This window comes from Lemur catta, chromosome 6 (genome assembly GCF_020740605.2).
Source record: "Lemur catta isolate mLemCat1 chromosome 6, mLemCat1.pri, whole genome shotgun sequence".
Classification (NCBI taxonomy): Eukaryota; Metazoa; Chordata; class Mammalia; order Primates; family Lemuridae; genus Lemur; species Lemur catta.
In genome coordinates, this window is record NC_059133.1 from 10,235,642 (window position 1) to 10,288,125 (window position 52,484).

At 52.5% G+C, this 52,484-nt stretch overlaps 3 protein-coding genes across 7 annotated transcripts; 2 read left to right on the plus strand and 1 right to left on the minus strand.

Moving 5' to 3' along the window:
* Positions 1–941: 941 nt before the first annotated feature.
* Positions 942–13,613, minus strand: MPST (mercaptopyruvate sulfurtransferase). 4 transcript variants are annotated; one of them, XM_045552959.1, is made up of 5 exons: positions 13,482–13,613; positions 9,076–9,694; positions 5,034–6,139; positions 3,742–3,893; positions 942–1,361 (listed from the first exon to the last, which is right to left on the minus strand). In XM_045552959.1, the coding sequence occupies exons 2-3, from the start codon at positions 9,668–9,670 to the stop codon at positions 5,841–5,843; spliced, it is 894 nt and encodes a 297-aa protein (XP_045408915.1). In that variant the 5' UTR covers positions 9,671–9,694; positions 13,482–13,613; the 3' UTR covers positions 942–1,361; positions 3,742–3,893; positions 5,034–5,840. The 4 variants fall into 4 exon arrangements, with proteins under 4 accessions (XP_045408915.1, XP_045408912.1, XP_045408916.1 ...); XM_045552956.1 differs by having other exon boundaries at positions 13,384–13,514; XM_045552960.1 differs by lacking the exon at positions 13,482–13,613 and adding an exon at positions 9,959–9,979.
* Positions 11,979–21,238, plus strand: TST (thiosulfate sulfurtransferase). 2 transcript variants are annotated; one of them, XM_045552955.1, is made up of 3 exons: positions 11,979–12,075; positions 14,512–15,127; positions 20,772–21,238. In XM_045552955.1, the coding sequence occupies exons 2-3, from the start codon at positions 14,533–14,535 to the stop codon at positions 21,068–21,070; spliced, it is 894 nt and encodes a 297-aa protein (XP_045408911.1). In that variant the 5' UTR covers positions 11,979–12,075; positions 14,512–14,532; the 3' UTR covers positions 21,071–21,238. The 2 variants fall into 2 exon arrangements, with proteins under 2 accessions (XP_045408911.1, XP_045408910.1); XM_045552954.1 differs by lacking the exon at positions 11,979–12,075 and adding an exon at positions 13,739–13,865.
* Positions 21,239–21,384: 146 nt separating this feature from the next.
* TEX33 (testis expressed 33) lies at positions 21,385–42,202 on the plus strand. The gene is made up of 8 exons (XM_045555136.1): positions 21,385–21,450; positions 22,812–22,921; positions 24,454–24,557; positions 28,140–28,244; positions 31,893–32,362; positions 33,078–33,222; positions 41,799–41,909; positions 42,090–42,202. The coding sequence occupies exons 1-8, from the start codon at positions 21,385–21,387 to the stop codon at positions 42,185–42,187; spliced, it is 1,209 nt and encodes a 402-aa protein (XP_045411092.1). The 3' UTR covers positions 42,188–42,202.
* Positions 42,203–52,484: the final 10,282 nt, after the last annotated feature.

Below are 52,484 nucleotides of genomic sequence, written 5' to 3' on the forward strand. Positions count from 1 at the left end.
TTGCTTTCTTCATGGGCTTATAGCTGATTTTCAAGCCTTTCATGGTTCCCAAATGGGGAAAGGCTGTGAGAGGCTGCGAGAGGGATGAGGGGGGTGGGGGCTGGCAGGGGAGGAAGGCTGAGGAGGAGGAGGAGGGGACACCAGCAAGTGTCCTGGGGCAATTAGCTCCCTGCCTGCTCCTTCACCTCCACAAAGCCCCCCTGACACCCAGCCCACCTGGGAACTCCTGGAGGCCCCTGCCCCGTCCTGGGCCACACAGCCTGCAGTTTGTCCCTGCTTACAGCTAATACTTGTGTCTGGGTTTTATCCCTCTACGATAGCCTCCTTTCTTGCATTTTTCTCTGAGGATTGTTACTCCTCCTTTTTAAAGAGAGGGAATGTATCTTTTTTAAAAAAGCGTCCTGGAGAAACATGAAAGAATGCACATCTAGCTGGGGAAGTAAATTCGCCTCTGGTGCCTGATTCCTCACCTGTGTAGGAAAGCGTGAACACGTGTGTGCTCACGTGTATGTGTGTGTGCATGTGCATGTGTGCCTGTGTGTTTGTAGGGGGCTTATGAAACCTCCCCACCCAAGAGAAGCCTGCTCCCCTTCTATGATCCCCTCCCCAATCCTGTCCTCTGGCAGGTGAAAGCCCTGTAGTCACTCTATCCAGGACTCAAAGCCCAGCCCCAGACCTGTGATCTGTCTATGCCCCCTTTCCTGTGAATTGGGGGATATTAACACCTATTTCTCAGGGTTGTTAGATTAAATGGAGGCAAAGCACTTAGCATCCTCCCTGATAGGTGGAAAGCACTCAGTGAACAGGAAGGATCATTAAGGTCTCTCTCAGCCCTGACAATGCACGGCAAACATTCACAGGCCCCTGTAGAGACAAAGGGAAAGCTTTGCCTTCACCCCCTGAAAGTTCGCTGAAAATCAACTGGCAAAAGGCAGGTAAACTGGAGAAAGGTACACAGAATTTATTCTAATGTGCGTAGCATGGGGTAATCACAGTGATGACCCCGGGACCCAGTGGGGTGCACACAGATGCTTACATACCCTTCTTCATGGGGGAGAGCGAGGTGGGAGAAATGTGGCAGTTTGAGGGACCGTCAATGATTTTTAGGAGGAAATGAATGGGCCCAATGCTCAGACAATGGTTAGTGAATAATTTTCTTTGGAAATTGAATGGGACGGAGAACAGATGATAGTTCGGGACAAAGTTCATCTGAGCTCTAGGTGGGGTATTTAACGTTCAGTCTCTTCCTCTGGGATACGAGTTTTAATCTTCTCCAGTTAATAAAATTTCAGGCGATTGTATTCGTCTCCGGCAGGGCTGGTTTCTAGGTACATCAAGGAACTTCAGAGAACAGCTTCACCCTGTGCTTCGGGTGAGACAGAGAACTGAGAGACAGGACGAGGGGGGAGGTCAGCGAGACCTTGAGGCTGCTTCGTGTCAAGCACTATATTTTGGGGTAACGTTTTGAGCCCCAACACCCTGTCCATGTCAGTCACTATGCTGGTGCCAGGAAGAGAAACACGTATAAGACATATCACCCGTCAAGGGCTTACAGCCCAGCCGAGGGAGGCAGGAACGGAGGTGCAGCACAGAATATCAGTAAAATAGTAATATTAATAATACCAACATTTATGTGCTGCTCACTGTGCCAGCTTCCCTCCTCAGTGCTTTGTAGGAATCAAATCATTCATCCTCACAGCAGCCCTATAAAGTGGGTCACCCCAAGTCACAGGCAAGGACATCGAGGCCCCTCCTACACACACGGCCAGGGAATAGAAGTCAGCGTGCTGCAGAGGCTGCACTTTGAACCCGTCTCCTGCTGCGTCTTTACCTGGGGGTGAAAACAAGGGGCCACAGTCCAGGGAGTTCGCAAAAGGGGCTGGTGGCCCGTGTAGCGGTGCCTCTCAAACCCAGAAGCAGCCCCTCTACCTCCTCGGGTTCTCTGTTTGCATCTCCCGGGTACTCCACACACACTGTCGCCAGGGTCTCTGTCTGCCCCTCCCCACCAGGCCAGGGACCCCCCTCAGGGACTGCCTTCATCCTCTGTGCCCAGATCCCGGTACAGGGCCTGTCCCTAGGAAGTGCACCAGAACTAACGGAAGAGACAGGCTGGGTGTGTGTGTGTCTTTGGGGTGGGGGTACCTGGACCAAGGCAGTGGGAAGAGGTGGACTCCACCAGCCCTGGTGCTCACTGGATGTGGCTAAGCGGGTGGAGTCTCAGATCACTGGCTGCCAAGTCTGGGCACAGCGACCCCTGGGTGGGAGCCGTGTGCACTGAGACGGGGACATTGGTGGAGGAGCAGGTGAGGGGCCCAGCAGGTGGTGACGCGGGGATCTGAGTTCAGGAGAGTGCAAGTTGCTGGAGGGCCAGATTCAAGGGCCACTGGCTGGGCACAGTGTCTGGCCATCGGAACGGGTGGCATTATTCAGAGAGGGGGCTCACATCGGAGCAGCCCGAGGGGGACTCTGAAGGACACGGACAGCAAACTGCAAGGGCAGCCAGAGGACAGTTCGCAGTATCAAGGACTTGAGTACTGAAAAGTCCTAACAGGTGGGGCCATTTAGTTTAGGGGCAAGCAGCCCCTGAAGGTTACCACTGTGCAATACAGTGATAAAGCAAAGCCACTGGGAGTCCAGGTACGCGCCGTACACCACGTTCCACCCCCAATAGGCTAATATGCTAAAAATTTTGGTGCTTAAAATAACACTTTCAGTTAACCTGAACATTTCACCTTCCCCCAAATGACTCATTCTCCATGGATAATAACCCCCACTGTGCTTTTATATAGCTGCTATTATTCCAGTAGGTGTGGCACTTTATTTTGAGCTTTACCTCATCTGACATCACACCCACCCTGTGCATGGCAGAACTGAGTTTGCTCCCATTTCTCAGATGAGAAGACTGAGGCCCCGACAGGAAGGCAGAATTTCTGGTGCCTGGTGCAAAACAGATTCCACAGCACAAGGGCCAGATCACCACATTGATCCATCATTAGGTCCACTGTGTAGATGGGGCTTTGGACCCTGATCCCTCCAAGCAGTGACCCAAGGAGTGGAAACATTCCAGTGCAGCTGGTTAGACAAGGTTGGGAAATGCACTTCCAACTGTCCCTGACACAGAGGGCTGCTTAGCAAATATTTGCCAAGTGCACAACAATTTCATCATCCTTGTTGCCCAGTGTTGCAAGTTCCTGCCTCGAACACAGGGGTGGGTGGGGCGGGTTCTGGCTGAGGCCAGGCCTGTGCAGCAAGAGCTAATTATTCCAGGAGTTCAGGCTCGCAGGGGGCAGGACGGAGCTACTCTTGCAAAGTTAAACTGAAGCTCCGTGAACCCTAGAAAGGCATGGTTAGATCTTTCTCTCACCTCTGTGCAGGTCACCTTTGAACCGGTCCAGACTCATCAAGGACCTTCCCAGAAGAAACAAGCCCCAGCTTGGATCAGCCTCAGTTTCCTGCTGGAGGCTGGACTAAGGTGGGGCGAGGGAGCCTAACGAAAACCCCTTGCCCAAATACCATCGGTCAAGCTTTCCCCATGGAGCTGGGGAAACACGTGGCCATCTTCCATGAGCCTGTCATACATGTTTCTATTCTCGCCTTGATCCTAAAATCTGGAAAGCCACCGCAGGCAAGATCTACTAGAAGCTCCAGCCCTTCGAATTCTGAATCTAGTTAGGCTCCTCTCTCAAACTAGCTGTGTGTCCTTAGGCAGATGGCTCAACCTCTCTGAACTTGTTTTCTCACCTGTTATAAAATAGATCATTTCACAGTACTCCCTTCTCCCTGGAAACATGATACAAAAGACCAGTCTCTCCTCCCTGGTCTGGAAGCTTTGCGAGGACAGGAACACAATTCTGTTGCTCCTTCTCTCCCAATGCCAGAGGTACAGATGTCACCTAACATATGGAATAAGTAAAAAGTCCTTTAAAAAATAAAGGCAATACTTGGTAATTACTCTGTGACTGGCACCAAGCTGAAAAGTTTCTGTGGATTATCTCCTTTAATCCTCATACTTCCCAGGAAGGCACTACTATGCCCACCTTGAACTCAGCAGCGTGGCCAAGGTCAGGCAGCCTGTGTGGAGCGGCTGGGACAGGAGGCCAGATCAGAACGTCATGTGCTTGCAGACAAATTCATCTCCTTAAAGGGCAGAGAAACTCCAGGGAGGGAAAACAAGTCTTGTCTGAGAGCAGCACGGAAGGAAGGGGGTTTCTAACCTGCTCAATTCAGCTCCAGGGGAAGGGCCTTAACATGAGCCCTGCACGTTGGGCCTCCCTGTCTACACTGTTCCTGGCTATTGTGGTCAACTGTGTTATTTGCCCCTAGAGCAGTGGTTCTCAACTTGGGGTGATTTTTGCACTCCAGGGGTCATCTGCGACATCCGGAGACATCTTTGGTTGTCACAGATGGGCAGTGCTACTGGCCTCTAGTGGGCAGAGGCCAGAAGTGTTGCTGAGCAACTTTGGGTGACGAATTATCCAGCCCAAATGTCGCAGTGATGAGGCCAAAAAATGGGACTCTACAATGGGCCCTTGGAAAAGTTCTTGTGTGAATTCCCTGTTCCAAAGTACGTATTTTTCCCGTTTTATAGATGAGGAGACTGAAGCTCAGAGAGGGTGGGACTTACTTTTGGGCTCTTATTTGTAAAACCAAGATTCTGTGCTGTTGGTCTTCCCCACCCCTGTGGGCTTGGAAGTGACTCAGCATCAGAGGGGAGTTGATGGGACGCAGAGCCAGGTGGAAGAAGGAGGAACTTCAGAGTCAGGAAATCCAGATCTGGTCCTGGCTCTGTCATAAACTCACAGTGTGACCTGAGTAAGTCACTGCCCCTCTCTGGTTTCAAAGGAGGCCAGACAAGGTCACTTCTAGGGTTCTCCCCAGTAACGACTGATGGGACACTGCCCCTTTGCTGCTGAGATGGTGTCTCGGGGCTGGAAAGATGGGGAGGGTCCTGGGGGGCATTTGGGCCCTCCATAGACACTCAAGTCCACCTCCTCACAAAGGATACATCCAGAGGGAGGAGGATGCAGCCCTACCTTTGGGAAGCAGGGAGTATGTTCTCCTGAGCAGAAAGGATCAGGCTCCCCAGGTCTGCCCACTCCTGGCAGTTTTCAGAGAGCAGCCTCCAAGTGTGAATTCCCAGAGTTTCGAACCAGACTCTTCTCCAATCAGCCAGACTCAGCCCTTCCCGGAACATCCCGGCTGGGCTGGGACAGCCTCCTGTTAAGCTCTGGACCCATCTCTTTCTTGAAATGAGAAGTACTGTTTACCTGGGTGGGGGTGCTTTAGTGGGACCCCAGACATGTCACAGCAAAAGTCACCTTGAATAGCCCAGAAGCCAGAAGGGAGTCACCCTCAGGATTACAGGGTGGAGGACCATTTGCTAGGAGCCATTTCAGGGCTCTGGGACGCCAGCACTGTACAAAAGGCAGAGACAGGGCCCCCAAGACCCTCGGGCTCCCCAGAGCAGCCTGGGCGGGGCATGCCGGAACCCCTGGCTCCTTAGGGACACTGAGGCAGCCCCACGGCTACAAGGATTTGGCACTTGGCAGTTTTATTTCCTCAACAGTAAAAGGGAAGGGAGGCGGGGCCTCTGCTCAGCACCGTGTGGGGCAGCTCGGAGCTCTGGCCTCCCTCCCCTGTGCCTGTCACCTCTTCTCTGGGCTCCACCGGCAGCCCACAAGTCAGTGGAATTCCTGGCCTCTGGGATGTCACCCCAAATGCCACTTGAGTTGGCTAAAGAAACACTCTGTTGGTTAAAGCAGAGTCGGAACAACCAGGCTGTACGTTGCTGGTGGCCGGGCATCCCGGGCATCGCTGAACTTGCCTGCGTCGGCCCGGCCTCAGTGGGTCTTCCCCCGGCCCTCGGAAATGATGTCCTCGGGCTGGGCGCGCATGTACCACTCCACCCAGGAGCCGTCATAGATGGGTATGTCGGGCTTGCCACAGATGTAGGCCCCCAGGGCCACATGGCAGGCCGTGACGCCGGAGCCACACGTGGCCACTAGCGGCTGGGACAGGTCTACTTTCTTCTCCTGGAACAGGTGATGGATGTCCTCAGGGCTCTTCTCCAGGCCCTCCGCAGTCAGGAATTCTGTGAAGGGGATGTTCACAGTGCCGGGGATGTGGCCGGGTTCGATGCCTGCAGCAGGGGCAGGAGGGAGGGAACATGTAGAAGGATGGTGTGAATGGCACCCCACGTTTGCGGTGCCTGCCGTGCTGAGAGCATCCCGTGCAAGCATGGCGCTAAACCCTCCATGTGCAGCATCTCGTTTAGTTCTCACACCATGAAACGCAGGCACCGTTCAGAGGCATTCCCATTTTACAGATGTGACACTGAGGCTAAGTACCTCCTAAGGTCAAAGCATCTAGCAAATTGCTGGCTGAAGTTTGAACCTGAGAATCAGATGCCACCAGAACCACATTTGGCCCCCAAAGTTTCCTAACTATGTGCCCTGGGGACAACAAAGCAATAGATAAGACCCCTGCCTAGCTAGGGTGGGCAGCACTTGCAGGCAAGGGGCTTGGATCTGGCAGGCAGACAGGCAATAACCGAGTAATCACAAGTATGAGGGGTGCTACAAAAAGGCCCAACACCAGTAATGACAACAGCTGCTGTTATTGAAGGCTTCCTGTGTGCCGGGCACTCTTTAGGGCCCCTCATCTGTATTTTCTCCTTTGACCGACCCCAAAATTCTGTAGGAAAGAAGCAATTATCCTGTCTTTTGTACAGATGAGGAGAATGAAGCATAAAGACTACCTTGCCCAGGCTGAGAGGATTTAACCCCAGGTGGGCTGTGCCTGGGGGTGAAGGATGCTTCTCTGAGAAAGCCCAAAAGGTGAGTAGAATTCAGCCAGGTAAAGGGGTCTGGGCAGTGCAGGCCTAGAGCTCCCAGGCAGAGGGAATCCCATGGGTGCAGGCAATCACGTGCTGCTTGGAGGGGTTAAAGGTCACCGTGGAGAAAGCCCAGACAATGGGGAGACAGAGGCCCAAGAGGAAGCAGAGGTGGGTGCGGATGACTTGGCCTGGAGTAAGACCGGAGGCCCTCAAGCTGACCAAAGGAAACCAGACTTCCATTTTTAAAAGATTGTTTTCATTGCAGCAGGAAGAAGAGGATGGGCAAGCCCAGAGAACTATTAGTTAAGAGGATCATCACCTCACCCACATCTCTGCAAACCCCTGAAAACAAAACACATATTATGTTTTCCCCACCTCCCATCAGGTGGCTGTTACCAATATTCCCATTTTCATGAAAGTACTGAGAGTTGCAACAGAATAGACCATCACAGCTAATGATTGAAATCTGAGCCGTTCGGACTTTAGGGTTGGACTCTAGGGCAGCTTCTGCCTCAGTGTCCCTCCACAGTGGGGTGAGAGCCCTGCTGGCCCAGGCCGGTGTCTATTCTCAGAGTGCAGTGTGCAGACGGCACTCCTGGGGCCGAGGAGAGGCTGGGATGGGTCGTCATCCCTACTTAACAGGTGCAGAAACTGGGCTCCGAGACGTTACAGGGACCAGCCCAGAGCAAGGAGGAGGAGCAAGCTCTCAAGCCAAGTGGCAGCTACACACAAAGCAGGGCTGTCCCTGCACCTTGAACTCCACCAACCAAAGCGTTCTTCCCCTGACTGCTGGCCCGATGTGGCAAGTTACAGGTGCACTTGGCCAGGCCTCAGGCTGCAGGCTGCGGAGTGGGAATGATGGTGACAGTGACGGTATTCACCACTGATTCCGTGACACTGAACTTAGTTCATCTTGACAAGCCCACTGGGTGTGCGTCATCATCTCCCATCTTACAGATGAGCGCATGACCGAGTGCAGCACACCCGTGTGTGCAGACGGAGCTGCGTGCTCCACACAGTTCTGCATCCTTATGCTCTGCGTTTCTGCTCCCATTTTTCCACAGATAGAAGAGACGAGGTGACTGCCAGGTGTCACACAGCCCATGCAAGTGGGCAGGGCTCTGGTTTGCACCCAGCTGGCTGTCCTACATTGTTCCACCCCTGGGGCTGAGCTGGGGGACCCAACAGGATCCAGGTGGTGCCCCCATTAGGGTGAACCACACAAAATTGCCACCCAGGTAGGTTCAAAAATGGTGGGCTAGCCGCCATTTCCTATAGTTGGAGTAGCATCAACACTGCTCGAGAGCATTCTGTGTGGCAGGACTTTCTGAACTCACCAAGCCTCTCTGGGACATCCACTCTGTGCTAGGTCCTGGGCTAGTCCTCAGGATGTGCTGGGGGCAGGGACAGTCCTTGCCCTCAGGCCATCCAAAACAGTGCCAGGCCAGGGTGAGCCCCAGAGGCTCTGGAAGCACAGAGCAGAAGCTCGGACCCTGATCTGGGGCGTGGCCACCCAGACAGAGCTTCCCAGGAGTGGCCAGCTCATTGCACCCCTAAAGGCGCAGGAGAGGGTTGGGGAGTTCCCGGTGCAGGCTCCAGTCTGAATCCTGCCTGAGCTGCGTCCTGAGACTCAGGCGAGACTCCACGTCTTCCTCTGTACAATGACAAGACCTACCCCACGGATTCTCAGAAGGCCACTGACCAGACTGCGTTGTGGGCCCCCTCCCTGCATTATACAGAACTTTCCCACAGGCTTCTTGCCTGGGGAGATCCAGCCCACAGGGAAAAGGCTCTTCACGCCCCCTCCATTCACCCCTCTCCAAGCCTTGGCGGCTGGGAGAGACCCTCACTCTCTCACTGCATCATCCTCAGGGGCAGCCGGCAGGCCTGACCAGGACACATCCCTCTGGGATTTTTCCCACACTGGGGCCCGCCGTCCCCACCACCCCATTCCGCAGTGACCCCACACACTGGGGGAGCACTGTCTGGGTCTCACACAGGGCCCCCCGGGTAGGGGCAGTCACTGCCCACAGGAAGGGAGGGGCCAAGTATTGATATTATGGCTCTGCTTTACAAATGAATAAAGCCAGTGCGACTCAGAGTGCAGCGACTGGAAACCAGATCTCCTCCCCCAGCCCGTGCGGGTCCCTCAAAGGCAAGGGCAAGCCTAGGGCAGTGCCCAGAGCACACGCCGCGCCCCAGGCGGCCTCCCAGCCCCCACCATCCGCCCCTGCTCTCACCGTCTCGGGGCTCGGGCTCGGTGCCGCGGAACCGGCCGGCGGCGCGGGCGTCCACCACCTGGAAGCGCCGGGAATCCAGGTTCTCCTTGATGTCCTCGTACGTCTTGACGAAGGCGGGGTCGAGCTCAGCGCGGAACTCTGCAGGCGCCGGGTGGCTTTTCCCGGAGCTGAGCGGGAGGCCCTGGCGCAGCCAGTGGCGGAGGCCGCCGTCGAGCAGCGACACGGTCTGGTGGCCGAAGGCGCGGAACATCCACCAGACGCGCGGGGCCGAGTAGAGGCCCTGGTCGCTGGCGTCGTAGATCACGACGTGCGTGACCGCGCCCACGCCCAGGCGGCCCGCGTACTCGGCGAAGTGCGCCGCGCTGGGCAGCATGTGGTCGTAGGGCGAGGTGTGGTCGCTGCACTGGTCCAGGTCGAAGAAAGCGGCGCCCGGGATGTGGCGCTCCTCGAACTCGTGGCGCGCGTCGCGGCCCAGCTTGGGCAGGTACCAGGAGGCGTCCAGCAGCTGCAGGGGCGGCCCGGCACGCGGGGCCCGCAGCGCCTCGGCCACCCACTGCGCCGACACGAGCGCGCGGAAGAGCTGCGGAGGGGCCATGGCGGCTACACGCGGGTTGCAGGCCTGTGCGACAGGGAAGATGCCAGGAGTGAAGCAAGGAGAGGCGACCCTGGGGCGGGAGACGCCCGCGCCGCTGGGGCTGGGGCAACGGCCCAGAGGAAGGTGGGGCAGGGGCAGAGTCTCTAGGGGAATGCAGACACCAGCGGTGCTGAACCGGAGCACAGACGTTGGTTGCCAGGGTCCTCCCGCTGCCAGGCCTTGGCTAAATACACAGCTCCCAGCGACCGAATGACCACGACACCCTGGAGAGGGCCAGGGGTCCCTCACCTCCACTTGCTGGGCGGGAAGGAAGTGGGTAGAGGTCTGTGCAGGGGAAGGCCCTGCGGGCACTTTAAGACAAACTGGGGCAAAGTCTCAGCCCCTCCCTAAGAGGCAGCTCAGCTTCATTTGCAACCAACCAAGGTCCCTGCTGGAATTCGTCAACTCACTCCTCAAGCATTTACATTAGTCACCTAATAGGTTCGGTAGCTGGAATTTACTGAGTCCTTACCCTTTCAGCCTCACAATACCTGACACAGTAAACTCGCAATTATTTGTTGAATGAGTAGCCTTAGAGGTTTGCTGTTATTGTCACCATTTCATGGAGGGGGACACTGAGGCTCACAGAAGTGCACAAACTTGACCCAGTGGTGCCAGGCTTCACACTATGCAGTCTGGCACGACAGACTTTTCAGCAACATTGGCTGTGCTGATTCTGGGAGCACCACAAGGCCGGGGTTTGCCCCTGCAGGCTGCACATTCTCTTTGGCCCTTCTTTTAGCAGCAGCACCTCTCTCCTCCTCCCCGCCTGCAAGCCAGAGGCTGAGAGCCCACCAGCTCCCCAGCCCACGTGTCAGCCCACAGCCTTCCAGGGTGTAGACTCTCCACTTTTAAGTCTTTTGTGCTGGGCAGCCACAGTCTATAAGGTACCTTTGCGCAGGTGAGAGAAACGGGCCCCTTTTGCCTGGCAGAGGCAGAGCCCCCCCCAGGGCTGGGTGTGTTGAGTGGGGACTGCAGGTCAGCTGGGCCCCTGTGCAGGGCACAACCTTTCCATCCATACCAGCCTGTCCTGCCAGCGAGATGAAGGGGGTGGGTAGAGAACACATCTGTGGTGTTCCCCTATGCCAGGCCACATGCTAAGCACCACAGCCTCCAGTAGCTATTAGGATGCCTGTTGTACGAATGGGGCAACAGGCAGTTACAGGAGTGCCTTGCCCTCGGCCACAGAGCTGGTCAGGGGAGCCTCGGGACTTGAAGCCAGAATTCAACTCCTAAGGCTGGACTTCCCTAGCCCCAGGGGCTGTGATGACCAAGGCGTAATGAGTCCACAGTGTGACACTCTGTGTCCACACCACCCCCTACAGTATCGTCAGGGCTGGCTTTTAGGAACCCACTTCGCCCACACAGTCTGGCCCTGTGATGGACACTGAGGAACTCTTGACTTTGCCAGGCCCTGGGGGTACAGACAGGCCCTGGGCCTGCTCAAGAGACAGTGTAATTGAGGAAAGTCTAGAGTTCAGCACGAGCACAGAGGGGCCCCGACCTCAGCCTAGGGTGGGAGCAGTAGGGGTGGGAAGGCTCCTGGAGGAAGTGAAAGTCCAAACTAATTTGACCTTTCAGGGGCCCAGGAAACCTCAGCTTGACCTTCAGGATAAGGACGCTGCCAAGGAGACTTAGCTAAGGGACGATCCCAATAATCTGTGTTATGCCACATCTGGGAATGCTGGAGGGTGCTGCAGTTCCTTCTTGAAGAACCCATTTGTGAGGTGCAGCAGCCCCTTCCCCCCATTCATGAGGATCCTCATTGGCTCTCCCCCACCCCAAGGATCCATTTAGAGTGGACAGGACCCTGTTTGGGAGTCAGAGTTCCCCAAAGTCAGTGCAAACCCTACTCTGCTGTTTAACTGGTTGTGTGTTGGTGGCCATGTTAGGATCCCTGGGTGGTTTCTGTTCCTTATAATGGAGCTTCCAAGCCCCACCTCTTACAGAGATTAAACAATGAATGGAGAGGGCCACCAGAATGCATTACTTATGGCTGGTTTTAATAATCATTAAAAATGGTTTAATAAAATCCCATTGTTTCTTCCAGTACTGTCATTGGTGGCCCTTGAACTGACAGCAGCAAAACTAAGAACCTTAGAATTTCAGGGCTTGGGTACGACTTCAGAGGTCTGAGGTCACCCTGCCCCAGCGTCTCTGCTTGACTGGCAGTTTTCACAAAGGCCTGCAGGCAGTGGAGCAAGGTCTGAGAGGACAGGCTGTGGGTGTCAGGGAGGGGCAGACCAGAAAAAGGGACCAGGTGCCTGTGTGCATAGGGGGCCAGGATCACTGTAGGTGGGGGTGTTCTGGGAGTGAAGGACCCCAAGACATACCACCACCTCGGGGGCCTACACGGCTACACTAAGGTAAGTGTGAGCCCCGGGCCAGATCAGAGTGGGCCCCAGAGGAGCAGAGCTTGGCCACTCAAGGACTTCCCCCAGCCTGGTCCCTCCCGGCACCCTCCCTCCCCCACTGCCAAGCACAAGGCTTAGAGGACTGCTGTGAGAAGTAGCAAAACAAAACCAATTTTTTGACAAGGGGGATGAGGAAAGCCTTCCAGACTAGCTGGAGCAAAAGCTGGGCAGGAGCAGTGGAGTCCTACCAGTTTGCAGGAGCCAATGGTTAGATTTTCAGGAATTTTGCCAACTGGTTGTTAAACACAGCTACTGTTTTTTTTTTTTTTTTTTTTTTGAGACAGAGTCTCACTTTGTTACCCGGGCTAGAGTGAGTGCCGTGGCATCAGCCTAGCTCACAGCAACCTCAGACTCCTGGGCTTAAGTGATCCTACTGCCTCAGCCTCCCGAGTAGCTGGGACTACAGGCATGAGCCACCATGCCCGGCTAATTTTTTTGTATATATATTTTTAGTTGGCCAGATAATTTCTTTCTATTTTTAGTAGAGACGGGGTCTCACTCTTGCTCAGGCTGGTCTCGAACTCCTGACCTGGAGCGATCCACCCGCCTCGGCCTCCCAGAGCTAGGATTACAGGCGTGAGCCACCGCGCCCGGCCTAAACACAGCTACTGTTAAAAATTATAGGAACTTAGATTAAATAGGTTGAATTAAAAACAAAGGCAATTTTTTAAAAAAGCATGAGGCTTCAGGCATGAGCCAGGTAAACAAAGGCAGCTACTACCACTTAGGCTTCAGACTGCGATTAGGCCCAGCCCCAACTCCAAGTGCGTCCTCCAGCAACTTGCTCTGCCCCTCTCTCCCATCTGGAAGTAAGTTTCGGGCCTGCCCTGCACGCTTACTGCGGGAACGGAGTCACACCGTGGGAGTCTCAGCAAAGTGCCACACCAAACAGGCCCTGACGATGTTAGTTTCCTTTCACTCCAGCAAGTTCATTCCCAGTTTCTCTTCCAGAAATCTCTTGGTCAGTGGGGCCTGGTCTCCCTGGCCTCTCTGAAGGGTATTTTAGTCGTCCACGGTCTCCCCTACCCTCTCTGGCGGCACCAGGTCACTACACCCCCCACCCACTGCCCCCCACCCGCCGCTCAACACGACCCCAAGCGGCCGCAGACAGTCATCCCTAGGGCAGACCTCGGGGCGCGCCTTCCCTACTGGACTGCGCCCGGCCCTCTGGTCAGGCCCCGCGGGAGAGCCCCGCGCCGCCGCGCACCCCAAAGGGCGACCTCCCCCTCCAGAAAGGAAGCGCGTCGCCGCGGCAGTTACCCGGGTCTCGGGCTCCCGGCTTCCCGGCCCCGCCAGGGGCCCCGCGGTGCGGCGCCCCCTCCCCGCACCCGCAGCCATCCCCTCCTCCCGCCACCAACCTGCGGCCGGCCAAAGGGAGGAGACTCCGGCACAGCCCACAGCCGCGGCCACTCGGAGCCGCCGCTACCCGCGCCTTCCACTGGCCGGGCCTGAGGGGGGCGCCCGCCCCGCCCCGCCGGGCCCCGCGCCGGCCCCGCACCGGCCCCGCGCCGCCTGGTGCCCCCGGCAGCCCCCCGCGGGTCTGGGAGGCGCCGCGCGCCCGGGGCGGCGGGGCACTGGCGCAGCGGCGCGAGGGCGGCGCGGAGTCACGGCTGGCGGCGCGGGGTCCCCCCTCGGACGGCGGCGCGATGGTGCAGGCCGCCCGGGGAGCCGTGAGCTCGGGGTTTGAACCCGCCAACTTCTCCAGCGGGCCGGGGCGAGCGCCAGCGCGGCGGCCAGGGCGAGTGAGTGCGGCGGGGTGGGGGCGGCGGCCAGGCGCCCAGGCCGCTGGGGATTAGGGCGCTGGCCGGGCCACCTGCGGCCCAGGGAAGGATCCCGGTGGCAAGAGCGGGGCGGGGTGCCCCGGGAACCCCTGGCCCAGCTAGGGCAGAGGGCACCGAGCCGGGGCCGGACTCGGGCATTCCGGAGGCCGGCGAGCCGGGGCTGCTGAGAGGCCGCGGGCGAGGGCGCATGGGGGTCTCCGGCCGCGCTCCCCCTGTGCGCCCACCCCTCTGCCTTCCCAGGAAAGGGGATTCAAAGTCCAGGATGCCGTCTCCCCAGTTCTGGGCGTGTTTTCTCTGCTTTTTTCTGGCAGGACCGGGTATTGTAGCTTCCAGGGGCCAGACACCCTCCGGGCCAGCTCCCCCAGCCGGGCCTTGGGAGCTCTTGCCCCGCCCGCTCTGCGCTGGGGCCCCGGTAGGGGCGGGGCCGGCTTTCCTTAGGGGATCTGCGAACCCACCCGGCTGCACTCCCCGACACCCTGGGTGGCTATAAACACCACACCCTGGAGGAGTGCGGTGGGAGAAACAGCTCCTCCGCCCGGGCCCCATCCCGTGGCACACACAGCCTTCCTCATGCCTGTCTCTCTTTCCTGGTTCCCACCCGCGCCAGGTGACACGCAGAGCGGAAACCATGGTTCATCAGGTGCTCTACCGGGCGCTGGTCTCCACCAGGTGGCTGGCGGAGTCTGTCCGGACTGGCAAGCTGGGGCCCGGCCTGCGGGTGCTGGACGCATCCTGGTACTCACCGGGCACGCGCAACGCCCGCAAGGAGTACCTAGAGCGCCATGTGCCTGGCGCATCTTTCTTTGACATAGAGGAGTGCCGGGACACGGCGTCGCCCTACGAGATGATGCTGCCCAGCGAGGCGAGCTTCGCCGACTACGTGGGCCGCCTGGGCATAAGCAACCACACGCACGTGGTGGTGTATGATGGTGACAACCTGGGCAGCTTCTATGCTCCGCGGGTCTGGTGGATGTTCCGTGTGTTTGGCCACCGTACAGTGTCAGTGCTCAATGGTGGCTTCCGGAACTGGCTGAAGGAGGGCCACCCGGTGACATCTGAGCCCTCACACCCGGAGCCGGCCATCTTCAAAGCCACACTGGACCGCTCCCTGCTCAAGACCTATGAGCAGGTGCTGGAGAACCTTGAATCTAAGAGGTTCCGGCTGGTGGATTCACGGTCCCAAGGGCGGTACCTGGGCACCGAGCCGGAGCCGGATGCAGTAGGTAGGTGTCCCCAGTGGTGAGTGGTCCCCGGGGAGTATTGCCCAATGCAGGGATAGGGAGTAAGGAAGACGGGGACCCGCTCCAGGCTTTGCCCTCAGTACTCACTTGTAGGCCTCAGTCTTTCTATCCTTAAAATAAGAGGGTGGAGCCAAACCTAAAGGCTTCTTCAGCTTTCATGTATGAGAACCTACAGATATGTCCCCATGGCCATGTGCTAACAACTGACCTAGCATCCATGTAGAGTGGCATCAGCAGAAGTGACTGGTGACATGTCCACCCACATCCACTCCCAGACACCAGCTCCCCCATGTGCACTAGGGTACCCCAAGGGCGTCATGCCCATGGGCCAAAGTTTGCATGGCTATATGGAAGGCTCCCAAAGACACCTCAGCTTCTCAGGGCCTCTCTAGTCTCCCAAAACCCTTACAGACATCAGCAGTGCCTTCCCCCAGGTCCCTCTCCCTCCATTGGGCTCTCCTGGGCTCCCTTACTGGTGTTTGCAAAAGTCAGCCAGGTTGATAACTTCCCCAAGTGGCTGCAGCCTGTCTGCAGAGCTGTAACAACAGCTGCCACTTCATGCTAGACGCTTGACACTGCATTATCCCACCCAACAATACCCCCATGTTAGCTGTGAGATGGAACTGAGATGCCAGGACATTAAGTTACTTGCTCAGTTAAGTGGTAGAAGCCAGGATTTGAACCCAGCCCTGACCTTGTTTCAAAGCATGGCACTAAACCAGGATGCGTCCCATCCTGCACCACCCCCCACCTCCCAGGGCTAGGAGGAAGTCCCTTCTGCTAGACATCCCCAGGGAGATGGCTTTTGAGTCCTCCTCCTGTGGAAGGGGAGGCCGGAAGGATTCTACCCTGTTTGAGGGGCGAGGGGACGTTAGGAGAGGAAATGCTGAATGCTAGAACCTCTTAACCAGAGAGGACCCCAGAGGTCTTGCCTTTCCTAGGCGCAGGACCAGAGTCTTGCTGTCATCACTCCTGCTAGGTGCCCTCCAGCGCCTGCCTGGACACCTCCCGTGGCAGGTGGCAGGGACCTCACTCTTCCCTGGGCCTCTCCCAGCTCAGGGCGGCCAGCACCTTCCTGGTGGCTCTTTCCTCAGTCAGAGTTCCTCCTCTGCGGAGTCTGAGTCCTGTGCAACATTTTACCTAACTTGTTGAAAAACATTTCTTCCTGTCTGGACCTTCAAGGGAGAGGTTGCTACAAAAGCTGTTTTGCATACGCTGTTAGCCAGAGGGCCTGAAAGCTTACCTCATCAGACAGAGGGGACACTGAGGTGCGGCAGAGGCAGGTCTCAAGGCCACATAGCTAGTTAGTGGCAGAGTCAGGGGAGTGCAGGCTCTGCCCTCCCCAGTGAGGCTTTTTCCATGCCCATATTTTGCTCCCTGGCTTGCTCTCTGAAAGTCTGGAGTTGAAGATTCAAGTTCATTTGGCACCTTCCAGAGACTCCTGGCACGGGACACCTGCAGTCCCCTCCCCTGACCTTGGTTCAAGAGGCCTCCTGTCCTTGGGACTTAAGCTGCCCCTGGAGGAGGACCGGTGGGGGTCATTCTCTTGCTGCTTCCCAGCCTGCCCTGAAGCAGCCTGAGACAAGTGAAAGGAAGAGCTTGGAGATGCCAGGCCCAACCCACTCTGATTTTGCACAGAGAGGGGAAACAGCCTGTGGCAGGAAATGCCTCCTGAAGGCCCTCCGCTTCTCCGTGATCCTGTTCCCACTTCCTCCAGTTCCCATCTGGAGCACCAGGGAGCCTGGACTCTCAGTTTAGCTCAGCCACTCCTTTGTGGGTGACCTCGATCCAATTGTTTGGCCTCTCTGGCTTTCCTTATCATGAAATGAGAAGAATAGCCTCAGACCTACCCTGGGTGTGTGTTTATTTAAATGCAGCCATGGCTGGAAAGGGATTTTGAGAAAGATAAGGCATTGTCCCAAGGCCAGGGCCATCTAGCACAACAACATAGAGGATGTGGATCTCATTCCCTAAGAGGCTTTACTTGCCTCCTGCACAAGGCATTTTGGGGACACAAAGGCACATGAGGCTCTGCCACATGTACAGTCCCCAGCTTGGGGTGAGATCAGGGAGGCACCAGTGGGTTCAGCAGTCCGGATATAACACACAGGGGCATGCAGGTGGCAGGCCTGGGGGACAGGCCTTGGCCCTGAGTGTCCCTGGAAGGAGTGACCCCAGGAGGAGCTGGAAGCAGGGCCTCAGTCATGCAGCTTCCCCTTCTGGCCTTAGTTCTGTGTCCCCACATGCCTTCGGTCCTGTTTGTAAGGGGTGCAGGGAGGAGTCAGACCTGAGTTTACATCCAGGTGTGTGGCCTCAGGCAAGTCCCTTCACCTTGAACTCTTCTCTCCCTTTGTGAACTGAATTTTGCACACCTTAAAGGAGGGCTGGGGGAAGTGAGGGAAATAGGCAGGAGTTTATCCCGTCCAGTTTCTTTATAAATATTGTTTTCTACCTTCCCCCTTGGCGGGGCGAGAGTGAAGAGGACATTGACGCCTTTTACCTGCAGAACCCTTCACATCCAGCCTCTCCTGGGCACCTGTGGCAGCCATGCAGGGGAGGAGGCGGGGTAGGCTGGTCCCACTTCACAGCTGGGGAAGGGAGAAGAGACCTGAGTGAGGCAGAGGGCCTGAGACTTGACCCGGGTCGGCAGGCATCAAAGTGGGGGCTGGCTGTTCCCAAGGCCACTGCTGTGGGTGGGGTAAGCTGAGAGCAAACTTGGGACCTGGGGGAAAGGTCACAATTCAACAGTGTTGTTTTATGGGACCAAGGGGCCCCTCTGCCACTGTCCCTCCCTCCTAGGGCTAAGGGAGGTGGGAGGGTGCAGGGCTGCCCGTGCTGGGTTCCTTAGTACCTTTAGGAGGAAATCAGAAAGGGCCAAACAGGTTTGCCTGGCCTTGAAAATCCACATCTGTCAGTGGATGAGGGATGTTAACTCGCCAACGTGACTGGCATCTTCTTGGCCAAAGTTGGAACACAAAGTCCCAAACCTTTGAGCCTTTGAGGAGCATGAAAGGTTCATCTCATCCAGTCCCTCTTTTGGCCTCCTTTTCCAGGGAGGCTCAGAGTGGTCAAAGAACTCAGTCTTTGGGGTTGGACCAGTCTGATTTCACTTCACACACCATTGCTGTGTGTCCTAGGGCAAGTTACCTCACCTCTCTGAGCCTGGGCTCCCCATCTGTGCTGGGAGGATAAGCTGCCTGGCTTTGTGAGGATTGAGGAAGATAAAGTTCTTGAGAGATCCTGCCTTCAGGGTGGCTAGCATCAGAGGTTGTGAGAATGGTGGCCCGCCTTCTGGGAGCGGGGAGAGCCACCAGCCTGCAGCTGCCACTGGACTCGGAAGGAACAGCAGGTCCCTGCTTCCAGGCCCGATGCACCTTTCCTCCGGTTGGCTGCTCTCCCAGGTTCTCTGGCCCAGGTCCATGGTGGCCCTTCCCACACACAAGCCACTGGGTCCTGCTCATTTAAATTCCCCAGGCAGACCCTGAGCCGACCCTCCATGGCAGAGATGAAAAGGAGGACCCCACCTCCAGAGGCTGCCTGGTATGGGAGGCCAAACACACAGAAGCTGCCTGGCTCCAGCTGTGCTCAGCAGAGGGGCCCTTTGTGTAATCAGAAGGAAACAACACAGCTGTTTCATTGGGGATGGGGGCAAAGGAACAGAACAGCGTCCAAACATTTGTGCTTTTAAACGCACTTAAAGCCAGCCCACTGCCTGGACGCTGAAACATTTTAAAGCTGGGTTTCTTGACCAGGCGAGGTGGCTCACGCTTGTCATCCTAGCACACTGGGAGGCTGAGGCTGGAGGATCACTTGAGCCCAGGAGTTTGAGGTTGCAGTGAGCTGTGATGACACCACTGCACTCTAGCCTGGGTGACAAAGGGAGACTCTGTCTCAAAAAAAAAAAAAAAAAGAAAGAAAGCAAGCTGGGTTTCTTGGGGAAGAATGCCCTTGAAGCCAGCAGCTCAGCTATTCCTCACTGCTAGGGTTAGCACACATCTGATCTCAGATTAAAGTTTCCTGACAAAAAAGATGAAATCACAACAGGAAGGAATTCTATAATCTTCTAAGTTGGGACATCTACTCAATCAAAGAAATCTTGCCTTGTGCTAGTGAGTGTTGGAATCCATTTTGGCCTTGGGGTGTGGGGACGAGGACACTGCTTGCATGATTGTGCACCTATTGTGCATCTGGGGTCACTGGGGGCTTGTATCTATGGTAACTAAACCTCCCCACACACCTGTAGGGTGGGTGAGGCTCTCTCCCCATTCCACAGAAGGGAGACTGAGGCGCAGGTGCAGGGCCCGCCTGGCTGCACACTGCTGCAGGTGACTCCAGGTGTGCCTTGGCCACACGGTCAGGTCCTTCCCCTCCCACTCCTGCCACCCTGCGCCTGCCCTGCCGCACAGCCCAGGTTTCATTGAGTGGTGGGATTGTCGGGCCCCACCTCCAGTGCCTGGGTCTGCCAGGGTGCGGGGTGCCTGAGGGAGAGAGGAGCAGCCTGGGGCTCTCAGGGGCCTGGCCTGAGGCCTCGGCCCTGTGGGCGGCGCCAGCTCTGGCATCGCCAGCCCCTTTTTGCCCCACTTGCTGGCTGTCCTGACGCCAGCCTTGGCAGAGGGACCTCACTGGGTGCCTAGGCAGTTCCAGGAAGGACCCCAGAGTCAGCCTAGACCCCCACCCTGCTTCCATCCAAGCTGTCAGAGGTGCTCCGAGGAGTCTGAAAGGGACCACCCTGCCCCATTCTCCCCCTGCCCCACAGGTGGAAAGGGGTGGAGGGCTGCAGCATCTGAGGGCGGGTGGGCCCGTGCTTCCCTGTGACAATTGCTCCCTACAGCAGCCTGGACACAGGTGGGTACTCTAGTTCCCATTTTACCCATGGGGAAACCGAGGCTCAGAGGGTTGACATGACTTGCTTAAGGTGAGATTTGACCTTATGTCTAACACCAGGCAACATGCTCTTTCCACACCTGTGTGCTTAACAGGAAAACCAGCAGACCCGGTGTAGTTCTGGGTCTGCCGTTACCCCTCCATGTGGCCTTAGGCAAGCCGTTGCACCAATCCTTGGTGCATTCATCTGTAAATGGAGTGACCTCATATTCAATGAGTTACATGATTATCTGTTTAGTGTTTGTCTTCCTTGCTAGACTCTAAGCTCCCGGAGGGCCTGGGCTGTGTCTCTCCCTTTCACTGCTGTGTTTTTAGCCATTGGCACAGCACACAGCACTTGCATTAATTTGTCTCATTTGCTCTTCTCAACAACCCTGTGAGATAGGTATGTACCACCGAGCCCATTTTGCAGATGAGAAAACTGAGGTTCAGAGAAGTGAAATGACTTGCCCAGGTAAAGGATAATGACAAGGTTAGTAGACCTGAGACTCATACTTCTATCCTCTTAAGCAGCTGTGATTTTGGACATCCCTACTTCAAGACAGCTTTTAGGAGAGGGGGTGCAGATGTCTTAAGTCATGAGCATTGATGGTAAGTAGGGCTGGGAATAAATTGAGCTTCAAGAGGAGCAAGGATGTTACTTTTATTTGTGAAGCTCTCTATCCTTCCAGCCACGGCTGAGTGAATCCTCCGGGCCCACCCCCCATGCCTCCCCTGACCTGTGTCCTCTGCCCCCACCCAGGGCTAGACTCGGGCCACATCCGCGGCTCAGTCAACATGCCATTCATGGACTTCCTGACTGAGGACGGCTTCGAGAAGAGCCCAGAGGAGCTCCGTGCTCTGTTCCAGGACAAGAAGGTGGATCTCTCGCAGCCCCTCATTGCCACGTGCCGCAAGGGGGTCACCGCCTGCCACATTGCCCTGGCAGCCTACCTCTGCGGCAAGCCCGACGTGGCCGTTTACGACGGCTCCTGGTCCGAGTGGTTCCGCCGGGCTCCGCCAGAGACCCGTGTGTCCCAGGGGAAGGGCGGGAAGGCCTGAGCCATGACCTCTCTCCTGCTCACCGTAACTGCAGCCGGTTTAGTGACCCCGGCACGACCTGCAGCTGGTTCGTACCTGTTAGATGAAGGAGATTGACATGTTTTTAGAATTGCTGTGCAAAGTTCACCCTTTCCCTGTCAACACTGAAATAAACTTTGCCTTTTCTGAGTAGCGTGTTGGCCTGCCTCTTCCTGGTCTCTATCTTTGCCCAAACTTCCCGTCTCCTTCGGATTCCTTAGAATCCCCCAAGTAAAGAAACCTTCATAGCACCCTCTAGCTGGGAAGGCCACACTGAAGACACTCAATTTTGGCAGATGAAGCCACCTGCTATCTATGTCCTGTGGGCCCTGCCCCAGAGCATGCTGGGTCCTATCTGGAAGGTCAGGTGGGAAGGGTGGGAAGGGTGGGGAGGGGTACCAGGAAGCCAGGGAGGTGAAACCCCTCCCGCTGTAGGCCGAGCCCTGTGGGTGGGGACAGATGACCTTCCAAATGAGTATCCAAAGAGGTGTCACATGGCCTCAGGGCCTCCCAGAATAGGAGAAGATACAAAAGGAAGGTGGCCTCCGCCTTGGGCACCCTTCCTGCCTCAGAACAAGACCTTCTGGGAGCAACAGAGGGAGGGGCTGGGGAGGCAGTGTCAGCCCCTGGGAGAAAGGCCAGGGGCTCCGGCAGTGTGGCCAGGAAGCTGCAGTAGAAGACGATAACCCAATAGACCAGCCCCATGTGGCTGGATTTTGGGTTTCCCAGAAATAGGCTTACTGAACCCTCTTTTGGGGCTGCAAGGAGAATTCTAGGCCCCACATACCAGAGATTTCTGGCTCCCCACTATCCAGCCTTCTGGGGTGAGGACAGGGTCCCGAAGGGCCAGGGCCCAAGTCCACCCAGGCTAGTGGGTTGGGGCGGGGCTGAAGGCTGAGGCCTGCCAGGTCTGCATTGGAGGGGCTGGGACACGCTGGAGGGCTGACCTCTCTCCCCTCCATAGGATGAACAAAAGTCCTCCTCCCATCTCACATGTAGTTCACATCTTACTGGGGGCAAAGCAGAAACAAATACATCAAACATAGTCTGTCAGATGGGGATAAAATGTAATGGAAACAGGTAGGGTAAAGAGAATGGGGGTGTGGGGTGGGCCAGGTTGTCTTTTTAAAAAGTAGTCTGCGAAGGTGAGCAGAGTCCTTATGGAGGTCAAGAAGCTGGTCATGTAGACATCTGGGGCATGGGGAATGGAAGTTGCAGCAGAGGGAACAGCAAGTGCAAAGGCCCTGAGGCAGGACTGTGCCAGCATGGCTGCAACAAGGGAGCGATTGGGGGAGTCGGAGGAGCTGAGGCAGAGAAGGTGGGGAGGCAGCACATCAGGTGGGTCTTGCAGAATGGGAGGCTTCAGCTCTTACTCTGGTTGATGGGAAGATGCTGGAAGGTTTTGATTACAGGGGTGACGTGATCTGTGATAGGTTTTGGCAGGATCACTTGGCCCTTGAGGTGAGAGAGGACTGTGAAGTGATATGGTGGGTAGACTCCAGGTGGGACCGGTGGTGGTATCTGCCCCTTCATGCTCATGCCCTGTGTGATTCTCTCCCTTTTTAGCATGGGTGGGACCTGTGACTTGCCTTTAGCCAATGACATGTGGCAAAGGTGATGGACGCCACTTCAGTGATGATAGTACAGAAGATTGTAGTGCCCATCCTGTGAGAAGACTCTTCTTCGGCTGCTTTTTGAAGCCAGTGGCATTCTGGGGACACAGCAAGGAACTGAGGATGGCCTCTGGCCAACAGCTAGCAAGACCCTGAGGCCCTCAGTCCAACAGACCATGAGGAACAGTATCCCACCCACAGCGTCCCCAGTGGAACCCAGGTGAGGCTGCAGCCCTGGCCAACACCTCCACTGTAGCCTTCTAAGACCCCAACCCCGGAAACCCAGCTAAGTCACGCACAGACCCGTGACCCACAGCAACTGCGGGATAATAAGCATGTGTCGGGCTGCTAAGTTCATGGTAATAGTATTGTGCAGCAACAGATCATGAATACAGGAGACCAGCAAAAACAGGGAGACCAGAGAGGAAGCAACTGTTAACCTGGGCAGGTGATGGGGGTGGCTTGGACGACCGGAGCCCGGGGGCCGGGGGCCGGGGAGAGATGTGGAGGTGGATGAAAGGACCCAAGTCTGTCGTATTTTGACGGACTTGCTGCTGGGTTGCTTGTGGAGTTAGCTCAGAGTTACCTGTGATGTCTCTGTCTGTGCCGGGCGTGGTGCTAGGCATTTCACAAAAATGATTTCATCCGACTGCCGTCCTCACCCTTAAGGTGGGTTATGTCTGTTTCCCACACAAGGAAGTTTCAGCTAAAGAGCTTGGCCAGAGTAAGTGGCAGGCCCAGATTCTGGGGACCCCAAGTGTAGCCACAATGCTCTCTTCCTCCTGGGGAGACCCTGAAAGGCTGAGCATGCAGGAGGCGCTCCCTGGACCCCCACCCCCACAGCCAGACAGGACTGAGCCAGTGCTGGCTCCAATGGCTCTTGCCTCCTCCTCCTCTGAGGAAAATGTTACTCTCCTTCTGCAGCCCTTGTGGTCGAAGGGGAGGAGAGAGGACCCTCGCTGTCCCACCCCTGCTTTAGTTCCACTCCCTGGTCCCCGATCCCTGGGCATCCAGCTCAGACAGCTCCAGGTGCATCTTCCCCTTCTGCTCCCAGTTGCCCTTGACCCAGACGTGTGCTGTTGAACACATTCGTGCCTTCTGAACTGTTAGCTCCTACACATCCTTCAGGATCCCGCTCGGATGGCCCTACTGTGAGCCCGGCCTCCTTTTCCCTAGACAGACTCAGTCCTTCTCTCTACTTATTCCTTTGCACTCTCAGGAACTTCCTTTGCACTTGGTGGCATCTGAGCCCTGTGTGCCTGGCACACACCTGGCAAATGGCGGGTGCTTGGTAGACATTTTTGAGTGGCTGAGAGAGTGAACAACACATGAAGGCCCCTCCTGCCTCCTCAGTCCTGGCCTTCCCTTGGCCTCTTTTCCCTAGGGCGGGCCTATCACCCTCTGAGGTAACAGAGCCCTGTGTGTAGTGATCACCATGGCAACTCCAATGAACATCTCTGGGGGGGCTGCTTCCTAGCAACCACCCATTGGTCCTCACCAGTAGTTGTACAGCTCAGATCTCCACTCCTGGGCTTCAGCACACACCAGCGTGGTTCCCACGTTTTCTGACGTTATGAAAGGGATTGGAGAGGTGAGGCAGAGACTTAGGAGGTGGGACAGAGCTCCTCCAGGACATAGGATTTCATCTGCCTTTTCCCCATTCAGAGTTGCTTGTGAGTGAAGAGTGCCCAGACTGCAGCTGGACCTACCTTCCTGCCCTCAACTGACGTCCCTTGGGACCTTTCTCTCCAGGTCAGAAACCGGAAGTGAGTTCACACTGCTGTTCAAGCCGGTGCAGGCTGCACTGGACTGGCAGTGCCACTGGGGCAGACAGGGGGCTGCTATGGGCACATCAAGTGGGTGGCTGGGGAGGAGGCACAGGGACAGGAGCAGACGGCTAACTTGAAGGAGCTTCAACGATCTTGAAGATGCGCAACTTAGTTTTAGGTCCACCTGGGTGAAGTCCTATTTCTTTTCTGAGCCCAGTTTCTCCATCTGTGAAAGATGGTAAGTTAATAGTTTCTCTAAACACCTCACCGGGTACTTGTGAAGACAGACTAATCTACTAGATGTGAGAATGCTTGGCACAGGCGTTGTCTTAGTTATCTCTTGCTGCATAACAAATCACACTAAAACGTAGTGGCTTAAGATGACAGCATTTATTATTGCACAGTTTCTGCGAGTCAGGAATATAGCTGATGCTTTGGTGGGTTTTCTGTCTCAGGGGCTCTCATGGACTTCAGTCAAGGTGTTGACCAGGGCTTCAGTCTCGTCTCAAGGTTCAACTAGAGAAGGTCCCCTGTCCAAGGCCACCCCATGGCAGGATTCAGTGTCTCCTAAGCTGTCAGCTGCAGGCCACTCCTAGTTCCTTGCCACAGGGCAGCTCACAGCATGGAAACTGGCTTCCATCAGAGTGAGTGAGCTGAGGAGAGCCAGAGAGAGTGGGTGCACAAGACAGAAGTCACAGTCATTTATAACTTTGTCTTGGAAGTGACATCTCCCACGTTTGCCATATTCTGTTGGTCACCAGGTCCAGCCCACATTCAAGAGGAGGGGAGCAGGGATCACTGGGAGCCATGTCAGCTGCCCACACCATCTGCCCTCTGGCCCCCAATCATATACATCCCTTCCACAGGCAAAATACATCCGTCTCCTCCCAAGATCTCCAAAAGTCTCGTCCTATAATAGCGTTGGCTTAAAATCTAGAATCTGGTTATATAAATCAAGTCCAGGTGTGGGTGAGCCTCCTCGGGTGTCATTCCTTGAGAGGCACTTCCTGAGTTCAGCTCTTCTCCAGTGGAAGATCTGTGGAGTGAGGTTATCTGCCCTGCAGATACCCGATCTACAATGATGTGATAGTCGTAGGATAAGAGCTTTTGACATTCATATTCAAAAATGAGGAAAGTGAAGACACGGAGGAGCCACTGGTCCTTAGCAATTCTGAAATCTAGTCATGCAAATGTTGCAGATTTCTTGATTAGGTTTCAAATCCTGGTAATAATTTCCCATTGCTCTCAGCTCTGCCCTGTGGACTCTTCTGTTTCCACCCTCTGACTCCTCTCTCTCTCTCTTTTTTGTCCAGTGGTCTCATTTTGTATTGTCTCTACCCCTTTCATTGTTGGCTGGCAGTACCTTTGCTGATACAGTTTTCTCGAAAACCATGACTCTTATAAGGGTTCACACCAACAGACAAAAGCCACACACTTTTTCACCTGTGCTCCTGCTGAGGAACAAAACCTTTAAGCTTCCTAGAGAGTCCTGTGCTTCCATTAAGGGCATATGAGGCATATCCTTAATCTCTTTAAAGGCCCCCTTGTGAGACTTGTAATACCCTAATCCTTTGATCTTTCTAGAGCTTTAACAATACATTGCACAGCCACACTCTTGGCAACATTTTCCAGACAATCCTCTGAAATCCTTTCTTAATTTTTGCATCTTTTTGCATCTGGAGAGGATGAAAATTTTCAATTCATTAAGTCCTGGCTTTTCATTCAACAAACTTTTCTTCAATTCATCTCCCTCTTCTCACACTTCACTAGGAGCAGCAAGAAGAAACCAGGTGGCAAGTTTAATACTTTGTTTGGAAATCTCTTTAGCTATATCTCTTTTTACTAGTCACATGTTCTGTTTACAGATGACATAACTGTAGGTGACAGTGTCACTAAGTTTCTGCCACTGTATGACAAGGGCCTTTCTTCCTCTAAGTTCTAGTAACATGTTCATCACTTCCTTTTGTGACCTCACTGGCAGCGTCTTCCAAGTCCAGATTTCTGCTAAGAGACTGCTCAAGGCAATTTAGGCATTTTCTACCATGTTTCTCAAAAATCCTTCTAGGCTCTGCTTACTGCTTGGTTCCAAGGTCACTCCCACATTTTTAGGTATTTGTTAGAGCAACATCTCACTCTTGGTACCAAAATATGTATTAGTTATTTATTGCTGCATAACAAATGACAACAAAACTTAGCAGCTTAAAACCGCATGTTTAAAACAGCACAAATTTATGATCTAAGAGTTTCTCTGAGTCAGGATCCTGCTTGTGGCTTGGCCGGGTTCTCCAGCTCAGGTTCTCCGACAGGCTGTAATTAAGTGTCATCTGGGCTGTGTTCTCTTATCAAAGACCCACGCCCAAGCTCATTCAGGTGGCAGGATTTATGCAGTTCTTCGAGGACTGTTGGACCAAGGGCTTCTGTTCCTTATGAGCTTCTGGCCAGAGGACACCCTCAGCTCTTGTCCCCTGGCCTCTCCACAGGGCAGCTCAAACCACGGCAGCTGCGGCTGTCAGAGTGAACAAACCAAGGAGAGCCAGGGAAAGAGTGTGAACAGGACAGAAGTCACTAAGATAATCCTGGAAGTGACATCACACCACTCTCTTCCCATCCTTTTATTTGGAAGCAGGTCACTAGGTCCCTAGCTCACACACGGGGGAGAGGATCACACAGTGTGTGAATACCAGGGGTCCAGGATCAGAAGTCATATCAAAAGTTGCACAATCATCAATCAATTACTAATTCCTCATTTTTGAATATGAATGTTTTTTGAGGCCAAATGCCTCAAAATTAATAGGGTGTTGTGCTTGGCAATTTTTCAAGAGAATGAAGTTGATCTGGTTCCTGCCTGCTTGGAGCTTATCAGCAAAATGACTTGCTGGGTGACATTAGATAAGTCACTCCCACTCTGGGCCTCAGTACTCAAAGATCCCTGCCAGCTCTGACTTGCTTCTGTTCCTCCCTTATTATAAAGACACTTACCTTGGAGGGCCAGGTTTTATTTTATTTATATTACAAACTTTGCTAAAACCTGGGGAAAGACCCATGTGGGATACAGTAAGAGAATATAAATAAGGGAAAGACCACTTGGGAAACAGGATACACACATGAAATCTGCAGAGGCCTCTGGAGGTGCCAGAGCTCCCCTCCAATTTGTCCCGAAGGCCTTTCCCCAGAAGACCGAGGTTATGCTGGCGTGTGGGGTCCTGTCTCGGCTCTCCACAGTGGCTAATCTCCCCTCCCCTGACCATGAACGAACAGCCAGCAACATGGCTAGAACTGTATTTGCAGGAAGGCAGATAGTTACCAGGCAATGCACCCCACAGCCACGGGCCTGCTGGGGGCTTCTAGGGTGGGGCCTAGTCGGCGGGGGAGCGGGGGGAAGAGGAGAGAAAGATTATGAAGGTGTAAGAAGAGCCCAGGGTCCCAAGGCTGCTTGAGAAAGGCCTTTGACCCCTGGTGGTGGGGGTGACCAGGGCTTTCCAGCGAGGGCAGAGCCTGCAGGGGTCCAGCAGGCAGGTCTGGTGCCAGGGGTGATGGGTGGATGGGGCAAGGGCCATGAGTCTGGGCAGTGCCACAAAGCTCCAGGAGTACCCTGGGGACCTCGGATCAGGGGCTGGGCAGATGGCCACAGGCCTCCCTCCTCAGCTTTCAGCTCATTCTCGTTAACAGAGACTGTGTCATCTGAGACGATGAAACATGTTGCTTTGTCTACAGGACCCAGCTTGGAATTACCTGTCCCAGAGCAAGAGTCGATGGAGCTGGGCCACGGAGCAGGTAGGATGGGTGGGCCAGGGATGTGCTGAATGTGCATTCAGGGCTTCCAGAGGGACTTCCAGGGGTAGCAGGGCACAAGGCCTTCCTCCTCTCCCTGGACCCACCATTGCCCTGACTTCCTAGGGGGCGTTCTGTTTGAAGACGGAAGATAGAAGGAGGGAAAGGAGTTACTGATCCCCTCCCGTTCTGCCTCACACGGGGATTATGACCCCAACACAGTCCCTGTCCTCAGGTGCTCTGAGCCTCTGTGCACCAGAAGGGCAGAGCTGCAGGGGAACGTTGAGGGGTCTGGCCACACGGGTGGGGGTCCCTGCGGATCATGCGTGAGCCAAGACCAGGAGGTGGTGTGGCCCAAGGCAGGGAGGAGAGAGTGCTCCAGGCAGGGGGACAGGCAGGGAAAGGCCTAGAAGGGAGAGAGGGCTGTGCTTTCGTGAAGCCCTGAGGACAAGAGGGAGGATTTCAGTGCAGGAGTGACTGGGTCAGGCCAGCCCTGGGAAGCGTCCCCAGGGGTGACTGGAGAGTGGCTGGGGCTGGCAGGTGGGCTGGGGAGTGGCAGTCCTGCTCAGAGCTTTCTGCAGTGGCCTGAATGTCCCAGGGGACCTTGTTAAACACTCAGACTCCCAGCCTTTCTGATGCAGCAGCTCTGGGAGGGGCCCAGGAATCTGCATGTTTAAAGACTGTGGGGAATTCAGATACTTGGCCAAGTTTAGAAAACTGCGCTGACTGATCATCTGATCCTCATAACAGCAAGTGAAGTGGGATTTATTCCGCCCATTTTACAGTGGAATGAATGGAATGGAGGAAAGGTGAAGTTGCAATGAGAACTGAAAGCCTTCATTCATTCATTGATTCATTCATTCAACAAACATTCAACTCTAAGATGACAGGGGTTGGCCCATTCAGCTCACTGGGGGGTCCCCATTGCCTGGCACAGCACGGGACACACATTGGTGCTTGCTCACTGGATGAATGGTGAATGTACCAGCTCTCTGAGCCAGGGCATACAAGACACATCTGGGCCATAAAAGTGCTCATAACCCAAAGGGCTGGCAGAGGTGAGCAGACGATCACAGCAGCACGAGCTGGTGGGTCAGACAGCGGGAGCACAGCTGGGGACAGGCGGGCAGCACTGCTCCAGCTGTCCTGAGCCCAAATCCTGTGGGACCCCAGGAGGAAGCCATCCCTGTGCTGAGCCTCAGTCTCCCCAGGAGCAGGGTGAGGGGCTATGGTGATGAGGTGAATGTTGTCCCCACTGTCTGCCTCCAGTCTTTTGAGACGGGTCGCCATGCCCGTCCTGGCAGCCCAGCCGTCCCCAGAGGTGCCTTTCTGCTTGGCTGCCTGCTGATTGAGGCAGAACCAGGACAGAAGGAAGGGAAGACAGTCTGGTCTCCGGGAACAGTTTTTCCGTCTGACAAAGGGGCAAAGCAAAGGGGTGGGGAAAGGAAGGTGAGGAGGAAGTGGGCAGGAAAGCAGGGAAATCTCAGCCTTTGCTGTCCCCCACCACCCTGGGGAAGGGGCCGCAGCCCTCACCGCGTGGGCGAGAGGGGCTGGCAGAGCACCATCACTCGGTGACCACAGAGCAGGGTCCAGTGGGAGTGAAATAAAAACCCCAGTGCCGGCAAAGTCGATGCTCGTGGAAGCCTTCTCTGAAAAACTAAACGGGGACGATCGGAACCTCCACCAGTGGGGTGGCAGCTAAATCCTGCAGGGTTTGAAAAGAAAGTTGGGTCTATATCCTCTGCCTTGTGTAGATCCCCAAGGCATGATGGTGGCTTTTAACAGCAAGTTACAAAACAACACATAGAATCTGATCTCATTTATATACAAAATTGAAACAAAACTGTGTATCTTTTAAGAGGACTGGAGCTGCAGTCCCCAACCCCCTGTTGGTGGAGGCCTGTTAGGAACCACGCTGCACAGCAGGAGTGAAGCTTCCTCTGTGTTTACAGCCGCTCCCCATGGCTCGCATCACCGCATGCGCCCCGCCTCCTGTCGGATCAGCATGGCATCAGATTCTCCTAGGACAGTGAACCTACTGTAAACTGCGCATGCCAGGGGTCTGGGTTGCGGCTCCTTGTGAGAATCTGATGCCTGATGATCGGAGGTGGAGCTGAGCCGGTGATGCGAGCGCTGGGGAGCGGCTGCAAATACAGATTATTATTAGCAGAGAGGTTTGGCTGCACAGTAAACGTAATGCGCTTGAATCATCTGGAAACCATCCTTTCCCCCAGTCCACGGAAAAATTGTCTTCCATGAAACCAGTCCCTGGGGCCAAAAAGGTTGGGGACTGCTGGACTAGAGACCCATCTAGAACATTTTGGAAGGAAGTTCATCTAACACATTTATACCTGTAACCTGGGATTGAGGTTGGAGGCAGACTGTGAGGGACAGTTGGCTTGCCCTTGTATTTTGCACAGAAAGGAAGACTCTATATACTACTCGGGTGTTGTATAAAATATGTATTCTAAGCTGCCATCCCCCTGTTCCTTACGAGTCACTCAGAAACAGTGCTGGCTACACCATGAGCCAGGACCATCGATTGTCCGCTGCAGCCTGGTGTCACAGGTGTTCAAATGGGGGAACGAGCATCTTAGCATCGATGAGGTGCAGAGTCACTGGGTGTGACATCCCTTTACCCCTGCTCATCCACTCGTGCACTGATGGACTCTGTCACCTCCCCAGATAGACAGGGCTCTCTGGTGGATGCTGCGTGACACCCAGGACTGACTGACACGTGGACCCTGCCACACATCTAGGAGGGGAAATGATACTATTTGTAGCTCCCAGTGTGTCAGAAAGTGAAAGCCCAGGGTCTCGAGAGCTGTGTGGGACATGCTGGGGACAGTGCTAAGAGTTGAAAAGGAGGGAGCCGGCCCAGCTCCCAGCTTTGGGTGGGTGTCAGGGAGGACTTCTCATTGGGCTGCATTTGAAGGAATAAGGGTGGGATCCGGACTTAGGGAAAAGGAGGGCTGGCCTTCCAGGTAGCAGACCAGCCGGGGCAAACACTGGGAGGAGGGACCTCACAGGGTGTGGGTGGGAAGAATCGGCAGTCTGTCTGTCTGGAGCCAGGGTGGAGCTGATAAGAATGAGGAGGAGACACCGCAGGCTGCGCGAGCAGGAGGCCCATGGGGCCTGGCAGGGGGGTGGGCATGAGGCTGGGGCCAAATCACTCCTGGAGGAGAGAGGAGGTGCGGTTTGGGGCACAACAGCCTGAACAAGGAGCAAAGACTGCTTCCCTCACTGGATTGCTGGGGGGTTCCAAGTGAGGAAAGGAACTTTCCAAATGGAGCCAGGAACACTAAAGCACAGAGAGGCCAAATGCCTTGCTCAAGGTCACACAGCTAAGCCTCAAGGCTGGACAGGCATGGGCTGCAGTCCCTACTGTCCAGGGCAATGTGGAACCCTGTCCTGGGTGCAGCTAGGCAGGCTGAACCAACTTCCCTTGTGTGTCTCCTTATTTCTCACCCATGTCTCCGGCTCCTGTGGTTTCTCTCTGTCCTTCTCCCTTCTCCTGTCTCTGGATCTCGGGGGCTTTGTGTCTGTCTGTCCCCCTCCCCACTCCTGTCTCTGTCCCTCTTCCCACCCTCTGTTTTCTGCATCTGTCTGTGTGTCTCTCCCAACCTGTCTGTCTCTCTTTGCCCCGCTCAGGTACAGCCACTCCGGCCAGAGCCCACATGAACAACAAGGAGGGCCAGCAGGTCGCGGCCCCCTGGAAGACTGCCTGCAGCTCCCTGGACACCTCCAAGTTCAAGTACCAGGTCCCACTCTCCCCACCGACACCCCTGCCCCGGGGAGGCAGAAGCCGAGGCAACCCCGGAGGGCAGCGCCACCTGGAGGAGACCTGCCCCCCACCCCCAACCGCTCTCAGCGCGGAGTCTCCGGGGATGGACATGCACCCTGAGTCCCTGAAGAAGGAGGGCTCCAGGTCCTCCTTGAGAGAGAACAGGACCACCTTTCGAGAGGCGGCTCAGCCATGCCAGGGGCTGGATGAAGGTCCCAGCCCGGGGGCCCAGGACCAGAGGAGCAGGCCTGTGAGCCAGAAAGGCAGCGTCATTCCGAACAACATTCGCCACAAGTTTGGGAGCAAGATGGTGGACGAGCTGCTCTCCGAGGAGCAGGTGGGTGTCACAGCGGAGCCCAGGAGGCCACGGGCAGCAGAAAGGTTGTGCCTGGAGACTTACAATGAGCACACAGAAGAGACCTGTTCTTTAATGCAGAGCCCCTGTGATAGTGTCACGAGAAGGCAGTAATTACTGAGCACCTGCTACATGCCAGGCACATGCGCTGTTAAACTCTTCACGCGTGACAACCCATTTAACCTTCCCAACAACCCCATGAGGAAGAAACTGTTATCATCCCTGTTTGATGGAGAAGGCGCCCACAGCTTAGGGGGGTTAAGCACATTAACCAAATTCACCCAGTTGTGTGGCACAAAGACGCAAACTGGGTTGGCAGATCTGGAGCCCTGGCCCTTCATGAATTTGCAGTTGAAAGTCTTTTGTTTGCATTGGATGCTTTCAATCTGAGCAAGTCTCCCGCGGGAGACAGCACTGAGTGGATGAGCGGCATTTGTTGGGAATCAGAAGACCAGGGTTTGAGTCATTATTATCCCTGATGCCCCTGCCCATCGCGGGGGGTGGGGAGATGACAGGGGCTAAAGGGGGGGACCTTCAGCCACTCCAGCTCCCAGCTCTGCGGCTGGTTTAGGGCTGTGGGCTGAGGGTGGGGTAGGGGTGGGGAGGGCAGGGTCCAGGGCAGGAGGAGTTAGAGGGGAGGTATGGGGCTGGACCCTGGGTTCCCATTCCTGTCTCCTCTCCCTGCCTCCCTGCTCAGGCTCGAAAGGCTGTTGGTGAAGGCTTCGAGGGCCAGAAGAGGGCCAGCTCATGGCCCAGCAGGACCCAGAGTCCTCTGGAAATCTCCTCCATCTTCAAAGACTACTATGATCTGGGCTACAACATGCGGTCAAACCTGTTTCAAGGTCAGGTTGAAGGGCAAGGGTGGGGGCTGTGAACACCCATGGTCTAAGGCATCGGGCAGGGAAGGCCTTTGGGGTGTCCACCCCATATGGGGTCCAGGACCCCAGGGCACATCCCCACGGACACTCACTTCGTGCCCACCATAGGCGTCTTACCTGCCGGGCCCTGCCGAGCAAGTTGTGGGCGCCCAGCAAGTCTAGCCTTGCTGTGCAGACGACCCAGCCCCTCACACCCCCAGACAGCTCTGGTTTCTCCATCTGCCAGCGGGAGGCACCTTTGGTCACAGCGACAATATCAGGTTTCTTGGGTTCAAAGCTCAGCTCAGCCACTCACTAGCTGGGTGTGACCTCAGGCAAGATCCTTAACTCTCTGGGCCTCGGCTGCCTTCTTGGTACAAGGTACAGGGGATGGTAACAATAGCATGGCCCTCACTGGGCCATCGGCAGGACCCTATCAAGTGCCGCCTGCAGGCATTTAGCCTGTGTTACATAGTGAGTGCTCAGTAGCTGCCAGGCCGTCATTTTTCTTTCCCAGCGCCCGGCAGTGGCACCACCCGGGAAGGAAGGAGGCATGGGTCGGAGGCTCTGACGTTTGGATCAGCCTAGTCCTGCTTGGTTGGATGGTGGGGGGGGTTGCTATTAGCTGCGTTTCACAGGCAGATCTGAGATCATTGGCCCAAGACCCTGTAGTAGTCTGAGGTATGTCTGGGACTCAAATCCAGGTTTTTCTTCTGCCTCTAAAGCCCCAAAGTCTTTCCTCCGTACTAGCTCACCTCCCTAGCTACGGCGTATTCCCGAGGGCTTTCTGGGTTGCTCAGATGCGGGTCCACAGCCACCACGCAGGGGCTTCTCTCTGTCCCCACCAGATTCTAGTTCGGCCTCATTGCAAAGGGCCACCTCTTCTAGCCCTGCTCCTTCCTCTGTCCTCACTGCAGGCTCTCATGTGCTCCCAGGGCCTGGAAAACCCCCTCCACTGGCTCAGCTCCCTGTCACCCGAGTAACCAGACACCCACTGGAAGCCTTTCTGGGCTTTTCTTTGAGCTTGGAGAAGGGGTGGTGCTGGGGAGGGAAGTGAGAATACAGCTCAGATTGTCCCCTACTCTGGGTCCCAGGGTCCTACCTTCCACGTCTCTCTGTAGCAAGTATCACCACATAGCTCTTACATACAACCTTATATGATAATGTCTGCATAAATGCAAAAGAATAACATTTTAAAAATATCTGTGTGCCCATGATCCAGAGTTGGAAGTAGAATTGTGCCAAGGGTGTGCTGAGGCCGCCTTGTACCAGCTTGCACCGGCTCACAAGAGGCGATTGTTCCATTTTCCTGAATTGGCATATAAATGCTATCTTATAATTGGTCATGGTAGTCGTATTTGCACTCTGGAAATTGGCAAACGCCACTGCCTGCGCCCTATCCGCGTCCCTCTCCATCTCCATCCACACAGGGTTGGCCTTTGCACCCGCTGTTGGAGGTTGAGGAGGCTGGTGTGGCTGCACGGGAGTGAGGGAGGAGAAACCAGCCAGGAAACGGGCCGGGTCATGAAGCCACTGGAACGTCTTTCCTCTGAGTGAGGAAGATGGGAAGCCAAGCCAGGGTCATTAGCGGGAGAGTGGCCTTTGTTTTAAGATAAGCGATCACTCCAGTTGCTGTGTTGAGAACAGACGTAGGGAGTTGGGGTGGAAATAGGGACACCAGTGAGGAGGCAACTGCAAAAATCCAGATGGGACAGATGACAGTGGCTTGGTCTTGGGAGCCGGGTAGCGCACTGCACAATTTTGGGGGGCACCACTGTGCAATGTGGTGGCTCAGGGAGGTGAAGGTGGTGGCCTGATGTAGAAGGATTCTGGGTATCTATATAAGGTGGAGAGAACAGAATATGCTAATGAATGGATGCGGGGGTGAGAGAGAGGAATTGAGGTGGATTTCAAGGGTTTTGACCTGAACGACTGGAAGGACGAAATTGCTATTTACTGAGACAGAGAAGATGCCAGGAGGAGTGAGTTGAAGAAATCTTATCTCTTGCTGAGTCATAGAGGTAATCTTTTCTATGGTTTTCTAAAAGATTGAGTTTTGCTTTTCACATTTAAGTTTTTAATTCACCTGGAGTGGATTTTTGTTTTTAGTGTGAAGGAGGGATTCATCTGTAATCCTTTCTCCATGTAGATGACTGATCATCTCAATCCCTTTTGTTGAATAGCCTCATCTTCCCTCTGTGACCGCAGTGGCACCTCTGTTACCCGTCAATCCGATCACATGCGCTTGGATCGGTTTCCAGATCTCTATTCTGTTCACTGGTCTAAGATTACACTTTTAATTACCAAGGTAATATAAGTAGTCTGATATCTGGCTGGGCGGGACCCCCAATGCCCCCCGCCCCCAAACCAGTTAACGTCTTGGGTTTCTAGGGCCTTTACTTGTCCATATAAATTTTATGTGGAAATTTCCATGAAAAACCCTGTTGGGATTTTGATTGGAAGTACATTGAGTCTACAGCTCAATTTAGGGGCAGTTATCAGCTTTATGATAAGGAATTTTCCAATCTATAAATATGGTATATAGCTCCATTAATTTAAATCTTTCTTCAAAATGTGCCAATAACATTTTGTATTTTTTTTCCTATAAAGATTATGGCATTTTTTGTTAGATTTATTTAGGAGAAGCTCTTATTTTTTTGCTACTTATTCCAAATGGTATCTTTTTAAAAATTATATTTTCTGACTTTGATGCTGATGCTGTATTCACCGATGCAATTTTTATTTTTGTATATTAATCTTACATCCAGAACTTTGCTCAGCTCACCTATTATTTCCAATAATTGTCTGTAGATTCTTTGGGACTTCTTTACACTAATAATAATGGCTATGTTTATGTATAGTATGTAACGTGCTATGGCACATGAAACATGTTATACATGTACTTTACATACATTTTAAAGTATGTAAGTATTTTACATACATTTTAATTTTCACAAGAACCATATGTGGTAAGCAGTATAATTCCTACTTTTTTTCAGTCGGAAGTAATCAAGGCATGGAAAGGTTAAATAACTTATGTGAAGCCACACAGATAAGAATGGTCAGAGTCGGGATTTAAAGGCTGCCAGCCAAGGGCCAAGTTCACCTTCTTAACCACTAGGCTTTTCTCACCTTCCCAGGTGCGGGGCTGACGGTTCTGGGCAGTGGTGCATATGGATACGAGCAGGAAAGGCACGCAAGGCAGGCGTCCTCATCTCCTCCTGATTCTAACACTGTCCCATTAAACATAACATTTTTAGAGGAATTTTGAAGATCAGGTTAAGGAGGGTCCCCCTTTATTCCTAGCTTGTACTTTAATTTTTAAAAGAATCATAAATGAGTGTTGAGTTTGATTATTTATACTGCAGTTATTTAGATGATCATATGATTTTTTCTTTTGATCTGTTAATATGGTAAATTATATGAACTGATTTCCTAATATTAAATCAAACTTTTACACCAGTATACAAAAAAATAAAAAATTATATAAAATGGCTTAGTCCTTACATTAAAAATATAAAAAAAAAACCCCAATGTACATTCATTATCTTTTTTCAATGTGAAAGCCACTGTCCATACAGAAGAGTGTATAAAAGCTCTGTGTGCAGCTGAACGAGTAACACTGAATAGCCACTTGCAGGCTCCCAGCTGCAGGCCGGGCTGGCCGCAGCACCCTGACTTGTGTTTGATTTTTATTAATAAGCCCTTTTGCTTTCTTTGTGGTGTGAGCTCCTAAGTATGAACACTGAGCAATGCTAAAGAGCCCGGTCCGGGAAGAGCACGCAGGTGACATTTTAGAGGAGGTTTGGAGGGAAGCAGGTCAGCCCTGTGGATTTCCATGGGAAGAGCAGTCAGGCAGGGGACCGTGTTGATGACACAGGCTCTTACTTGCCTTTTTCCTGGGGCCATTGTAGGATTTTGTACAGAAGAGCGACTTACATTTAAAGGATCCGTCTGGCTACTGTGTGGACAGAACACACTGGCACAAAAGCAAAAGCAGGGAGGCCAGGGTGCGTGGCCCTGGAGGTCGGAGAAGTGCTTGGATTTTTCATGTATGGAGGAGGCAGAGCAGATTGGATTTCTTGTAGATTAGGCATGGCAGCAAGGAGAGAAGTCAAAGATGACTCTAGGGCCTGGAAACTGAAGGGTGCAGTTGGAGGGGAGGCCTGCAGGTAGAGCAGGTAGGTGTGGAGCCAGGTGTGGATGAGTGGGGTTCAGTGTGGGACATGTTGAGTTTGGGCAGCGGCCTTGCACGGGGACAGGGTACACAGACCTGGAGCCAGGCAGCTGAAGTTCGATTCAGACTTTGCCCCAGTAGCAAGTCATTCTTTCCCTTTATGTCTGAGTTTCTTCCTCTGGAAAATGTGAACAATGATGGCATCTGCCTCATAGAGGTTTTTTAATAGAACAAGATGCTTTAATATTTGCATAGTTCTTAGAACCTGGCACATGGAAAGCATTTGTCAAACACAGAATAAACTTCCAATGGCAATGTGTGTGAGGAAGCCCTGCTGCAGTTAAAGGATCAGAGAGGAAGGCAGACAGCTGACTCGGGTCCTCATCTGGCTTTGGCTGCCCTGAGATTAGTAAACCCGGTCTAGGGAGGGTGTTGGTGCAGCCAGCATGTGGGGGCTGCAGGTGGACCACCTAGGATGTCCTGTGGGAATGTGATCCAGGTGAGCAGCCCGCTGTGTATTTTCTGCCTGCAAATTCACCATGGCTCCAGCTTCAGGAAGAGGTCAAGGCTACCAGTGTGGGCTAACATGAACGTTCTCGTCTTCTCTCTGGGAAAAGAGAGCATCGGCATGTGATCAGGACAAGCCAAGTACAAATCAAACCTGGACTGGGCTCACCTGGACATCCTGCCCTTTGGGTCAGGGAGCATGGTCAATGGCAGTAGGGGTGGTGGTGGGTGAGGACAGCCTTCAGCCTGTCCCGTCTCGTGTCCCTGTGTCCGGGTATCCAGGGATCTCTGAAGCAGCCCCTGAGGATGTCCTTCCCCTCCCTCCACTACTGGAATCCCATTTTCCCTATCCTATGTCTTCGTCTTTTTTGGTTTTCTCTCCTGTCTTTGGGGTGGAGTATATCTCCTACCTGGATGGTGTCATCATTAGAGAACATAGCCTGCAATGACTTTAGTCCTCTGAAACTGTTGAGACTTGCTCTATAGCCTAGCAGATGGCACAGTTTTGTGGACGATCTGTATGTGCTCACAAATAATCTCCTGGGTACAGGATTTTGTGTTTATCTAATAAAACAGCCTTGTTAATTATTTCCATACAAATCGTTTAATTCCTTATTAATAGTCTTTGCTTGATTTATGAATTACTAAAAGATGTGTCTTTAAATTTTCCCTAGGATAGCTGATTTGTCAATGTCTCCTTGTAGCTCTGTCAATTTTGCTTTATCTATTTCGAGATGATTTCATAGCAGCAAATTAATAATTATTATATCACCTTAATGAATCGCAGTCATTTTTATTTCTCATAGTGCTTTTGCCTTACAGTCTATTTTGTTGGATATCAATATAGCCAGACTAGATTGCTTTTGTTTAGTGTTTGTTTGGTATATCTTTCCTATCCTTCCATGTTTATCCTCTGTTTGTGTCTTTTTAAGTATACTTTAAATGATATATATCTGAAAAATATTTTCTATAGTCTCATAATCTATTTTTTAATCAATGGGCTTGTTCCATTCGTATTTATTCTAATTACTGATATATTTGGATTTATTTCCATGACTTTGTGTTTTCTATTTGTGCTGCTTTTTCTTTTTCCATGCAGCTTCTTTCTTCTTTCTTTCTTTTTTAGGATTTGCACAAGCTGTCTTTATTTCTCAATCTAATATTTGTCATTTTCTATTTTTCCTATTTTTTTTTTTTTTTTTTTTAGACAGACAGGGTCTCACTCTGTCACCCAGGCTGGAGTGCAGTGGTACAATCATAGCTCACTGCAACCTCAATCTCCTGGGATCAGGGATCCTCCTGCCTCAGGCTCCTGAGTAGCTGGGACTCCAGGCTCACACCACCACACCTGGATAATTGTTTTATTTTTTGTAGAGGGAGGGTCTTGCTATGTTGCCCAGGCTAATCTTGAACTCCTGACCTCAAGGGATCCTCCCATCTTAGCCTCCCAAAGTGCTGGGATTACAAGCATGAGCCACCACGGCTGGGCCACTTCCTAGTCTTTTAGTGGTTACTTTTGACATTTTTATGTGCATAGTTAACAAACTGTAAAGTTAATTTAGGTATTTAAGTTTTCCTGAATAGTATAAGGACCTTAGACAGTTTCAACTTTAACTACCCTCCCCGCCCCACCTCAGCTTATATGTTACTATTTTACAGAATTTTAATTGTACATAAGAAAAGTAGTTGAAGCTGTGGAGCCTGGACCCACAGGGTCTGGGGTTGAGTCCTGGATCTTTCACTTACCAGCTGTGTCACTTAAGACAAGTTACTTAACTCTTCTGTGCTTTGGTGACTTTGACAGCAAAATGGGGATGATAATCATGCCTCCTTCTTAGGGCTGTTGAGGAGATTCAAAGAGCAAGTTCACATGAAGCCCCTAGAACGGTGCTTAGTACACGATAAATCTTCAAAAATGGTTTGCTGTCATCGTCACCAGTACCGTACCCCATACAGTAAACACTGCTGCTGTTACGATAATGAACGCACACTCAGATCTACTCTGCTTCCACTGTCTTTGCCTCCTCTTCCTTCTGGTATCTCAGGCCTTCTCAGACTTTTTTTTTCCTCCTGAAGTATGTTTAGAAGGTATTTTTAGTAAGGTTTGTTGTGGGGCAACTTCAGGCTCTGTTGGTCAGAACAGTATTTTGTCCTCATTCTTAGAAGACAGTCACACTAACCAGTTCTAGGTTGTTGACTATTTTCTGTTAGCACTGTTTTCTGTTAGCATTTTTTCTGTCTCTGATGATTAATCAAATCAATTGTCACATCTTTGTAAGTGATTTATCTTTTCTCTGTGGCTGCTTACTTCTAAGATTTCTTTTTCTTTTCCTTTCTGTTTTTTTTTCTTCCAATAATCCACTGTGCTTCCCAATAAAATTTCTTTGTCTCTGATATTCTAAATGTTATTTGGATGTATCTAGATTGGAATTCTTTTTTCTTGCCTTGATTGGGGAATTATGATTCTTGAATCCAAGAATTCACATCTTTCATCAATTCTGGGAAAAGTTCACCCATTATTTTTTCAAATATCGCTTCTGCTCATTTTCTCTAGTCTCTCCTTTTGGAACTCCAACAAGGCACGTGTTGGGCCTTCTCCTCTAACCTGCATCTTAACATCTTTTTCATATTTTCCACATTGTTTTTTCCTCTGAGCTGCATTCTAGTTAATGTCTTTAAATATATCTTACAGTTTACTATTTTCTCTCAGCTTTATATAATCTGCTATTTCACCTGTCCATCAAATTTCTTTTTTTAAACTTTTTTTTTTTTCCAAGACAGAGTCTCACTCTGTTGCCCAGGCTAAAGTGCTGTGGCATCAGCCTAGCTCACAGCAACCTCAAACTCCTGGGCTTAAGCAATCCTCCTGCCTCAGCCTCCCAAGTAGCTGGGACTACATGCATGTGCCACCATGCCCAGCTTATTTTTTCTATATATATTTTTAGCTGTCCATATAATTTCCTTCTATTTTTAGTGGAGACAGGGTCTTGCTCTTGCTCAGGCTGGTCTCGAACTCCTGAGCTCAAGTGATCCTCCTTCCTCGGCCTCCCAGAGTGCTAGGATTACAGGCGTGAGCCACCACGCCTGGCCTCTTTTTTTAAACTTTTATGATGGCAATTTTCAAACTTACAGAAAAGCAGAGTGAATAGTTTAGTGAATAGATGCTGCACACATCACCCAGCGTCAACAATGATTAATACGGACCCAGTCTTGTTTCCTCTTTACTCTCTCCCACCCAACTACCCCCAGCCCAGGTTATTTCAAAACAAATCCCAGGCATCTTATCATCCATTGAACTTAACTTTTATATGTTTCATTTTGAATTTTGAAATTCCATTTGCTTCTTTTTCTAATCTGTCTGTTCTTTCTGAGTAGTTTCTTATTCTTTGCTTATATTTTTATTCTCTCTTTTATGGCTTCAGACAGTTAATGCATTTTAAGCTCTGTATCTGATCATTCAAATCTTTGCTAATTCTTGGGACTTGGTCCTCTGTTTAGTGTTTCTGCTGACTCTTGATCATTGTAACTTATTTCCTTGTGCGTGTTTGAATTTTGCACAAAGTTTTCTGAAACTGTAGGTATTAGTTGCCACATACTAGATGGCCCAGTGAATGCCAAATAATTTCATCTTCCCAAACTTACAAGAAAATTTTATTCCTTTGTATAGATGAAGAAACTGAAGCTCAGAGAGGTTAAACACTTGCCTGAGGCCATACTGCCCGTAGATGATGGCCCTGCTTTAGCGTCAAACCCTCCCCACTGCCCCTTCTCTTCCACCACCCACCACCCATAGAGGAAACTGACACGTCGTATAAACCCTGGAGGACCCGACCTCTGTTGACTTGGGCACCTGGGGATTCTTCTCGGTGTACCACAGGGGCCCCTGAGGAGACAAAGAGCCTCATGAAAGATTCGTACACACCAGAAGTGATTGAGAAATCAGTGAGGGACATAGAACACTGGCACGGCAGGAAGACGGATGATCTGGGTGAGTGGGGGGTGGGCACTCTCCTCCACGGGCAGGGTGTGTGGGCTCTAAGGTCCAGTGAGAAACCAGAGCAGGAGATAGAGCCTGGGTGGACTCGGAAGGGCAGTGGGCACCGCTGGGGCCTGGGCACTCCAGAGCCTGCTGGGTGACTTGTGCTGGCTCTTCCCCTGCTCTCTGTAGGACGGTGGCACCGGAAAAATGCTATGAACATGAACTTGCAGAAAGCACTGGATGAGAAATATGGAGACAAGAGCAAATCCCGGAGCTCGAAGTACTAGACACAACACAGAAGAGGTGCCCTCCACTCAAATAAAGGGCCAGCAATAAAGAAAGGCACAAACATGAGCTCTTCCCCTCTGCTTGGTGCCTCTCCTCACATTGGGTGAGGACCAGTGTGCTGTGTTGGAGAGACCACCTGAGGGCCCAAACTACCTCCCAGACCTTCCCCCTATGTACACACACATCACACACCCCTTCACACCTTCCCCCGTTATCCCAGGAAAGGACGTGAGAGCTGAGCGCAGCTCTGTCCCAAGTCCCATGTGCCTGGCTTCCCCCCAGCACTGCTGGATCTTAGCCTGCACACCTTGCCTGGCAGACTCCGGTTATTTCCAGACACCCATCCCTCCCTCCATAAGCCCAGGGACTTCAGAGCAATTGGCCACACACACTCCCTCTAATCTAATGGTGGGTTTGATTGGTCATATGGTAATTTTTTTTTCTCATTTTTTGGGGACCAGGTCTCACTCTATTGCCCCAGGTAGTGTGTAGTGGCATCATTGTAGCTCACAGCAACCTCAAACACCTGGGTTCAAGCAATCATCCTGCCTCAGCCTCCTCAGTAGCTGGGACTACAGGCACACACCACTGCATCCAGCTAATTTTTGTATATTTTTGTCTCCCTATGTTGCTCAGTTGGGTCCCGAACTCCTGGCCTCAAGCCATCCTCCTGCCTCAGCCTCCCTAAGTGCTGGGATTACAGGTGTGAGCCATCAGCCTGGCCTCATATGGTAATTCTTATCCCCCACCCCCACCCCACACATAATGTGATTGGTTCAGGTAGAGGCATGTGACTCAATTTGGGCCAATGAGGTGCAAGGAAATGTGTGAGTGTGTCTTTTCTCTGCCGGGAGTGCTGGGGGAGCATCCCTGTCTCCCCAGTATGGAATGAGGAACCATGCAGCCCAGACTGCTCCTGGCAGACACCCTAAGACCACAGGAACTGCAGACCGAGCAGCACAATCTGGGTCCTCCATGACCTCACTGAGCTACTCCACCACGTTGGCCAGAAGCCGCCCGCCTCTGGACTTCTGTGACGGGAGCCTGAGCATCTCTCACTGTCTGAGCAGCCAGAGCGTCCTTAGCCCATCAGCTCCCTGGTAACGACAGGGGTGAGACCAGGTAATTGGAGCCCCAGGGAAGAGTCCCCCAGAGAATGGGTTCTGGGTCAGACTGTTGTATCTACCAGTTGATCCTGAAGCTTTTCACCTGGTTGATGTCTAAGCCAGCAGCACGCCCACCCCCAGATACTGGCTTGCACTCCCGGAAATTGTATGTGTTAGTTGCCACTTGTGATATGGCCCAATGAATGTCCAATAATTTCATCTTTTTGTTAGTATTTATTTCATTTATTGATTATTTACTGTGTTCCAAACCACACCAAAACCTGTCGGCTTAAAACGACATGATCATTTATTTGCTCGCAATTGTGCCATTGGGGCAGGGCTCAGCAGGTGTGGTTCATTTCTGCTCCACGTGGCACTGCTGTGAAGACAGCTGCTTCTCTCACATGCCTGGTGCCTCAGCTGAGATGATTGCCACAGCTGGGGACCGGCTGGGCACACCTTTCTCCGTGGGGCCTCTCCTTGTGGCCAGCTTGGGCTTCCTCTGGTATGGTGACTGGGTTCCAGGAAGGAGCCTACAAGGGGGTGAGATTTGATGCTCAAGGGTTTATCAGCCTTGCACTGGCTTGCTAATGTCCCTATGGCCAAAGGGACATGTGGCCAAGCCCAGATTTTGTGAGAGGAGACTACACAAGAGCATCACTATAACATATACAGGAGTGGTTCGTTGGAGACCACCAAAATAACAGTCTACCCCAGTGATCCTCTTGCTTTGGAAAGATCAAAAGCAAAAGGAAAAAATCAAAATCACTGGCAGGAGAAGCGGAAGACATGTTCTCCTTTTCTCACAAGAGGGAATGATTTTCTCAAGATAGGATTTGATCAGCATGGAATACAGGAAAGTGAATTCGACTTGATTTAGTATTTATTGAGTACCAAACTGTGTGCAAGGTGCTGAGTTCTGCTCAGCTTCTTTATTGGGTATCTAATTTCTGCAAGGCATTGGAAGAACCAGACTGCATCTTTATTGAGTAGCTACTATGTGCCCATCACATGTGGCACCTGAGAAAATGAGCCATGCAAAGTATTAAGGCTAAAGTAGACTCTGTACTGTTCTGACATAGAAATGATCATATGGCAAACACGTGATTATGTGCCACATGCTTTACACACACAACCTTATTTCATCCTTATACCAGCCCTTAACACTGATCCCCCTTATGAAGGTGAAGAAACTGAGGCTTGGAGAGGCCAAGGAAATTATATTTAACACACAATTATGCCAGTAGGAAGCTGGGCCCCACACCCAGGAATTTCTGACCAAAGCCACTTTCTTCTCTACCAGGCAATCCTACTGCAGCATCAGCAAACATACTGAGCACTTGTTAGGCACTGTGGGGACAGCAATATGAATGCAATGCTGTCCTTGTCCTCAAGAACTTTACAGTCTGCAGAGGACTGGTGTGGAAGAAGCTGGCTTCGAGGCTTAGCCCCTCATGTGACCCACATGTACTCAGCATTGACCCCTGCCCAGCCCTGACTGACAAGCGGGGAATGCAAGATGAATGAGACATGGTGCCTGTCCTCCAGGAGTTCAGAGTCTGGTGGGGAGACAGACACAGCCGTGAATAGATGCTGAGAAGTTTTATTCATGCGGTGAGAAGTTCATAGATGGCGAGTGAGAGCACAGAGGAGAACGTGGTCACCTCTACCTGGGATGCTGGGAGAGGGCGCTGGTGACATGGTAGGCTTCATCCAGGGGGTGGCTCTTGAGAAGAATCTTGGAACATGAGAGGTATGTTCAGGTGGACTGGAGGAGGTGCCGCACTTCAGACAGAGGGCAGAGTATGCACAAACCCAAGCGTGGTGTATTTGAGGAGCTGTAGGTGGCTCATTAACCTTGAGTGGTAGTAGGGTTCATGCCTGGATGCAGTCGTGCTGTGGGGACCTTAAATGCAAGACCCAGCCCTTCCATCTAGGAGCTCACAGCCTGGCTGGAACACAAAGGGTTAATAATACCTGAAGAAGCCACACAGAGGAGTGGAAGAGATACTCATTATCCCTGACAGCCAGAGATGCAAATTAAAATGATAAAGTCATCAGCTTGGCAAAAATTAAAATGCAAGTGTAGGTGAGAAGGAGAGAAATGGAAACTCTCATACACTCCATGAATTATGAACGATAAGGGAGTATTTAGCAAAATCGAAATTATATTTTACAACCTGGAAATTCCATTTCTACGTAGCCTAGATTAGACATGCTTAAACATGCACACAAGGAGCCCCACACAAAGACATCCCTTGCAGTGTGGTTTGTAACCGTAAAAAAATATCTAAGTGTCTTTCAGCAGGAGAATGGACAAATGGGACCATCTATGGCAGTGGAAAGCAACGAACCACCTCTGCATGTATCACCAGGGAAAGGTCTTACAATATATCATAGTGGGTGAAGGTGACACTCTGCAGAACAAGCCCTCCACCAGGAAACATACTATTGACTTAGCCTTCAGAAGGCAAACGCAAAACCACTATCACTCACGGATATATTTACGAGAGTATGGAAGGTGGCTGGAAGGCCACTACAGAAATCCAGCTTCACGCTGCATTTAGTTTAGCACTTTGAAGAAGCAGTTTTACAAGAGAGAGCTACCAAAATGCCTTCTGACGAGAGAGCTCAGGCGCTAGAAAAAGTGGCTGAGTAACACAATGTTGGTGAGCTGATTTAAAGTTAAGTGAGCAATTTCAATTTTGACATAAGTGAATAAATGTAACATGTTATGTGACTTTGCCTCAATTAAAGATTCCATCTCAGAACATTAAGAGGAACTCTTTTAAATTAAACATCGAATATTTTAGAGAGAAAAGCTGTAATCTTGGCAAAGTAAATAAAACATGCATAAATTTTTCTTTTTGACTTAAAGAATGCCTTTCTCCCACTGATGCTCTTTCTGACAGCATTCCTTATTCTTCCTGCTCCTGAGGTTCCTAGTTGGTGAGATTCAGTGATTTTTAAGTCTCAAGGAAGTACAGGGGCCAGGTCTTAAGTCGCATTAATTCACATAGTGAAAAAACTTATTCATCCTTCAATTCATGCAGAGCCTCATTTGCCCAAAGTGACTCAGAACCATCTTCATAATTTGTGACATATCCATGTACCACTTGAGGGGACAACAATAAAGCAATTTAGGATGCTTTAACCTAGGGCACAGTTGGCCAACCTGTCATGGCTATAATCCCAGTCCAGCTCGCCCCCTGGTGGCAGTGTCTCCAAATTGCAGACATGGTGTTTAGGAATCATAATTCCACAATGTACATGCTGAGGGAACTTAGAGACTATTTAGTTACATCTTTTTAACTTTGCCTTTCCTGCTCCCCACCCCAGCTCCATTTTATAGATGAGGAAACTGAGGCCCAATGGAATAAATGTCTGTTTAAACTGGAAATGAAAAGTCCCTGTTGTCTGCTTTGCAAATCCAAACTGCCCTCGATGGCAGGGAATGGCAGGTTGATCTTTTTCGCCGTTCTGCCGGCCGGAATCCTGATCTCTGGAACAAACAGCATCAAGCAAGAGCTGAAGCAAACTCGGAGGAAAATCCAAATGCAGGTGTGCAGTCAAGCGGCAACAAGAGAATCTAGCTCGGCTGGAGTCCTTGGGAAGACCACCTCCCTTGTTAGAGCCAGTTGTCTCTACAGCAGTAATAGAGGGGAAATTACACTTCCTTCAGACGCTGTTGTCAGGATTACCCGAGAAAACGTGTGCCATGTACCTGGCATAGAGCCCTCGGTGCCCTCTCAGTGGTCTCACTGCCGTGGCTAACTCTGCTCATGGTGGGCAGGACCAGATGGATGCTGGCTCAACAGCTGTGAGACCCCAGCAAGTGAGTTAAGCCTCCTCAGGTTCCCGTCTGCGAACCAGGGCTACTTAGAGAACCTACCTCACAGGGCGATTGTGAGAGGTCAAAGGGTCTCAGAGCTTAGTGGTGGCCCTAGTGCCTGGCACGGAGCAGGTGCTGGACCACTGGGAGTTAGTCTTAGCGTTTTCCAGCGTTTCCTGTATTTCCCTGCTACCCAGAAATCATTAGAAACCAAGAAAGGAAAAAAGGAAGAAACCCTCCCAGCTCAGAAGCAGGAAAGCTGAGAGGGGACAGGAAGGAGTCTATAGGGTTGGAAATCAGAGCTGGGGGTGGACCTGGGCAGGGCTTTGCCTGCCGGGGGCGGATAAACACGTTACCTACTGCCCATCTGAGAAATAAAACAAACATCTCTCAAAACAGTCCTTGGGGACAGAGCTGTAATGGCTGGGGAGGGGCCTTGCAGGGTAGCCTCTGTGTTTGGGTTCTCTAGAGGCAGACTCCCAGGACAGGGACAAGGATTCCCATGCAAGGGTTTACTTGGGAGCCACTACTAGGAGATGCAGGTAGGGGTGTGGGGAAGTGGGAGAGAAGGAAGGAAGCCAGTAAAATGTGCATTATTAGGGAAATTACCACTTGGCAACTGGAATTTAATTTCCCCAAGGAACCCTGGGAAGCAGTGTGGACCGTGCACCTCGGAGATCTCCCACCCGAGGGGCATTGGGGGAGAGTTGCCCTTGGGGGTGCTGCCTCCCTGGCACTTGCAGCCCTGGGACAAGCTCTATCCCAGCAGCGGTGAGCACACAGGGACCGGAGGCCCGTGCAGCCGCTGGTGGCGGGAGTCAGGAGGAGAGCCCGGGAGAGGCACAGGTGGAGGGGCGCGGTGTCAAAGAGAAACACAGGGGACATCAGTTCAGGTGGTGGAGGCAGATTTGACTCGGCACCTCCTGACAGCGGGGAAAGAGCGGAACTCCACTCCGGTTTGTGCAGAGGCGACTGGGGGTTCGGAAGGGACAATGAGGGAGTTAGTGGGGAGAGCAGGTGCTCAGTGTCAGTGTGATCGGGCCAGCTGTGCCTGTGAGCTGGCACTTGTAGCAGTGGGGATTCTGTCCTCCCACAGAGACGGGGAGACAGAGGCCCTGGCCTTCCTGAGGATTCTGTTTTAAATGAGCGGCTCTCAGGGCCTCAACGAAGACACTCCCGAGTCGCAGGAGATACACGTGCCTCTCGAAGGGACAGAGGAAGGATTCACAACTGTAAGCCCTTTTAAGTTATTCTCTGAGAAAGGGGTTGGCTGGAGCAGTCAGTTCTCCGGGTGGTGCTGAGGACACCCCCAGGGCACACATCCTCATGCTGCTAGGACCATGCTACAGTGTGGTCTTCCCCTAGTGCAGAGGGTGGACGGAGCTGCTATGTGCTAAGAGTTCTGCAGTTTTCAGTGGGTGGGTCTGACAGCTCCTCTTACAGGTAGTATCTGCAGCTGTCTCGGAGTGACACCTGAGGCTCCTGTGTCCTGTCCTGAAACAGAGAAACCTGCTCTACACACACACACACACACACACACACACACACAAATACACCATACGTGAACTTACACATAGTCACCTAAGCATGCTGGCACAAACAGGTGTACATCAAGATGGTGCATACACCAAACATACATATTTGCACACACATGGCAGCACAGCATACAAAAGCATTGCTAACTTACATCCAATACAAGCATGCGAGCAGGCTTTGGGCATGCAACCTATGACCTGTGCAGTCCCACAGGGCCCCATGCTCAGAAGGGGCCCACACTTGGTTAATGCTCTGCTGTCATGGTTTTGAAATTCTTAATAATTTTTGAACAAGTGCCCCACATTTTCGTTTTGCACTGGAGCCGGCATGCACAGTGCACACACAGGTGTTCTCTATCTCATTCTGCTTGCTCTTTCCCCTATCTTCACTTCACACTGGAAATTTCCACGAAGCTCCATCCTCAGCCCTGAACCCCAAGGGCTTAAAAAATGAAAACCGAAAACTGCAGCTGGAGGGGCTGCCCCTGCAGTTTAAGTAATGCCCGCGGCCGACCTCTAGGTGGCAGCACACGCCGAACCAAGCCTCAGCAGAGTCGGGGAAGGGATGGGGAGGGGCGGGGAGGGGCGGGGAGAAAGAGTGTCCCCCAGTCCCTGGGAGAGTCTTTTTCCAGACACCGCGGAGATTTCACAACGCAACAGAGTCTCCAACGGATTATCCAATCCATTTTTCTCTCGATTCACTTTTAACGGTTTTCTCTTTTTTTAACTTTGTGATTACATATGCAACATTTTTATTATACAAAAAAAGCACATACAGAAAAGTAAAAATCATCCATAACTTGATACTTCTGGGTTCTTTGTAAAAAAGGATGTAAAAGGAAGTAACAGCATCCTCCTCCTCCAGACGTCTTTGCCTATGCGTGTGTCTTAACGTACTCACGGAAGTGCTTTATCTTCCCAAATCAGCTCATTTTCTACACATGCTCTGCCACCCACCTTGTCACTTAACAGGACCTAGTCACGTCTTCCAGACCGTTTGGATAGACCTGCCTCAGCTCCTCAGCATTTGGAGTCTAACATCCGAAGTCAGGCTAGGTAACCGGGTGATTGTGCAGTCTGCGCTCTGTGGGCCCAAACACCAGGCAGTTTTGCTTTCTTCCCTAATCGCGCACACACGTCACTGGGCTGCGTGGACTTCCTCCTTCGTGTCCCTTAATGTCGTCTTGGGCAAGTTCCCAGTTTTCTGGCCACCGTCAATCCTTTTGTTTCCGCCATAAAGAATGAACTAGAATCTCACTCCTCCTCCCTGTAAGGCTTCACCCTGGCTGAGGGAGCTGGCAGGGGAGGGCCTTGGTCACTTGGGCCAGCCCAGCCCCTCCCTCCCATGGTTCCAGCTCCTCCTCTGTATTAGGGTCCCGGGCAGGAGAAGGATGTACCTCTTTCCCGGTCACCTGTGGTCAGCCTGGGTTACTTGGTGCTGCTTCCCTGGCCAGCTGTGACCTGCTCTCTGGGCCCTGTCTTGGAGGAGGCGTGCGTGCTCCATGGGACACCTCCACTGCCAGCTCAGCAGCTGTCCCTCCTCCCTCAGCTCCTGCCCTCCTCTGGGGTACAACTCACACCTCTGCCTGCTGGGGTGTCCTTCCTCACCCAGGGGTCTGCCCTCTTGGGTGGGCTCTGGGTGGCCACTGGAGCCTCACTACCTTGCTCAGGGTTCCCTTGCACTTGGGAGGCTCCCCCATCTTGTGGTGTAGGACGGTGGGAGTGGGCAGCTCCCACCCCCTGCGCCCATCCATGTCTCCCTCCAATTCTCTCCTCCCAGACCAGAGGTCAGGAGGCAGAGAGACCTGCAAGGCCCTGCAGGCACAGTCATCTAACCAGGAATGAAATGTGAGTCTCCCTTGCCTGAAGGCCCCACCCCCACCAGGGTGTCTCTTGGGGGCAGCCTCGCCTGCCTGGCTCCTTCCCCACAGGGAGGAGAGGGAAAAGCCACAGTTTCCCCGCACCTGGCCAAGCACTCACCTCTCTGATACTTCTTCCCCGACTCTGCAGCCCAGGCCTTTGGGTTGGGGGGAGTGGGAAGGCCAGAGTGTGTCATCCAGGATCTCGGGTTGTGGAAACGGGGCAGGGGCAGGGGGAATCTGATCTCCATTGTTTGTGGTTCTCTTCAGACGCGGGGGCCTCTTTGCTAAATTTGGAGTCTTTGGTGTCAATAATGGAGCAATGGCAAATGTCCCCCTCAATATATTGTTGTAGTAGCCAGACCCCCCACTGATGGGCAGTAAGACATTTCCAGTTTGGGACTATTACAGATAATGCTCAGTGAACATCCTGTGTATGAGCATACCACTATTCTGTGGGTTAGTTTTCTGAGAGTGATACAGTATCTTCAGTTAAAATTTTAGTCTGTAAATCGGCAAATTGCCTTCCAGAAACACACTAATTTGTGTTACCTTGAGTCGGAGCGACAGTGACCATTTCCTCATACCCTCAGGTGCTGTGGCGATCGCTCGTCCTATTTTCAGCAATCTGATAGGCCAAAAACGATCACCCAGTGGTTTCATTTTGCATTTCTTTATTTATTAGTGAGATCGAGCACCTTTTCTTTTCAATGCCTTGATCGTGCTTGCAGCTTTGGGAAGGAGATTCAAACAGAGAGCTCGAGCACAAGAGAGCCGCAGACGGGCCGGGCGCAGTGGCTCATGCCTGTAATCCTAGCACTCTGGGAGGCCGAGGCGAGTGGATCATTTGAGCTCGGGAGTTCGAGACCAGCCTGAGCAGGAGTGAGACCCCGTCTCTACTAAAGACACCTAAAAATATATACAGAAAAATTAGCTGGGCACGGTGGCGCATGCCTGTAGTCCCAGCTACTTGGGAGGCTGAGGCAGGAGGATTACTTGAGCCCAGGAGTTTGAGGTTGCTGTGAGCTAGGCTGACGCCATGGCCCCTCTAGCCAGGGAAAAAAAGTGAGACTCTGTCTCAAAAAAAAAAGAGAGAGCCGCAGACGGAGCACACTATTAGCCAACCATGAAAGGACACAGAGTCACGCTGTCACCTTCAATCTGTAACCGCACCAGACCCGTCTGGCTTAACTTTTATGTAACAGAGTTGTGAGTTGTTTTCCAGTTGACATGGAGCCCTGGGTTGAAGGTCACTTAACCTGAGCATGCCCAGATGAAGCAAGCATACACCCAAGTGCTTGGAGGGAGGAGCGGGGATTGAACTAAAACGTGGACACTGTATGGCAGGATCCAGGGTCCAGTTAGATTAAACCCTGGCGTCCCCCCATGGCAGGATCCAGTCGGGGCATGTTTCCTGGCATTGCTCCATCGCAAGCTCCTATCAGATCACACCTCATCACCCTCTATTCAGGGACACACTGCTTTGGGAACTATCCACAGTGAGCTCTTCACTTGTGCCACATAATAAAACCGCCTTATTATAACCAACCTGGCTGTGTGTATTGACTCAATAAGGCCAAGTGAACAAACCCTCCTTTTGGGAGGTAACGGGCCCCTACAGCATGCATCTCAGATTGACATGTGGCAATTCCTTTTGCCAGGTTTTTTTTTTTTTTTAATCCATCTTTCCATTAATTCCTTGTTTTTTGTTGCTGTCTGCCCTAGTCCAGGGTCCAAGTTTCAGTCCAGGGGAAGGGTCTAAGTCCTTGAAGTTCTGCATGACACCTTTAAAAATATTTTTAATTTTTGATTTTTTTTTTTTTTAATAGCTAGGGTCTCACTATGTTGCCCGGGCTGTTCTTGAACTCCTGGACTCAAGTGATCCTCCAGCCTCAGCCTCCGAGTAGCTGGGACTGCAGGCGCACTGCACCATGCCCGGCTTGCACGACACTTTTAGGATAACT

What these genes read in the sequence shown, in the direction of transcription:
- MPST (XM_045552956.1), bottom strand. Translation starts at nt 13,461, where the DNA reads ATGGCTGCGGGTGCGGGGAGGGGGCGCCGCACCGCGGGGCCCCTGGCG. An exon ending in GCCGGGAGCCCGAGACCCGG is followed by an intron (nt 9,695 to 13,383) that starts GTAACTGCCGCG and finishes CCTGTCGCACAG; the next exon opens with GCCTGCAACCCGCGTGTAGC. An exon ending in CGAGCCCGAGCCCCGAGACG is followed by an intron (nt 6,140 to 9,075) that starts GTGAGAGCAGGG and finishes CCCCTGCTGCAG; the next exon opens with GCATCGAACCCGGCCACATC.
- TST (XM_045552954.1), top strand. Translation starts at nt 13,770, where the DNA reads ATGGTGCAGGCCGCCCGGGGAGCCGTGAGCTCGGGGTTTGAACCCGCC. An exon ending in CAGCGCGGCGGCCAGGGCGA is followed by an intron (nt 13,866 to 14,511) that starts GTGAGTGCGGCG and finishes CACCCGCGCCAG; the next exon opens with GTGACACGCAGAGCGGAAAC. An exon ending in GCCGGAGCCGGATGCAGTAG is followed by an intron (nt 15,128 to 20,771) that starts GTAGGTGTCCCC and finishes GCCCCCACCCAG; the next exon opens with GGCTAGACTCGGGCCACATC.
- TEX33 (XM_045555136.1), top strand. Translation starts at nt 21,385, where the DNA reads ATGAAGCCACCTGCTATCTATGTCCTGTGGGCCCTGCCCCAGAGCATG. An exon ending in TGCTGGGTCCTATCTGGAAG is followed by an intron (nt 21,451 to 22,811) that starts GTCAGGTGGGAA and finishes CTGGGGACACAG; the next exon opens with CAAGGAACTGAGGATGGCCT. An exon ending in GGAGCTGGGCCACGGAGCAG is followed by an intron (nt 28,245 to 31,892) that starts GTAGGATGGGTG and finishes TGCCCCGCTCAG; the next exon opens with GTACAGCCACTCCGGCCAGA.